Genomic DNA, 72089 nt, shown 5'->3' on the forward strand with positions numbered 1-72089 from the left:
GCTATGAAAAGTTTTATTTATACATGTGGACCTTGGATAACTGATTCACACCCCCCTCTCAGTTATTCTAGAGTATTCTGACACTTTGAACTCCTCAATGACTTTTAACTTTGTTAATCTCTAAACTTCAAATTCCTAAAACATCAAATACCACACCCCAATCTTAATTTGACCCTCAAATCCTTAAGAGTTACACAATTTTTTTTGAAGTTTGACATGATTTTATAATTTCTTGAAAATGTAAAATATTCATAAACAATGCCCTTAAATATCTAAATTCTTGTTAATCCTAAAATATGAAGATAACTCAATTATTGATACCTTACTTTATACTAAAATATTTAAAAATAAAACTTTATATCTCAAATCCTTAAACTAAATCCTTTAACTTATTAGTAGCATCAATTTTTCTTGTACTAGTTATTTCAATTTGGACATGCTCATTAGTTTAGGACAAACCCCTTATACTCTTGAAACATGCACATGAAAACCTAAGGTAACACAAGAAAAATCTTCAATAAGATCAATTCCTTCTTTTTGAGAAAATGTTGAAGCAACTAGATAAGAATCTCATCAAGGTCAACTCCATCTTCTAGGAAAATTCTTAAACAATAAATTTGTTCTAACCCTCTTCAATACTCTTGTCAAATGCATACATGAATTAATTGTTGATTCCACAATAGGTTTAGAAATTATGAACTCTAGCCAAAACTTGACCAAATTCAACTCATCAATAAAATGTAATTTACTTAAGGCCAATTTCCAAGAGTTTACATTCTCTCTTTTGCTTGAAGCTTAGGTCAACTTAGGAAGTTATTTAAAGAGATATCTTTAATATTTGATTACAACTAAAGATGAAGAAATCATTTTTTTTAGTGGTTGTCAACATATTTTTTTATCTTATTGAGGGGCCTTTTGACACACTCAACCCAAGCTAAATGTCTCCACTTTAATATTTCTTTTCGAGGCACTTTCTATTTTTAGCAGGATTAGCCTATTGCTAGTGGTTCTCATAGGCCAATATAATGAATATGGAACCCATCTAAAATTGGTGTACCTTAAACTTTTCTCCTTGTTTCACAATGTGAACACAAATTGGTGGAATTTGATGCAAGTCAACCAACATTAATTTATCATCTCAACCATACCACTATTTTGGCAGTCCACTAATATACTCCGTTGGATGTGGGGGTTAATGAAGCATCATATTTTATCATTTATAGCAAAGTTGGACACTGCAAAAAATTAGACCTAGTTGAGATACATTCAGATTAGAATTGTATCAAATCTCACATTCTTCTATTTGTTGATTACATGATCTATTTGGTCGTACTATCTTTAATGGTGAAAAATTGAGTGGGCTAATCCAAATTCCTATCAATTGACAACTTCTCACGTCAAAATACTAGTTCTCAAATAGGCTTTCTCAACTGACAAATGAAACCAATTATGTCTTATTTTGTCATCCCAATTTGTAAGAGTTCCTTTAGTATGATTTAATTTACTAAGTCTATTATTAGTAAATTCAACAATTCTAGCCTCATTCTTATTTTGGTGGTAGGAGACAATTGTGATTTTCCCTTGAAAGATTCATCTATTCATTTCTTTCCATATTTCTCAAACCAATATCAAGGGGGCAATTTGATAGACAATATTATATAAATTATAATTGGGATTCTTAGGCTAATATTTCAAATTATTAAGGAGAGTGTTGTTGAATGTTGATTTCTATTTTAAGTTAGGACTATGCCATTTCCAATATTTTAGTGAATATGGAAAGTTAACGGAATATGATCTACAATTTCTTTAATATTTTCACACATAGTACATTTAGAAGGACCTTCAAATTCAATCTTCTTAAACCACTTATCAATGAGAATTATATTTTGGAGTGCTCCCTAGTGAAAGATGCCTTCATGAGGTAAGCATGTCTAATCAAAGCATAGGTGGATAGGGAGACCTATTTTCTTCCATCCTCTATAATTACTTAAAGATCCAGAAACATTCTTAGCTTTATAGACCCCTAATTTTGATCCTCCCCATATTAGTTTATATTTTCTATTTTTGAAACAAATCTCCTTTTTAAAAGGATCACTCTAAGTTCCTATTTTTTAGTAGAGGATAAGGATGTACCTTCTAAAGAATTCCAATATCATTTCTCTATTAAGGGAATCTTTGGAATGGTACAATAATATAAGATGAATTTCTACAAAATGGATAAGAACATAAATATTATTGTTCAAAATTGAGATCCCACTTTTAAATTGATAACTTTCCCTGGGCATGATTCAACAATATAAGCAACAAGATGTTACAATTATATGTATGGCTTTGTAGATTGCAATACTATGTCACAATTTTATATCTACAATTTGGAAGTCTAATAATGATTTCAATGTGATATTTTATGGATTTCAATGTCTTGGAGCAATTTTCCTTTGAAACTCTTATTTTGAAAGCATAATAGTTAATACATAAGTATGAAGTAAATAATGATGCCTCCTGTACTAATTAGATAGTAATATTTTATTATTTTACTATTTTTGATTATATACAAGATACTACTAATGCTTGTATGTTTATATTTGATATAATTTTATAGCCTAAATATTTCCTTGTGAAGAAAGACCATGTCTGGCAATATGAACCTAGAAAAAAATAAGGAGACAACTGCTAGATTGTGGTCTCAGTTCAAAAGAAAAGGTGATGTTAAATTTTATTATCCATACAAAAATTTGAAGGGAATAAAGAATCAAAGACTTCTAATCACAACAACTGAGAGACATTGTAGGAAACATGGTCACATTAAAGGGATCAGAAAGGATTTTTATCCATTGGTGAATGTGGATATCCAATAGGGGGAACATGGAGGTGTGAATATTGAAGTAGAAAGGAATGATCTCATGGAAGAAGATGATCCTATAGTAGAGAACACAATTGAAGATGTAGGTATTGGTGCAACTGGTCATGTGCCAACGAACACAATTGAAGAAGATGGTACTAGCATAACTAATCAAGATGATCATACTAGTGCATCTACTGATGATGATGAAGAGAACATTGTTATACCTATAATTGAAAAGACATACGAGCCCCTATATCAAGGCTCCCAAAATTTTTTTCTCTCTATTGTATTATTTTTGGTGAACTTCAAGGTTATGAATGGTATATCTAATGTAAAAATCTCACACATGCTAAGGTATATTGTCATTTTTGTCATCTTCTATATTAGTGTACGATTAGTTTTTTCTATATATATATATATATTTCCATAGGTTGATAGGTGAGTGTTTGTTACCACCATCAAATATTCTACCTTGCTTTTACTGAGAATTATCGGCCATTATGAAAGATATTGGAATGGAGTATTAAACAATACATGTATGTCCCAATGATCATATTATATATCACAAACAACATGAATTCACAATAGAATGCCTTGATTGTCAAATTAGTAGGTATTTATTAGATCAAATAATACAAAAGGTGCCTAAGAAGGTTCTTGGGTACATTTCCATTATTTCATGTCTGCAACAATTATTTAGGTGCACTAGCTTGGCACAATTTATGAATTACCATGCACATAATAGAAGTTAAGATGACATTATGCAAATGTCTATAGATGGTTCTACATTTAAGGACATATAAGATACATGGACACTCTTTAAAGAAGAATATCATAATCTAAAGCTTTCATTAGCAGACAACGTCAATCCATTTGGAGAGATGAGATCTATTTACTCGATCTGGCTTGTTTTTGTTATTTAAAATAGCAATTCTCCTTGGATATCTATAAAGAGGGAGCACATAATGTTGAAAATGATTGTACTAGGTATTTTCCCATTTAATAGTAATCTAAATTAATCTATAAACATCACATCAAAATGGCCATAATAAATATGTTTTGTTTATGTCCATTCAACTAGGTAAGTACCAAGTGAAAGATATGAATGTATATATTGAGGCCCTTAATGACGAGTTGTTGGAGTTATGGAATGGGGTCACTATGTATGACATCTCTAGACTAATAGGACAAAGACAATTTCAATTCCTTGAAATGCTTGTATGGACAATAAATAATGCCCCTAGGCTAACACATTTTTGCGGTATGTAAAATTATTAATACATAGTGCTAACTATTGGAAATGATTGAAAAGATCATGAATGAAGAATAATGGAACTGGAAAAGAATGTTTTCAATCATTGTTTTGTCATTGATGTCAAACTTTCTACTTGTAGGAATGACAATTGCTTAAGTGATCCAAATACTATCAATTCGTTGATTGACAAGGAGGTGGCAATCAATAAGATGTAACCAGAGCACCTAGAGAAAGGTTAAAGTTATGATGTTGTAATGAGGTATAAGGATCAGCTAAGCCATTGATGATATAGTATATTGATGACATACTCTAAGACATAGAGAATGGACACACTAAGACACATCAAAGATGTAAGGTTTAACTAAGTTCATTTGTGAGTGCGGAGAAAACTAGTTGAAGCCGAGAAAATTCTTAGTTGAAGCCAAGAAAGTTCAACTTCAATGTGTGCCAAGAAATTGTTCAAGTGCAGAGTAACTTAGGAAATTTCTTCAGGTGCTGAGCATCAGTAAATAGCAGTAGAAGCTGAGTAACCCAGTTAATGTCGAGCATCAGTAAACCAATGATGTCGAGTTGCTGCATTATTTGTTAAGTGAAAAGATTCGCCAAATCAATAACAATAATTTTGTTACATTAAATTTTGTGAATTAGTTGGATGATAAGGATAATTAGTAGATGTCATAGAATTTTATGTAAACCATGCAAACCAAACTCAAGGTGAATGCTGATGGACTTATCATGAAGTTTCTGGAAGAAACAATTTGGAGGGAAAACAATATCATTTTCTCAGATCAAATCAAATTAATGAGTGGGAAATGTAGAACATAACTTCTTTATAATGAGTTATAGGTTAGAAGATCAAAGTGTGGTAGTGGTCGTGGTCGTGTGAAGAAGCCAAGAGAAGGCTATTGTGAAGTTTCAAGAAGAGGACACAATGAGGAGTAAGCACAGAGCATCAAGACTCTGAGTTGATCAAGTGACCATAGAGTGCATTGACATGATGAGTGGAAGAACTCAAGGAGATAGATCTTGAAGGGTGGAAAAGCTATCAGCACTGCAAAGAAGAAAATCCAAGCAAAGAAAAGAACTGAAGAGAGATCTAAAATTTGCAAGGTTAGAGTTGCAATCTTTATCAAGTCAAAACCTTTCTAATACTTTCTTACCATTGTATTAGACATTGAAATCCTACATTACTAGGTTAGCTTAATAGCTAGGTGGATAAGCCTTAGGAAAAGGATAGAAGATCCCCATGAGAAGGATAAGAGATCCTTAGGAGGAGGATAGGAGATCCTTAGAGAGGGATAAAAGATTCTTTTGAGAAGGTGACTATAAATCCCATGGACTTGGGTGGGCCTAACAACTCTATGCAAATCCTTTAATAGGGTGAAATTCTAAGTTGAATATTCTTAAGTCCTCTAATAGGGCACACTCCTAACAGGGTGTAGAAATCCTTTAACAGGGTCACATCTAACAGTGTGTAAAGCCTTTAACAGAGCAGGCCTTTAACAGGGAAAACTGTCAGAAGTGGTTGAAAACAATTGCATAGTTATTTTATGGGTGTCATCCCCACCCCAGTTTTATCTTCTTATTCTTGGAGGGTTTTTGGGTCACCAAAATCCTTGGTGTTATGATGTGATGCATGTTTACTTTTCATGATTGTTTAATGTTTAACTGCATGCATGATAATTTCAATTATATGCCATTAAGGATTTGACAAAAAAATTGTATTGGACATTATTGGACTTTGGATAACTGATTCACCCCCCTCTTAGTTATTCTAAAAGAATTCTAACACTATTACATTTTTGTTGTATATTTAAGTTGCACATGCTAATTGTAAATATCAAAATTAACACATGTCATCCAATTATACATGATCTTGTAGGTCTTCAGAAAAAGGAAAAATTTGCATGTCTAGTTTGTGGTCCAAAGATGAAATCTTGCCATTCAATTTTTTTACAAAAGCTTGTGTTCGATGAGCATAGACACTTTCTCTACAAAAATCATAAGTGTCAAATTATCGAAAAACATTTTTTCAATGAGAAAGAAGAGACAACTTCAAAGATACTAAGAACAACACCTCACCTATGGAAGTTAGAATAAAATAGAATAAATCATCGAGGTAATGTCATTCCATTTGATGGTTTTTGTATGAAATAATTTATATTTGGATATATATTTTTTTAATAATGATGTAATTTATGTTCATGAAGGTCATCAAGGAATTGATGAGCAACTTCCAAAAGGACTAAAAAGCTATCCTAGACAATTTAGTAGGTTTTTGTACTATGAGAACCTCCCAATTATGCATTTATTTAATGCCATGCATATGTAATAGAGACAATATGGAAAATATTGGATGGAAGGTGTGACAAAAAAGAAATGGTCAAATTTTTTAATGACATCCATGAATCCAATCATGCATTGAATTTTTTCATTGAATCAAATAACAATTGAAACTAGATTAATACAAGTGCCCTTCCTTGGTTATTAACACAACAACAAACTGATGCCATAAAAGATCATAATTTTATTATTATTTTAGTGTGTTCTACCTTTATCTCTCCCACACAACTTTGACAACATGAGTGTCAAAGAAGTTATAGATGATCTTAGGAAATACATGAGGTTAGAAGTGTCATTTCTTAGATTTATTGTATAGATATTATTTTTGTGTCTTGCATTTCTTTTTCTATCATTTATTGTACAATTTTTTGTAGACTCTTGTTAATATGTTTTTGCATGATGAATATCTTCTAAGTGGTTTTCATCTAAAGAAATTGATAAAAAAGACATAAAACATTGGAAGAGAAAAATTCCTTAGCTTTTCTGTGAACTGCAAAAGTGTCTACCTTCAACATTTTTGAATGCATAAGAACATTACCTCATACATCCAGTTGAGGAGATTAAATTGTGTAGACCTATACCAAATAGGTCAATGTAGATGGTTGAGAGGCACATGATATTTTTGAAGGGCTTGGTTTGACAAAGAGCATATCCTGGGGGTTTCATAGTGGAGGGATATATGGTATACCAGATTATGGTATACATTAGTGAATATCTTTCCAAGTTTGCAGTAAAGATCTACGTGGATCACATTTGAGATACTAAGTCCATTAGCATATTCAAAGGGGAGTACTTGATGGGGAAAGATAGATTGAGGAAAGTGAGAGGTAATTATAAGATGTTATTGCAATTAATTAATTCTTTTTTATCATCAATATAAGTTATTTCTAAGTGGTCTATTTAATTTATAAAGTTGCTCGTGAGTGGGATTCACTTCATTTGTATATTACAAATAATTTTTCTTGGATGATGATATTGATTGAATGATCCAAACAAAATGGTCACTCATTAACATGGAAAGGTGTTGCTTCATTAAATAAAATAGCTTATCATAATAGAGATTTCAATGTTATGCCAATAGTAATTGATCTAGCAAAATGGTTTAAGAGGTAGAAAGGTATGTATAAGTTTATGTTATATGGACCATATGTTTAATATCAACTCATAGATGGATGCATAATTTTGACATGTTTGAAAAATATCAAGTCAAGCACCGCAAAGCTATGTACTACCATAGTCGTAAATTTGACGTAAAAATTTGAATGATACAAAGAAAACTTATGATTTTGGGATAATTATAGTCTTTGAGGTCACTAATATTTTTTATAGAAATGACATGTATCCTCAACAATATGAAAATAGATACTATGCAATTTTGGATGATATATTTGAGTACAACTTTAATTTCTTCAAACTAGTTCTATTCATCGTCAAATGGTACAAGCTATGACTAAATCAAAATGATCCTGATAGAACTATTATTGGACATGATAATAGGTTTACAATGATTAATACAAAGTCATTTGAAGTAGTTGGAAATGATCCCTATGTTCTTCTAAGCCAATGTGAGAAGGTGCTTTACTTTGGCATTCCACATAAATCAGGTTGGTCATTTGTTATTAGACACAACCTTAGAGGAAATTGATAGAGTATAATGTGATTGAAGAAGAAGATACAAAAGAAATGGAAGATGAAGTAGATGATGATCATTAATGACAATTAGTGGATGGTGAAGAAGAAAAAGAAGATGATGATGATGACAATGATATTCATGATGATGGTGATGGTGATGGTGATGGTGATAGTGATGGTAATGGTGATGATGGTGGTGGTGGTGATGATGATGATGATGTTGGTGGTGATGGTGATGATGATGGTGGTGGTGGTGATGGTGATGGTGGTGGTGGTGGTGATGGTGATAATGATGATGACGATGATAATGATGGTCATAGTGATGATGATGATGGATGAAGAAGATGGTCAATGACATGACCAATGGAAATGCATGAGGTATGATCAATGAAATGTAAGAGGTATTTATATATTTGTTGATTTTTTAAAAAGTTTTTGATAAGATAAATAGGTTTTATAGGGACCTTGAAACCTAAAATTTAATACATAAGAAAGGTTGATAATAAGTAGTTAAAGCCCAACTAAAAATAGACAAGTCATAAGGCTGATAATAAGAAAGAAAGCCCAGACAAAAACAAAGGCCAACAAAAAGTTCAGTTTGACTTACAACCAAAAAGTTAGAAAAAGAAAAATCCAACTTAACAAAAAAAAATAGAAAACTAATAGCAAAAGATAGGAAAAAATAAACCATGATTACTCTTTTGTCTTTCACTCAAGCTCTTGCATTGTTTGAGCTACTTCATAGACTTTGTGAGTCTCCTTAGCCATCTACTCCTGAGTTTTCTGAGCTTCCTAATCCAAGATATTGAAAGTTGTTTCTATCACTACATCCTCTTCCATCCTAGCTCTTTCTCTATCATTGTCGTCACTCTCATCCAATAGACCTCTAGCTTTTAACATTCTAGTAAGGGACATAATGTTATCATTGATAGAATTGAGGATGGAAATCATCTAATTTTCTAGATTATTATTATAGTTTTCCATATTTAGGATTCTTTTCTAAGCCAAACTGAGTCAATCCTCTTGATCCTTCTAATTTCCTAGACCTAGCTCCTTCCTATTATTTTTTAGTTGGCCGATTTTTTCCTTGACTTTTTCCAATTCATGTTAAAGCCATTTGATTTTCTCAAAGTTGTTGATTATGCTATTTTGAGCATTATTCAACAAATTCATGCCTAATTCCCTAGCATTATCTTTTATTGCCACCATATCAAGATCAATGAGGTCTTCTAAGTGGAGCTAGCCTTATTTTTCTTCCAGGATTTGGGGATTCATTGTCTCTTTGACAATTCCCATCTTGATAGTTCTAACATTGAAATTTTTCCAAGCCTTTTACCTATCCTTCATAACCACTTCTCCACCCTCTCCACCAATATTCTCCTCTCCTACTCCTGGGGATGAATAGGGGAAAGAGGTATTGCTGAGATTTCTAGCCTTGAACCCAAAGCCCCCTCAGCTTCCATCTCTTTAACCCTCTTCCATTTTTTAGAAACTAGTTCTTCCCTCTTAATTTCTATCTCCTCCTCATCCTTATCATCAAATTTCATTTCATCCCCTTTCTCATTGTAATCTTCATCACCTTGGCCTGTAGTTTTAGATCCATGTCCTCTAGGGCTCTTCCTACTTAGGGTAATAGATGAGGGTGATTTCTTTTTTGACTCTTTCACCTTCTTTCTAGAGGAAATGTTTTTCCCCCCCTCTAAGTTGATACTTTAGATATCCTTCATATCAGAGGAAAAACTAGAGCTTCCTGAGTCCTCAGAGGCATCCACACCATGTAGAGGAGTTTTTCTTAAAGTCTAAGCTTTAAAATGCTCATAAATTAATAAAAATAATCCCTCATGTAGGGTAGGATTCACTGAGGGTTTTTTCTTGAATCTAGAAATAGCCTTTCTCATAGAAGTAAATAAATAAAAGGGGAAAGAAATCTTGATTTCATGGTGAAAATGGTTGAGAAGAACAAAGTGATGAGTTCTCACAGGGTCAAATCTAGTATACAACAAAATTTACTCTACAATAGCTCATAAAACATACCTCCAAAGTTTTTTGATAGAATCCATTTCATAGTACGTTTCACTTTTTACCAGATCATTTCTCTTCTCCAATTTCTTTGCAAAATTCTTGACCACATTCACCGATAGCTTCTTGTCTCTATATTGAAACCCTCCATTGGAATTTTAGACACAAGAGCAACAACTTCCTCTGTAATATGAAATGGAACTCCATTCACTTTAAACCTCTCGTCCTTCCAAGAGTTAACCATACTGTTAGTAACATTTGGATCAAAGCCATGGAGTTTAGTGATGTAATTTGCTATACCTCCCTTCTCCAATTTCTCCCATACTTTTTCCCTTTGTTTCCATTTTTTTGCTTCACCCATAGGCTCTTCTACTGCGTTCCCCCACCATTTTTGTGCTCTCCACCCCTACAATTCTCATAAATGTCAATCTCTACAAACCCTTCTCAAACTTTTGAATGTTCTTGTTTCCACTTCTCTGAAAAGCGCTAATATATTTTTCTATACCCCTAAAGAAATAGTGGATGAAAAAACTCACCCACAATGTGTGTCCATATGACACTGATAACCTCACCTGATTGCATTTATTGTAAATTCCATAATTGCAAAAACTCACAACCAAGCTACCATTAATGATCATTATTACATTAAGATCTCTACCATACGTCTCTAGATTTTTTCTAATTTGATAAGACTCTTTGCTTCTTCCAAAATATTCCCACTTGAATTATAGGTCATCACCTTGTCTTGCTTGCTGGCTTCATTGGCAAACCAATTTTCCATAGGGTTAGCCTCCCTATAAACATGGGTGACATGGACACATTCAAAATTTTCAAGGAAAGTTTGGGTCTCTTCAATTAAATTAGAAATAGACCATGAAGGTTGAGTGATTCCTTTAATACATCTTATGATGTCATTAAAATCCCCCTCCAACCATAATTTTTTAATCCCCATGTCAAAGGCTAGTTTAATTGTATGGCAAGTAGCACTGGCCTCTGCAAAATGGTTTGTTTGGAAACCAAAAGGATGAGAAAAAGCCAACACCCCTCCACCATAATTATTTCTTATGATTCCTCCATAATCCAAAGGTCTAGTGTTACCTTTTGATGCACCATTAAAATTTTCTTTATGCCATCCCTCAGGAGGAAGCAACCATTTCACTTCCTATCTTTTTGTCCTCCTATACTTTTCTTTCTCCTTCTTATTACCACCATTTTCAATATCCCCTCCATTCCTTACCTAGTAATTTTCCTTTATGTTTTCATGATTAATATATTTCATGTTTGATTCTAATTTCATTGTATAATTATTTCATTGTGTTCAATTCTCATGATAACAATATTGGTGATTTATGATACACATGTTGCAAATATGTGTTATGATGCTCAATTGTTGGTTCTTATTACTTATAATATATTTTTTGCACATGATTGGAACCCTTTTTGGAAATAGACTAAGGACTGCAGACATCATCATCCCTTTGGTTGAGGATCTTGCATAGCTAGCACACATAAAGTAGAGGTACTAAATTAATAAATATACAATGATTATGATGTATGCATATTGTTTATGTTATGTTATATGTAATTTGTAGCATAAGTATCATGTAATTTGTAACTAACTTAAGACAAATGATTTACATATATAGGAAACAATACCCCTTTGATGAGGATCCTACACAGTGGCATGGATTGAGAGGTATAAGTTTATTAGATGCTAGCTTCCTCTTTACCTTCAACATCAACTTTAGGACAACTTCATCAATATTAGCCTCATTTTATAGAAAAATATTTCTCTTCTTCCACTGTATCTCTCATTTGATGGGCTACACGTACCACCAAATAGGTATTTGTTAAACCTGTCTTCCTTGAGTGAGGGAAATGCAGGAATATAAGAAGATAGTGAGACATGTAGTGGGTATACAAAAGAGAGATAAACTAGAGATCAAAGTATTAGAAGAAAACTCAATAAACACATGCAATTTTTCCTTGCTCAAGGGGGGTTATGTTCTTATGACAATGAGACAAAATGAGACATCAAGGTTCCCTTGAGGTACACGCATCTTTATAAAGAATAGAAACCCAACGGATCGCCTTCAATAAACACTAATTTTTGTGTTAACGAGGGGATATACCACATAAATCCATCATCATTACATGGTTTGGGCCTATTTTCTATTGATGACATAAAGGTTAGTTAGAAAAAGTTATTGAATTGATGGATTATGTAGGACCTTGTTACAATTACAATAATTGGATGAAAATAGTTCAATAAAAATGTATAAGTAGGTATGCATTATTAGCAAATTATCTACAATGGAAATAAAATGACCAAAGTAAAAGACTTGCTATGTACATTGATGGAAGGCCAAAAGAAATAGGGAAAATTGTAGGTTTTATAAATATTATGCATCCTGGGTTAACTAATAAGTGACCCAATTGAATTTTCTAGGCACATGAAGAAGATCATATTTTTCTATGTGTGATAAAAATAATAAGTGCAAGGGAAGAGGTTTTTATAGATTAAAATTTGAATTGCATAGATACAAAGAAAGTTACTATCATGGGCTTTGTAAGTAATATTTAAACTAATTACCTCCAATTAATAACTTCAATACACAATATACCATTGTATTATTAAGATTTTTTGCTAAGTTGACTATTGCTTTCATTATGTTGATGTTTTTATATTTATTCTTTGTCATAGGGCAAAATGGATCCATTGGAGGACAGAGGCAGGGATGTTCCTCCCATCTCTTCTTCAACAAAGGTAAATATTGGTGTAATTGTAATTGTACAAAATTTCTTATTATTATATTATTTTCAATAGGGTTTTTTGAGTTATTCTAAATATTTTACTTATATTTTTGTCACAATTTGATGTTTAGGGAAAGGGAAAAGAACTAATTACATAAGAGAAATTAATTGCTAATAGGACGACCACAGTATTATGTGATGATGACATTGCATATACCACTGACCCTATAAGAATGTGTAAAAGAGCCTAAAAAGAATCAATCTACAAATTCTTATGCTTGTGATGAACCCAAATCCAACCAAAGAGAAAGAGGTGGCGAGAAATGAATTGTGTCAGAGAGCACGTTGTCTAGAAGTAAGCAACAATGAATCTTTAGCTAGTATAGTAGTTCAATAAAGCTTTATGTTTTATACTAATTTATGGATCATAAACTAATATATGTATGTGTTCTTACAAATTTTTTTGAGACCTCATTTAGTTGTTGGACATGATAATGGTACTAGCGCAATTCCTACATATATGTGATTTCAATTTTCAATCATCACAAGTGACATCATCAAAATCACCATATACCATGTTTCTCTAGTATAGTAAATTAATAGTCAAAATTGCACATATTATTTTCTTCATGATTACTATTGAAAATTTTATAAGAAAGGTGAACTACATTACTATTGTCATGTTTTTGCAATCTATATTTTAAAAAGACAATACATTTTATATATGATTACTTTTTAGGTCATGATGAAGTGCATACACCTCGTTTGACGAGGTCAACTACCACTCTAAGATTGCTAAATAGAGGATTGACAACAAGGAGCATGCAAACATCCACACCTTCTACAACTAGAGTTGGTAAATCTTTTTTTTGTTATATATTGTTATGTGTTAAATATGACTTGATTTGTACTTTCTTCAATTCATTTGATCATAGTCAAATTGATTAACTTTGTGTAGTGACAGGTACACCTTCTCATGATATAACAGATACTGGTACTAGTGATAATTTACTATCCTTTCCTTGATCAACCCATGTTACTTATACTAGATCATTGGATGCATCATTGTTGTTGGATGAGAAAGATATGATTTCCCTAAAATTTCCTAAGCTTCTAGGTACTTTAAAATTATTATTATTTAGAGTATAATTGTAGTTTACTTATTCATATCCCATTTTCAACTAATGATCCGATAATAATTTTGTAGGAAATGATATTTTTTATGAAACTCTTTATGATTTAACATTGAAGCTATTTGGACCCACGTTACATAAAAGGTATGTAGCTTCATATAATTGGTAGAATATTTTTCTGATCATCCATTTATTGTAATATATTCAAGGAACATAGGTTGAGATAATTTTTTAATCTAAAATTTTTGTTTTTTGTCAAAAGGTGGAATGATCAAGGTCCCAAACTAAAAGATCAACTCATAAAATCTCTAGAGGATCTCTTTGGTCAAAATATTTTTGATAGAGCCAAAATTCTTCAGAAAGCTTGCAAACATCTAAAGACCATGAGATACCAATATAGAAGGTATCTAAAGGACAAACCAAAGTATGTGCATCCTCCTATGGTTCCAAAGATGGAGTGGAATGAAATCATTGAAGATGAAAAAGAGAAAAGACTCAAAGGTAAAGGAATTCAACCACTACCTGAAAAAAATAGGTATGTGATAGTATTAATGTAATTTTGCATAAATTAGTGATCTTTATATTTATATAATCTAACATATTTCAAACTTTACATGTATAGGCTGCATGACACATCAAATACTACAAAGGCTAGAAAAGATAAGGTTGTCCAACACCATCTTGGCTCTTGTGGATATATGAAATTTTATGCACGACTTGTAAGTAGCAGTAAATGAAATTTCGTATCAATTTTTTATACATAAAATTACAAAAGCCAATACATTCAATATTGATGATAATATGAAAAAAATGTAGGGCTTTGAATGTAATCTAACATCTACAAAAGAGGACAAACAAATTGGATCCAAGCAAGCATATAAATTCGTGGTTGCCCGCCACTACAAAGATTCTAGTGGCCAAAGAGAAGATTTTGGTGCATTGGTTCATGCACAAGTAAATAGGCCTAATGAATAATAATTCAAATTGAGTACTTGATAAATAATTTATTTGATATTAATTTTGAACAATGATAACAATGCACATGAAATTTCACTCCAACCTTCTAATCTTGGCACAAATCCTACACATGATGAAGGCCTTGATGTACTGCATCATAGTGATAGAGGTATATATTCAATTTCTGTTAGAAATTAATTATGTAATTATTAATAAAATTTAACATCTTAAATTATAATTGGTGTAACATTCTTGTGAATATTTTAAACTGAAGAACGTCATGGTGACTGAGTGGAGCATGATGTTAATGTTGAGGTTGGACCTGAACAAAATGTGATTGTAGATAATGTGGCATTATTAGGTAAAGAAAAATCCATATTATGTTCTTTTGATTAATGAAATACTTCTAACATTAATAATTTTTTTTTTTTGAATTAAACCCTATTATTTGTTATTGCATGTGACCCCCCTTTGGCACATCAACCTCATGTTCAAAAAAACATGAGGAAGCATCATGTCATAAGATCAGAATCACAAGAGCCAGAGGAGAATGCCAAAGATAGTCACAATGTTCCTATTAGCCTTTACCTTCAAAAATCAAAGAAAAAAAGAACAATAAATGATTGTTAGTGAATGTGTTTATGAACTATTGATGAATGTTGCTTATTAATGAATTTTATATCATGTTATTGAATATTTCTATGTGACTATAATGATTGATGTGTTCATGAATTATTGACGATTGTTATGTATTAATGAATTCTATGTCATGTTAATGAATGTTATGTGATTATAATAATTCAATATTATAGTTCTTAAAATGGATGAATGAAATATTTAATTAGATTTTAATGGAGAATTTATAGTGATTATAGGGGGGAGGGGAGAGGCCAAATGAGCTTCCACCTTTTTGTGGTTTGCCTTCTTAAGTAGAGAATATTAAAGTATTCTTGAAACCAAGTGAATCTCAAAATAAACCAATAAACACGTATGGAAAGAGATATTGTTGTTATACTTATTAACTACAACTCATCCTTACTATAGGAGGACATTTAACCCACACCAACTATCTATGTCATACAAGCATTCCTTTTACCACACTCCCCTCACTTTATCATATGCCCATAACCTTAGACTCACTTCACTAGTTAAGTGATAGCTTGGTGAGAGTATTGAATTCTCTTTAAATCCTTTTCTCTCTCTCTCTATTTTTATTAAATTTCATGTGATATACAATAAACATTAGATATTGGTTTGATTTTTGTTTCTTGCAAAAGATAATATAATCATCAAGATAGGAAACTTATTAGTTTTCTCCTTAACTAGATGTTAATTCTAAAGGACCAAAGATATTCAAGTGAATAAATGTCAATGGTGTTGTCTTTTTTCCATGACCGGTCTTGAAGAAGCTAATCCACCTTTAAAAAAAAAAAATTAAAGGTAATACGCACATTGCTCAAAATCAACACATTTTAAGCTTGGAAGAGTGGCAGAAGAGCTATGGTAGGCAAGAATTTGGTAGGAGGGAATTTAGTTGTGGGGATTACATCTGGCTATCTAAGGAATTTGGATGGAGAGAGTTTAGAGGGTGTTGTAGGGAATGTGGTAGCAAATTCTAGCAATGTATTAGGTGGGTTTCTAGAGCAAGAAGAAGACAACATTTTGTTGGGTTTTGGCTTTAGAAGATATGAGGTTTTTGATTGTTATCACTGTAATCCTTTGTCCGAGATCCCAGTTCTTAAAGGGGATCCACTCATGAATATTTTTAAAGGGGAACCTTCTCTGGGTGTGTGTAAAAACTTTGAAGAAGTACGTGTTGAGGAGTAGAAGAAGGAGGACACTAAAGTAGGTCAAAGAAATTGGTCTTCTTTGTTTGGAAAAGGCCAAGAGGCAAGTCTTCTTTTCCTCCTATTACTTCTAAATCCTATTGGAAAAAAAGTGAGCTTCACATTTTTATCCTAGACTTAATAGTAGATTATTCTATATGTACTATCAATTTAACCCTAGTTGGCAAATTTTTGGGGGCCCAACAAGATATTGAAACCTTAAGAAAAATGATTAAAAGGAAATGGGCTCTTCGTGGTCAAGTAGATATTGCTTTTATGATGAAAGGGTTTTTCTCCTTTTTATTTACTTGTAAGGAAGATTTGAATATTGTCTTATAAGGCGGACCTTGGTCATTTAGAAAAAGTACTTTAATGAATAAAAATGGGAACTAGATATGGATCTATCAGATGCTTTTTTCCTAACTACTCCAGTGTGGGTAAGACTCCCAAGGCTCCTTCTCAAGTTCTAGCATGAGGATATCTTTGAGGGGATAGATGGATCTTTTAGAGAACTAATGGCTATTGATAATATGATAGCCTCTAGATCTAAACTTCACTATGCTAGAATATATGTGAAAGTTGTGCATCTAAAGGACCTCCCTCAGAAGGTGAAAATAAATTCAAAATTAGGAGAGTGGAATCAAGAGGTCTCTTTTGAAAATCTTCCTAATTCTTGTTTTGTTTGTAAAAAGATGGGTCATTGGGCTAAAGATTGTCCACTAAAACTTAAAACAAATAAAATATGGTGAATATGGAAAAGAAGGTTCTGAAAAGGGTTTGGAAACCTAAAATTAGTCCTAAATTACAAGGTGAGAAAGGGAAAGAAAATCTTAAATCTAAGGTTGATTAAAGGAAGGAGATTTTGAAGGATGAAAATAAGAAGATCTAGAGCAATGAGGACAATCAACCAACCATTAAGGATTTTGAGAATACCGAATCTTTATTGAACAAGATAGTTATCTATCAAGAAAAGGAAGAGGATGTGGAAGATGGTGAGGAGTTAGAGGAGATTGAGGAAGGAGAAATCCTTGAGGAGAGGAGTGGACAACTAGATGAGATTGATATCTTGGAGGACTTACAGTATGAAGAAATTCCTATGTTGTTGCAACCTCTATGTCAAGAAGTCCCTCTAAATGAAAAGTGAATTAGATTTCAAGTATTTGGACCTAATATACTGGAAGGAAGAATCGAAATGAAAATAGGTTCAAAGGAAAAAATAGATAAGAAATCTAATCCATTGCCAATAGGAATTGTGACTCAAAGAAGTAAGCTAGGCAATCCTATAAAAATGAAACTGGATGTTGGAACTCCAGATAAATTTGGAAGAAGAACTACCAAAAAAAGGAGAGAAGCTAAAAGTATGTAGAATATTGCTGATGGGAAGCAAGAAACTATTCTAGATTTCACCCCTAAAAAGTTATAATGAAAATCATAACATGGAATATTAGGGGAATGAATAGTATTCATAAGTTGGATATTGTTCAAAATTTTTTCATAGAGCATAAACCTGATATAATGGTGATTCAAGAAATGAAAATGGAAAAAGGTTCATAGAGCATAAACCTGATATAATGGTGATTCAAGAAATGAAAATGGAAAAAGGTAAACCTGAGAAATTGAAATCTTTCAAGAACTATTGTATTATGGCTACTATTTCTGAAGGAGCATTAGGTGGTACTTTGATAATGTGGAAGAACTCTATATTTTTTGATACATTGATGGACTTCAATAAGCACTTCATTAAAATAAAGATCTAGAATTTATCTTGGGATAAAAATTGGTATGTAGTTAATGTATGCTCCTAAAAATATTTTTTTTGGAACTCTCTTTCTAAGCTTAAAAGCTTAGATTATAATGGAAAATTTCTAGGGGATTTTAATGTTCATCTATATGAACATGAAGAAAAAGGGGAAAATTCTAGTCAATTGGAAGGAAGGCTAGGTTTTATGGATTTTATTAGTAAATAAGGTTTAATAGATTTGGACCTCCAAGGGATTGATTTTACTTGGAGTAATAAAAGAATTCAAAATGAATGTATTCGAGCTCGTTTGGATAGAGTTCTTATTTCTCCAGAGTGGACTAAATATTTTGTTTGTACTCTTAATACTTTACAGAAGATAGCTTCTTACCACTTCTCACTCTTTTTAAAGATTGAATCTATTTAGAAAAGAAGGAATGTCCCATTTAGATTTGAGAAAATGTGGATGCAGTATCCTAAATTTGAGGTTTTCTTGGCAGATTGGTGGAATATTAATGTTGAAGGAACAACTCAATTTTGAGTTGTGTCCAAACATAAGTATGTTAAAAGAAGAGTAAGAGAATGGAATAAGAAGTATTTTGGGAATATCTTTGAGAATAAGTTGAATATGAAGGACAATCTTAAACTATCCAAGATAGAATTTAGTAGGTAGGTTATTTAGAGGAATTGGCTAAAGAAGAGAATGAAAAGCTGGTTGAATACCATGACATCATTTCCAAAGAGGAAACTTTTTGAAAGTAGAGGTCTAGATCTATTTGGTTGGAAGAAGGTTATAGAAACACTAAATATTTTCATCTAACAAATATGAAACATAGAGCCAAGAACCAAATTTCTAGCCTCTCTAAGGGAAGTGAGAAAATTACTAATGATATTGAGATTTCTAAAGAAATGTTATCCTATTTTTCTTCTCTTCTGTCTTCTAACCATAATGTGGATGGTACTAGATAGTTTGAGCTTCTTAAAGCTATTCCTCATGTAGTATCTAGTGAGTAGAACAAAATGTTGATAGCCATTCCCATGGAGAGGAAATTTATAAAGCAATATATTCTTTTGAAGGAGATAAATCCCCAGGCTTGAATGGGTTTCCTATGCTCTTTCAAAAAGAGTGGAAGCTGGTAGGTAAATATATTTGTGATCTTGTTAAAGAATCCTTTGGAGCTAAAAGAATGCTAAAGGATATTAATTTTACTTTTCTTTGTCTCATATCGAAGAAGCATGGAGCTGACTCCCCTAATCAATTTAGGCTTATTAGCCTTTGTAACTCAATTTACAAAATCTTTTCAAAAGTTCCAACTTGAGGTTATTGGGCATCCTTTCTAAACTTATCTCTAAACAACATAATGGTTTTATTCTAGAAGACATATCTTGAATTCTATTATATCAGTTCATGAAAATATCCATTCTTTATCTCTATCCAATAAATAGGGTTTCATTATGAAAGTGGATATTGTTAAAGCTTATGATAGAGTAGAATGGAGTTTTCTTCAAAAGGTCTTATGTTCTTTTGGCTTTAATGATTTTGTCATAAAGATAAATTTTTAGCTTGTTTTCACCTCTTCTCTGGCTATTTTAGTTAATGGGAGTTCTACTAAGTTTTTTATTCCCTCTAGGGGTCTGTTAGCACCCAATATGATCATGATTTTAAAACTTGTAATTCATTTTTTTGAACCACTTTGAACCTCAGTTCAAAGTAGTTCAAAGTGGTCCGATTGTTCAATTGACCCATCTTGCAGGTTCAAAACAAGTGAAGTTTAGATTCTGGGCTCGAAATGCAGATTTAGAGACAGGATTTAGATTCATTGTCTTCAAGATTGATGATTTAGAGTAGAGGCATAAGGACCATTTAATTCAGGATCAAAAGACTTCAAAAAGAGGCTTCAAAGGTTCAAGTTTGCAAAATCCAGCTCCAAGTTCCAATTTCAGAACCAATTTTCAAAGTTTAGTACAAAAGTTTCAAGGTCATAGTTTGGTGACACTCCTCAGCTAGAGGATAAAATATCATCATAGTGGAGCCTTAGAGTTCCTTTTAGTGGTTCAGAGTTGGTTCAATTTGTTTGGAATCATAGGTTTGAGTTCATACTTTGAGGGTTTATTAAGATCAAAGCTTTGAAGTCCAAGGTGCAAAAGGTGTGTTTTAGATGATTGTTTTTCAGAATATGTGAAATCTTTGATAGATTCTCTAAAGAAAAGATGTAGTTTAGGGCCTCCAGTATTCAAAATTCTATGGGGAATGCTTAAAGTTACATGTTTTCAAAGGCAATAAAGATGATTCATTATGCTCAAAAGCCACTCCATAATACAAAATTTGAATCTACTTCTCACAGATTGCTTGGTAAAAATGGAGAACGTGAGATTAAAAAAATCAATCATTTGGTGTGTTGAAGTCTTTCTTAGCGGTGGATATCTTACCAGCAAAAAAGCATATGGAGAAAGGATGCTATTGAATTTAAACCTGAGGGATGGATTACTAAAGAAAGAATATGCATAATTCAGAATGATTACTATTGTATAGTCCATGGAAATGAAAATAGCTAGAATTCTCATGAACCTGTGGCATATGTGTGCAAATAGGGAGACATGTTCAAAATGGTGTCCAATGATCACTGGCTGGGAATTTTAATTTAGCAAGTCAGATTTTCTGACAGTCATATAGACCCTCAAAGAATGACTTGTAACTTTTGACCTAAACATTATTTTAAAAATATCCTTGGTGAGAATGTGGAAAACTAGGATTCTGATAACATATACAAAATTAAGAAAGATCTAATGGTGGAATAATTAGTTATGCCTCCTATACCAAGACCTATTTTTTCTTACAGAGTTATTTTAAATCCGCCCAGCATCAAGAATTTTTTTATATTGGAATAATGTAATAATGTGCCACATGTCCAAGTCTCATTTGATATGTCAAATTATTCTTATAAAATGTTTACATCAATGTTTTATAAGATTATCAAAACATAAATGACAGAAAAAAAAGAAGAAAGGGGAAATCATAAAGTTTTTCAAGATTTAGTTGAGGAAACTGAAAAGTTTGTACGGGAAGTGGAAAGACGATAAATATGCAACAAAAAGTGAATTCAAGGGGGTTACATAGATCTTTATCTCCAATACTAGAGACTTGGTGCTATAGCACATAGGAAAGGTTTTCCATATTTTCATTCCATTTTCTTGTGAAGCTATGGGAGGCAGAGCAAGTTTTCATTTTCCTGTTCTGAACTGTGTGTTAGTAATAGGAGAATTTTGATTTGTTATAGCTTTCTTTAATGGTGATTGTAATAGAAAATGCATCTTTATGCTTTTAGAGGAGGGAGACTTGAGAGTTAATTATTTGTCAAAACTTTGAGTTTGAGCAATCTACTTTCCACTAATTGTGATCTTTGTGTCACTTTGGTTTTCTCTGAAATATGTTGTTATATCTCCATATCTCATTTCTGCACTTTCTCAAGAAGATGGATAATGTGTTTCTTGATTTCATCTTTTGTAGCATGTCAGGGTGAATGGACTTTGTGTCATTTACCATTTAATTTCTTGTACTTGTTTAGTTTTTCCCGCATCTACGCTATATTTATAGGTAGATGTTTGATATCCTTCTATGCTTTCTGGTTAAAAGCATTCACAAATAATTCATTAAATATTTCATATGGGGAGCTGTACCCAATAAAATTTAGAGGAAGGTTATTAATTCCATGATAACCTATCCAACTATTGGTGTTGATTTGTCCTTCCACTTGGGTATTCATGGTCAAATTTGCACATGTTTTCTTGGAGGACAATCTATTCATTAATAGGGTCTAAGGTAGGGTGATCCTATTTCTCCAATCCTCTTACTATTATGGTTGATAGTTTGGGTAGGTATATTGGAAAGATGGTTTTGAGAGGGGAAATTCAAGGGATGAAACATACTTCTCATTTTCTTACTTGTTTTCATGAAAAATTTGTGGATGATACTATTTTCATAGGAAAAGTTGATGCCAGGGAGGGTAGAAGTCTTAAAAAAGCTCTAAATCTTTATTCTTCTATCTCTTGGAAATTGATGAATTGGGATAAGAGTTCTCTTTTTTTTTCAACACTCTTGATCATAGACAAAGGATAATTACTAATATTCTTGGGTGTTCTATTGGTTCTTTTCTGAGCACTTACCTAGGTCTTCCCTTGGGATTTAGTCCTTCTGATACCTTTTGGGAGGATCTAGTTAAGAAATTCAATGAGAAATTAGTTAGATGTAAAGGAAACATGCTGTGTCAAGCAAGTAAAGTAGTTATTCCTAAATCTTGTCTTCAAAGCCTCCCAACTTATGCTCTAAGCCTCTTTTGGATTCCAACTAAATTTGTAGATGCTATTGATAAAATTCAAAGGAACTTTTTATGTTCTGGAACTGAAGATAAAAAGAGGTTGGTCCTGATAGTGTGGGAGAAGGTCTATAAACCTAATATGGAAGGAGGATTGGGAATTAGATCTATCAGAAGTATGAATAAAGATTTATTAGCCAAACAGGGATGGAGAGTGTATCATGATGATAAGGAATGGAGTTCTATTTGGAAATAAAAGTATCTTTATAATGCCCCTTCTATTTATAATTTATTGTCCTACCCTATTATCCAAAGTTCTTCTATGATCTAGGGTGCTAAACATATCTTTGTTGGTGTAATTAAATATTCACTAATTATACATACTTAAGCTTACTTAGTATAATGCATTGCATAGTAGTTTATGATTGAGACATTTGGGAGTTTGCACCTCAATTAAACACACGGTTTAGGAGAATTCCACTCTGGGTGGTCATAGTTGTTATCTCATTCCACCTTTAGTGTACTTATCACATTATCATCCTCATCATTGCAATACTTCATTGCATAATGGAGGAAGGTCCACCTTTTGTGGAAATGTGATTCCACCTTATTTTGGTTGATAGCTTATCTTCTCCTTATCATTGTCTCTTATTGCCTCTCCTATATAAGGAGGCCTATTATGTACATTTCAAATCAATCCATTAGATGTCAATCAAGTCCATTATCAATAATAGCATTCTTGCATCTTCATGCAATTGTCTTGCCAATCTCTTGTGGAAGTTATCTTTTTCTTTCATTTGATCCTGGGGGTGTTGTAGAGTCACCTAAAACTCTAACATGGTATCAGAGTCCTCATGGTGTGTAGACTTCTTCCCAAGAAGTGAAATCTTGGCTTGACTCATTATTGGTGCAATATTTGGCAAATTGGACATCACAATTTGGAGGAGATTTCAAGACTCCTATTTTGTGACCTTCTATTATAGGTAAAAATTAGAGCTTGCTGGTGCAAATCAGAGGTCGACATCATATAGAGGAGGTCCAAAAACCCCTAAATCGAATTTTGTGTCAGCTAAATTAGACATCTAAGGCCAAATCTAGAGCCATTTAATTTTTGAAGGTGCGACACAAATGATTCAGAAAAAATAATTTCAGAGGCAATTTTCAAATAGTGATATCTCTCTCGTATAAACTCCTTTTTCTGAACAATTTTTTTTTTCATTTTGGGGTAGAATTTCACAATCTACACAATGGTGAGGGTGATTTTGGATCCCTATCTCTGAATTTTTTTGAAAATCACAAATCCCATTTTCTGCAACTTTGAAGATTCTATTTGGGCACATTTGGTAACATTTTTAGGTGCAATTGTTTTGAAAGTACATGATTTTTTCTCTACTTTCTAGATCTGTAATCAAACTTAAGTGATTTGGAGTGGGCATATCACTTTAAAAAATAGGTCCTGTTGGCTATATTTGCACTTGGTAAATACTTGGATTGCAATTTTCTTAATTGAATCAATAATTTGAAGGAGTTATTAATTGATTTTAGTCATTATTTGATTTCACTATGGATTTTTCAAAAGTTCAATTGCTCACTCCATATAACTATCATGAATGTAAACAAGCAGTTTCTAATCAGTTGATGATTATTGGATTGCTTAGAATGATTCTTGGACATGATCTAGAACCAACTATAGGTATTGCAGAAAGAAGGAAATGGTTTGATAGAAGGGATAAAGCACTTGGCTCTCTTAGATCTACTATCTCTAATGATTTTCTATATTATATTGCATCCTACACACATCCTCATGATGCCTAGACTACATTGGAAGGAATATTTGGTAAACTTGATAGAATAAGAAAATTCAAATTGGAGAGTGAGCTTATAGGTCTAAGTCCATGTGATTTTGACAATATTCAAGACTTTTTCTCTAAGTTCAATTCCATTAGATTGGAGCTTTCTAATTGTGGTATTACTAAAGATGATGAGTAATTGATATTATATATTTTTTCCAAGCTAGGTCCGAATATTCAATCTTTGTTTCCACATTCTATGCTACTATGGATGCTCTTGGTAGTGCATACAAAATGCCTTCTCTTGATGAATTTTCATATTAGCTCACAAGGGAACAAGAAAAATTAGCACACATGGGTCAATTGAAGCCTTTAAAGCATCAACCATTGGTTGCAAATGAATCCTCTCCAAAGGCTCCCAAAGGAAAGGGAAACAAAAAAAACAAGGATCCTAAGAAATATGAAAAAGGTGATGACTCTCCTTCACAACATAATATTGAATCCAAGTCCTCTTCAAGAGAGGAATCATTTAGAAGAAAGAGAGATAAATGTGCTTATTGCAAAAAGTTAGGAAAGAGGTGGGAAAAAGAATCACTTCACCTTCTTTCTTTTTTCTACCTTTTCCCTATAGGCTTTAGTGATGACAATAATTGGAATTAATTCCTCATATCTCTGTACATGCACATTAGTATATCTCAAGAGTCATCTGGAATGTTCCCTAGCCAAATCTTTGACAGTAGTCAATCTATCTTGCAATTCCTCCATGGCCACATGTACACATCATCCAAGTTTCTAAAGCTTGGAAACTCTATTATGGTGCCCTGAAGATATGCTTATTAGACTATCTATAAAATTGGAGAAATTGGTCTGCATGATAGTGATTCCAATTATTCCTTTTCCTTGCCCATTAGTCTGCAAATTTGTATGCATTCCTTTTAGGAGTTTGTAATCTTTTTCTTGGTCTTTCTTTACCTTATCCTCAATTTTCTTTAAACCTTTCTCTACTTCCAAGATAATTTCTGACTAGAACTGCATGCTTTGTAACCACTCGACAAAGGCTCATCTCCTTTGGGAAAAATCTTAGCTTCGACAACTTCCTTTGGTTTCATGTAAATAATCATCTTTAATAGAGATACACAATCATCACTCTTAGTTCTCTTCGCAGCCAGGGTATTTCTATTAGATGAAATGTTATCTTTCTCTATTTCTAGTCTTAAGATAACATTTTTGATTTTCTCTATAATGAAGAGTCCTTCTAATTTAAGCTTGTCACTCCATTCTTTACCAATCTGACCAAAATGCTTATCTTCTTGAAGATGGGAGATAAGTGCTTGAACATTGTAGCAATAGGATTACTAGTCATGGGCATTCCATAAATGCTCACCAATGGAGTGACCAATTGTCTGATAAACCTGTTCAACTCTTGTATCTCCGCCTTCATCCTAACCTTTGACAATTTGAGGTTACCCAATTGTCCTTCAATTACCTCATTTGTCAACTTCCATAAGCCAACCTTGGTATAATGTCTAGCTTCCCCAAGATCTATCGAATGTAGAGTAAAATCATTGGCAAACATATCTTCAATTCTTTTGTCTTTCATAGGTTTTACAATCTCCATTGTTAGGTGTCCTATTTTTGGGTCTTGTCCAAGAATAGACAGGGTCTTTTGCTTCTTGACCTTACTCAATATGGATCTATAATGGACCACAAGAGATAAGGTATCCTTATTGGGAGCCCCTTCATTGTTTCTCTTTCTCTTTCTCTCCAAAGTGTCTTTCAACTAGGAATTAGTGCCTATCACCTTGGAAGTCATCCTGAGTGAATCTATGCTAAGAATTTTCCCCTTGACCAAAGTAATTGCTTTCACAGTTGAAGAAAAAGGATTCTTTTGGGCTTGAGAGACAAGCTTTGAGGACTCTTGGCCTTTCTCTATTTCTACAATCTTCTTGGCTGCTTCATCTAACTTAGTGGACTCACTATCACTACTTCCTCCATCTCCTAAATCTACTACTTGCACTTGAGGGCTAGCTAGCAAGAGAAGTGTGACACTTGTAGATGGGACTAGACTACTACAAGGTGAGGGAACTAGAGTAATAACACTATCTTTTGGTTCATCCACTTTCTTCTCCATTTTTGATTGTGCACCAATCACTAGGAGGGAGCCATCTTGGGAAATCTTAGCCATGGGGATGTTTTTTTTCTAGAGGTTGATCACCTCCATCTAATGGTTGAGCTAGTCCTTAAGTTATGGCCAAGATAACACCTAATGTTCCACCTTGAGAGGAGCAAGCAAGGGTAGCCACTGGAGAAGCTTAAGAGGGTGTGCTCTTACTTTGGCTTCCTTGTGTTGTGGTCCATTCAACCCACTTCCAAGTCCTTTTGATGACTCTAGCCATCAAGACATCTAGCTCTTCTCTAACATCCTCATAAGGCTCAAAGCTGATAAGACTACCTCTCAACTTTGTTAGATATGTATTACTATACATATTCTGCTTGTGATCTTCTACTCCTTTAACATCAATGTTAATTTGGTATAGTTTCACTTTATCTACTATGAATTTGGAAAAAGCATAGTCCCAACTCTCAAATTCATCTTTGTAATCTACCTAGTAGTCTTCAACCATGGTGATGTGCATGATCATGCTTCCAATCTGCAACACTTCCCTTGCATACACATTCAAGTAAAACATAGGCCTTAAGACCTCATACATTTCTAATTTGTATTTCATCTCGAATGCCTTCAGCATGTTCTGTACATTAGAATGGGACTCAGCTAAAAGCTCCCACCTTCATAGGGAACTCATATCCCTTCTTCTTCAAACTCCCACTCAACATCTTCACTTGGATTGCTTGCCTCATGATTGTGACCAGTACAATCATGTCACTCAAATATCTTGGCAGCTTCAAGGGGAATCCATTAAAGGCTGCAAGACACAAATACAAGAAAGATGAGAATTGGATAAAATAGCTTCTATACTAACTAATAGCTACCATTGCTTCTAGACTGAATCTCCTCTTTGGGCATCCTTGGAGCTCCCTGCAAATTCTCATTGTAAACACATCATTAACTCTTATATATTTAGCATAACTATTTTCCAGCTACAAACATGGGTAGAATTCATAGGACTTCACATCATCAGGGAAATTTTCTACCCTTGGGAGGCCCAACCATAACTATAGAGAAGCTAGCATGTAAATTAGAAAAGAGGACATATAGAAGGTGTCGTAGAACTTTGTGGCACTAAGAGCATTGGATAGATTCTCACTTACCTCATAAGCCCAGTCAATATATTGGGTATCTAAATAGATAACTTGTTCCAAAAAGAAATATTACTCAATGAAATTTAAAGCTTCTACCTCACCTTTCAATCTATGTAAGAGAACCAAGATGTCTAAAATGTCAAGTTTGAGATTAGTGCCAAAAAGGGTCTTAGGGACCTTATTCTTGGCACTCCATGGTTTTTGAAACCATGACTACATAATATCCTTTCTCTAGACCATTTTCTTTGCAGAAAACTCATAGAAAACTTCACCAATTGTCAAATCTAAAAAATCCTCTCATTCTAAAATTCGTAGACAATTCACCACTGTTTGTCTATCAATGGAAATCAATATTGTATCATTCGACAATACAATTTTCCTGGTATCTGGGTTGTAGAGATTTATGCATTCATATATTAATTTTGGGGCTTGGACTGCTATTTGAAAACTAACTATTTCAACTAGCTCACATCCTCAGAGCTTTTTAGTTATGGGCTGAATTGGCTTCGATCTTACTCTCTTCTAAAAGTCTTGCATATCATATAAATGGAGAGAAGTGTCCATGAAATTCTACAGTGCAGACTTGATTCCATTTAGCCTATCGAAGCCTACAAATCTAGTTGCCATTCTATCCAAGAATGAATTGAATTTTGAATCTAGAAGAAAAAAGAACAACAAATGCACAAACATAGGCTATTTGAAAAAGTTGTGCAAATTAATAGAATAATAGTTCAAGAAATAGTATTAGTTTGTATAACTATTTATGTTTCCATCTATATAGCAGTTTCAATTCACCCATTGATCTTTAGGATTCACGCCACACGAATGAATTGAAAGATAAATCTATTGAAACAATAACTTAGGGGGTCCTAATGGATAACTTAGTTTCTTTTTAGTGTTCTATTGGCCCAACGGTAACTTTCTACCCTTTCATACTTACTTTCCCATTTCCCATCAAGTTTTGAGAAGTAATGAACATAGTACTCCATAAGAAAATATCTGCCAAATCAAATTCTACTTAATAGATCTTTCCCACAATGATTAGATTGTTTCTATTATCATCTCAAGATATTTTGTATGTGAAATGTGAGTTCAATTCACTTATAAACATGATTTTCTTTTAATGTAGAAAATCATCCTCATGGGTTGGAAACCCATTGTGGAGAAGACAATTTTCACTTCTTAGCCTAGGCCTTCTTTTAAATTTACCCTTTGACTTATTTCTTCCTTGGGGTTTAGAGATATGCATTAGGAGTGTGAATCTTAGTTAGAGACCCACCTCTCATTTTATTTCCTTTAGAATTACCTTTTGTGAAAAATGGACTTCATGGGTTGGAAACCTGTCGAGAAGAAGACAATTTCCTGATTTTCACCTAAGATGATTTTGAGAGCTATGATAAATGTTTAATACCTCATGAGGTAGATAATTGTAAAATAAATAGGAATTTATCATAAGGTACTTTATCATCTTCTTATTGTGGTTCATATGCATCATTTGGTGCTCTTAATAGGAAATTGCCTTCATGGGTTGGAAACTCACCAAGAAGAAGACAATTTCCAAATTTTCACAATATTCTTCTTTTCATGGAGAAAATGATAGGCTGCAAGCGGATACCATTCTTATGAATGATCATTGCATGTTATGGGAATCTCCATTGGATTGGGTACTAAGCTACCCACAAAACTCACAACATAAAGGAAAACCACTTGGCTATGAAATGTGGGGAAGGGGAAGATGAAAAATCTGATGAAGACTCCTTCAACCTAAGGGGACTTGAACTTAGACTCAGACATACCTAGGACTTTACTAGGACACAAAATTTTCCACTTTAAAAAATGGTTAAGGGATGAAAAATGGGCCAATAGATAGGTAGGAGAGCTGATGGTCAAGCAAAGGTTGCTCATGTGGATGAAGATGCACAATTATCACATTTAGAGGATGCAAAAAGAGGAGAGGTTCTAGTTAATGAAAGGGTCTTACTGAGCAGTGAGACTAAACCTAGACAAAGAAGGAGTTTGTTTCGTACCAGATGCAAGTGAAAGGGTAAATGTTGTGATGTGATTGTTGATGGTGGAAGTATTGAAAACTTGGTGTTATAGGATATGGTCTCAAAGCTAAAGCTCAAGAGGGAGAAACACCCCAAACCCTATCAGATTGCTTGGGTGTAGGGTGATCATAAGGTTCTAGTTAGTGAGAAATGTTTGGTAAAGTTCAACATTGGGAGTTACTATGACAGGGCTCTTTGTGACATCATTCCAATGGATGTCTACCATTTACTATTGGGAAGGCCATGGTAGTTTGATAGGCATGCTATACATGATGGTCATGCAAATAGATACTCTCTAAAAAAGGATGGAGTTCACCAAAAATTGAAGCCCTTGATAAAGGAGGGTGAAAAGGTATGTAGTAGTGCTAGGGTGTGTCTGGTTGATGGAAGAAATTTTTTGGATGGCATGAAACACCAACATATGTGTTATGCTTAATTCCTAGAAAGGATAAGGAAGGCAACAGTGATGTTCCACTTGAAGTTTCAGGTCTATTAAGTGAGAATGGAGATGTCATCTCTAATAATATTCTAGAAGGGTCATCACCAGTAAGGCAAATCAGTCATCAAATAGATTTAGTCCCTAGAGCTAGTTTTCCTAACATGGCTACTCATAGGGTGACCCCTACTGAGACTGATGAGATAAATAGACAAGTTTAGGAGTTTTTGAGTAAAGGTTTGATTCGAGAGAGCCTGAGTCCATGTGCAATACATATAGTACTAGCACCAAAGAAGGATGAAGAGTGGAGAATGTGTACAAACTCTCTAGCCATATATAGAATAACCATCAAATGTCAGTTTCCTTTGCCAAGAATGGATGATCTTATGGACTATTTGAGTGGAGCTCAATACTTCACAAAGATTGATCTCAAGAGTGGCTATCACCAGATACACATACGAGAGGGAGATGAGTCAAAAGATGCATTCAAGACCAAGAAGGGTCTATACGAGTGGTTAGTCATGCCCTTTGGACTGACCAATGCACCAAGCACCTTCATGCAACTTATGAATGAGGTACTAAAGATTTTTTTGGTAAAATTTGTTATTGTCCATCTAGATGATATTTTGATTTTTCAGTAAGTATTTGGATGAGCATTTATTCCACATTCATAGTGTCCTTGAAAGGTTGAGGGAAGAGAAATTGCTGATTAATTTGAAGAAGTGTAGCTTTGTCAAAATGGAGTTAGTCTATTTGGGGTTTGTTGTATTAGTTGAGGTCTCAAAATGGGCCTAGAGAAGGTAAAGGTAATCTTAGAATGGCCTACTCCAAGGTTTACCACTGAGTGGAGGTCATTTTATGGTCTGGCTAGTTTTTATAAGAAGTTCATCAAGAATTTTAGTAGTATATGTGCACCCCTAACTAAAACAATGAGGGGAAATAGAAAAGAGTTCAAGTGGACTACAAGAGCTACAAGAGTTTTGAAGTGCTAAGGAACAAGGTGATAGAGCAACCTGTGTTGGTACTTCCCAATTTCAAAAAAGTGTTCTAGGTGGATTGTGATGCTAGTGGCAGTGCTATTGGGCTATGTTGAGCTAAGGAGGTAAACCTATTGCCTATTTTAGTGAAAAATTGAATGATGCAAAGAATTATTTTGTTTATGATTAGGAGTTCTATGCAATATTTTAGGCCTAAAAGAAATGGAGGCATTATTTGTTGCCAAAAGAACTTGTCTTGTATACTAATCACTAGGCATTGCAGTACCTAAATGGCCAAGGTAAATTGAATCAGAGACATTTGCAAAGCTATACATTTGTATTGAAACATATTAGTGAAAGATCTAATAGGTTGTAGATGCATTAAGTAGGAGATAGTTGTTGTTGATAGTGATGTGGGTTGAAGTGGTTGGGTTTGATGAACTCAAGAATCTATACCCTAAGGATCCTAACTTTGTAGAGGCTTGGAAGGCTTGTAAAGAACTTGTTACTCTAGATAGAACTAGGTGGCTAGATTACATTATTCAAGATGGTATGTTGTTCTAGGGAAGTTAAATGTGTATTCCAAGGAGTTCCATAAGGGAGAACTTGATCAAGGAGAAGCATAGTGGACATTATTAGAGAACATTATTTTAGGCCTCAATTGTCATAGGATGTGAAGAAGTTTGTGTAGAGTTGTGAAGTATGTCAAACAACCAAAGGATTTAGTCAAAATACTAGACTCCATCAACCATTGCCTATTCCATCAAAGCCTTGGGAGGACATAAGTATGGATTTTCTTCCTGGGTTGCCAAGGACACAAAGGGGTAATGACTCAATATTTGTGGTGGTTGACAGGTTTTCCAAGATAACACACTTCATTCCATGCCACAAGACTCAATATGTAGTGCATATTGCAGATTTTTTTTTCAAAGAGGTGGTGAGGCTACATGGTCCCCCAAAAAGTATTGTTTCTGACAGAGATACTAAATTTGTGTGGTATTTGTGAAGGACTTTGTGGAAGAAGTTAAGGACAAAATTGAAGTTTAGTTCTAGACATCATCCACAGACTGATGGACAAACATAAGTAGTGAATAGAAGTCTTGGCAATTTGCTGAGTTGTTTAGTAGAAGATAAGCCCAAGGGATGGGATTTGATTCTACCACAAGAAGAATTTACTTATAATAATTTAGTCAATATGAGTAATGGTAGATCACCATTCCAAATTGTGTATGGGAGTAGTACAAGGATGGCACTAGAGTTGAGGAAGATGGAGCAAGTGGAGAGGACAAGTGCTAAAGTAGAAGACTTTGTTGAACATGTCAAGAACCTAAATGAGGAGGTGGGAGCACATATTACCACGATGAACCTATAGTATAAGGCTAGGGAAAATCAAAAGAGGAGACATAAGGAGTTCCAAGTTAGAGATTAGGTTATGGTATATTTGAGGAATGAATGATTTCCAGTGGGTACCTACAACAAAGCTAAAGATGAAGAAATTTGGCCCCTATAATTTTTTTAAGAAACATGATTCAGGGAATGCATATGAGGTGGAGTTTCTAGATGGGATTCATGTTTCTCCTATTTTCCATATTGTAGACCTAAAAAAATATCATGATGATGGTGCAGATGAGGAGTTGATGCTAGAGCCATGTCCAATTCCTACTTCTATGAAGGAGGAGATTGAAGAAATTTTGGATAGTCATGTGGGTCAAAGTACCAGAAACAAGCAGTATGAAGAATACCTAGTGAAGTGGAAAGGATGACAAATAGAAGACTCAACTTGGATATCCATAATAGAGGTTTCCCATTTTGGTTTTCCTCTACCGGTTATAAAGTGATAGGGTCACTCTTAAATCTACCCTGGGTGTCTGATGTAGGAGCATCTAATGGTGTAAGGGAAATTGTGTATCACCCAAAAATATGCTTAGTGTTAGTTTCTATTTAATGTGTTTTCATTTCTAGATACCCATTTGGGTCAAATAAAGATTCCAACTCCCATAGTTCCACCATTGGTTTTCTAGGTTAGAGTTTTGAGCACCTTGGGATACATGCCAATGTAGAAAATAGGTTATTTTGGTAATTGAGCCATAATTATAATGAGTTAGAGATTTTATGTTGGAGGGATGACCATAATCATAATTTTGAAGCACTCTAGAAAAAGAATCCTGTCAAAAGGCTTGACGATTTGAAAGTTATTATAGTTTTAAGTTGCCTGGAGACCTCCTAAGAGCACTTCAAAATCAGATTTGAGGCCCTAAATAGTCTCCTATAGGAAAAAAAAATGGAGAATGAGTGAAGCCTATCCATAGGGCTATAAAGCTCTTGGAGAGCTTTCCAAAAATGTAAACAGTTTGTCAATCATAGTCCCAGATCAAAAGTTATGCCTCCCAGAAGTTGGACTACCATTTTTGGATTCTTATAATTTTACACCGACTTCTGATGTGTTTTCTAGAACCTTCTATTTTGGTAGTGGATTCCAAATGACATATTCTAAAATGTATTCCTAACCCTAAACTTAATTTGGTTTACTTAAGGACATTTCTGGCATTGTAAAGGCAGTTTTTTGGTGGAGTTTGGGAGAAGGTACTATGAGAAGAGTTTTTCTCCAGAATTTGATAACTTTGTAAGCCCATAGTGCATGTCATGGAGTCTATTTTTATTGTATTGAATTTAGTAGTAGATCATTTCTAATAATAATATTCCCTTTTCCTATTACGTTCATTTTGTGTTGGGTTGTGTCTCCATTAGGGAGAGTAGTAAAGATAGGAATATGGAGTCAAAAATATTTTACTGAAGCATCAAAATAGAATTAGGGGAACCAAAATGTTCAACCTAATCCCACTAAAAGGGATATTTCTAATACTAAGAGTCTAGAGGATATACAAACTAAGAATAATAATGAAGGTAAAGTCCTTGTTATTAAAGATCAAGGCCTAAATAAGGAGAATCATGAGGAGATAATGGAATAATTTCTAAGAATTAGATCTATCTCAAGCAAAACCAAGAAATTACCAATGATTCTGGTAAAAAGTTTGGTGAAGATATTAGAGATGAAATTATACTATCCTTCCTTCATAAAGCCAAGATGAAAGTGGATGCTTCCCTCCAAGTGGACTCACTACAACATTTGGGGTCAAATTACGATGACAATTTGCAATAATGGTGTAATTTGTGGTCATTTTCATGTTTTATTTTTTGTGGTTGTCCCCAACGACGTCACAATACTGACATTGGCATCATAATTGTAATACCCTCATGAGCATAAAACAAAATAAAGAAACACAATAAGAATTTTCCATTTGTTTTTATTTTGGAGAGAGTTGTGTGTCAAAGAGGTGGAGAGGTATGAATGTTTTCATGGTGCCCTTGTTTTTTGTGCATTTGGTTGATGTGCCCTGTGATCTCTGCATTTTGTTTCTGTGCCCTTTCTTTGCAATTTGATTATTGTGTTGTGCCCTTGCTTTGTAATTTTGTTATCATGTTATGTCTTTGCTCTGCAATTTCATTGCCATGCCATGCCCTTATGATCTACATGCCCTAGCTTTGCAATTTTCTTCAAGGGTGAGAAGGGGCATGTATGTAAATGTTTTTTTATTTTCCTTGTAAACATGTATGTCTTTACATTTCCTTCTAAACATGTATCTCTTTATATATTTAGAGAGATCTTTTTCAAGGTGCTTATTACATATAATAAAACAATAAAATTCACTCAACTCACCTAAGTGACTTGCGTCAAGATACTATACAAAAATAATGGAGACCACAAAAAATGGGCTGAGTTCGTGAGAAATTTTACAAAAATATATCATAGAAGATATTTTTAGAAAGAAACAAGCCATAACCAATTAAATGGGTCTGGTTGCTGATTAGCTATGTTGATATATACATGTATTTGACTAGATTATGACATCTGCAAGGGAATGAGCCTCAAGATTATGCATGTGTTTTTGGTGCATTTATTTCTTGTGATATATCTTTGCATTTTGTTGTTGTGCTCTTGCTCAATGATTTGGTTTCCATGTCCTTATGATCTCCACATTTTTTTGTTTTGTCCTTGCTCTGCGATTTCAGTGCCGTACCCTTTCTCTATGATTTTGTTGCCATGTCATGCCCTTGCTCTACAATTTCATTGTCATGTTGTGCCCTTGCTCTATGATTTTTTTCCATGCCCTAGCTTTGTGATTTTCTTCAAGGGTATGCAAATGTTGGTTTCTTTTCCTTCTAAATAGGTATCCCTTTATATCTCCTTTTGAACATGTATTCTAGAGATCTTTTAAAAGGTTCTTATTACATATTATCTACACAACATAAAAATTGATCCAACTGCATGCATATTCTAGAATCCAATAATAATAAAAAACTCACTCAACCCATGCTAAGTAACTTACCTCAAGATCTTCCACAAAAATAATGTAGACTAGGAAAAATGGGCAGAGTTCGCAAGAAATTTTATAAAACCATATCATAGCAAATGTTTTTATAAATAAACTAGCTAGAATCATGAGGCTTATTCCCTTGCAGAAGCATCTACCACAATGAGATTACCTCTAATCCTTGCAAAGGATGTTGAAGTGGTTCCCAACCTTGAAACACTCTTATAAGCATTTGATACTTGGGATCATCATAGGGACACTGTGCCAATACTTGAAACACTCTTATAGGCATTTGATATTTGGACTATAAATTCTCAAAGACACTAGCAAGTGATTCCAATGTCATAGTACCTACCACAATACTTTTCTAGATTCTATCCAGTGGCTCCCACAATATACTCTATGTTGTCTAGCTATTGTTTCTACCATGTAGTTTCTTTCTAAAGCTGCTCCTTCTCATTCTCTTTCTAAAGTCACTCCATCTCCTTTTCTCTTGAGCCTTAAAGTTTGATTATCAAACTTTTGAATATCTACCTCTACCTTATCTAAAAGTCAACTTCATAATGTGTTGTAACTCTGGCATAGGCATTTGATCATCGATAGCTTACATTTCAGAATTCAAGTTTTCAAGATTGGTCAACATTCTCACTTGTAAACCTCTCATGTCAAGCACTTTTTTTAGTGTTTCAACACCATGTTCTTACTTTTGAGCTAATAGTTCTTTAGATGCATTTTCTTGTAAAACATTAATTTTGTTGAACAATTGTAAACTCTTAGAAAGTGCATTGTTGTTTTCATGTATGTATGTATATGTATCTATGTATGTATTTGTGTGTGTGTGTGTGTGTGTGTGTGTGTGTGTGTGTGTGTGTGTGTGTGTGTGTGTGTGTGTCTATGTGTATATGTATGTATGTATGTATGTATACATATAGAGAGATCTTGTGGATTGTGGATTATGGATTATAATAAAAAAAGAAAAGAAAAAATGACATTAATCATTCCCTATTTTTTCTGATTGATTGTGGACAACTATGTAAGAAAGATGGTGGAAAGCTCTGAATGAGGGTGGAGAGCTCTGAATGTTGGTGGAGATTAGTAAAGATCTAGGATTTTGTTGTCATTCCCTTGTGATCTCTATGCCCTTGCTTTAAAATTTTCTTCAAGGAGAGAAGAGGTACCTATGCATATATTCTTTTCTTTTCTTTCTAAACATGTATCTCTTGTTCATATATAATAGCTTTAGTTAGATTCAGGGATAATTGATTATGATGATTGTATGCATATGTGCATGAAAGTATGTAAATCAGTTCACTATGTAAACTACTTTACATGCATACATACAAAATGACATAGTACCTATGATAAATTAAATTAATCATTCATGTCTTCGATTCACACAAGAAATTATCCTTGCATTTAATCAAATTTATTCATATCAAACTAAGTATGTAGAAATCTGTACTTATAGATTATATTATCTCTTGGTAATTGAGTATAGATCTTGTGCATAATATCATCTAGGTAATGATAAGGTGTATTCCATTAAGTCATAATAGGATCGAGTAGACGATCCATTTATGTTACTTCATACTTATTTTAATGAACATTTTGTTTAACATAATCAATAATACTAGAATTATACAATTACATCTAGTACTCTTATTTATTTTATTTAATCATATAGATCTAGGACTACTATTTTTTTTAAAATTAGACTATATATTTGTTATCACTAAAACACAAATATAGATATCTAATAGTTATCTTTTTTAATTTTAAGATCTTCATATTTAACATGAATCCACTACTGGACAGTGGAATAGCCACACTGTGGAGCCACATAGCTCATGTATTTTTCAACTAAATTATATTTTTATTATATTTTTTTCCTTCAAAATTATTGTAGTTGAATGTTCTTCTGATTTTCCATCTATTTAATAATTTATTGCTTGTTGTTTGAGGTAACTTTTTATTATGAGATAAAGACATCTATCATAAGGATGGACATGCCAATTTTGATCATCTTGCTTTCAAAGCTGATTCCCTTATCTAATTATTGAAACTACTTGTAAGTGCCACCTTGATTTTTTGCAACTTGTCGATCAACCATTCACACAAACGAATCATTCCATATCCATAAACCACATCTAATCTTCTATAAGTCTCTCTCCCCCAAAGACCCAATACATGGATCCATTATCATCATGAGTAGACACACTCTCCTCAGACAAATTCAATTGAAACTTTTCATACTAAACTAAGCATGCATAAATTTGTACTTACAAATTATATTATCTCTTGGTGATTAAGTAAAGATCATATACAACTTTCTAAGGTGATAAAATTTGTATATGCATATGCATGTATGTATATATGTATGTATGTGTGTGTATGTATGTATGTATATATGTATGTGTATATGTATTTATGTATGTATGTATATATGTATCTCTACATCTTGTTACTATACTTTTGTGATCTCTATATATTTATGTATATACAAATATATTCATATGTCTATATATATGTGTGTGTGTGTATATATGTATATATACACATACATATACATAAAGAGAAGCTTCTTTAACCACCTTTTGGGGGAAATATAAAGAGATATATGTTTAGAAGGAAAATAAAAGAACATTTACATAGGTACCACTTCTCGCCTTGAAGAACATCGCATAGAAAGAACTACTATAATTGAGCCTGAACACCACAAATTACACTGTTGTTGCAATTTGATCCCAAATGTCTAGTGTTTTAAAGGGCACAAAGATCAAAAGGACATGACACAAAAATGAAATTTTAGAGCAAGGGCACGACAATGAAATGGAGAGATCACAAGGGCATGAAAATGAAATCCTAAATCTCCACTAGTGTCCACTAAGGGCATGACAATGAAATGCAAAGATCATAAGGACATGAAAATGAAATGTAGTGATCACAAGTACACAACAATGAAATCTCCACCAACATTCGAAGCTCTCCACCCTCTTTTGTACATGAATCTCCATAATAAAAACAAATGGGGAATGATTTATGTCATATTTTTTTTAATATCTAAAATCAACTTCACATTGTGTTGTAACTTGTCATAGGTGTTTGATCTTGATAACTTTCATTTCAACATTTCAACATTCAAGTTTTCAAGTTTCCTCTTCATTATATAGTCCTTTCCACCTTAAAAGAACTTTGTTACTTCATTAAAATCAAGACTTGAACAAAGAAAATGATAAAAAAAAGCCCATATTCCAAAATCTAAATAATAAAAAAATAAAACTCACTCAACCTAAGCTAACTGACTTAGCTCAAGATCCAGCACAAAAATAATACATAATAGGGAAAATGGGCAAGAAATTTTAGAAAAACATATCATAGCAGATATTTTTAGAAAAAAAAGACATAACCTAGTTAAATTGGTCTAGTTGATGATTAGTTGGGTTGATTACAAATTCCTGTAGAATTTTCATCAAATTAGGTATAGTAAAATGAATAATTAGTTGTTCGCAGTTGTTAGTTTGTGGTGACTGATCAGGAAAGTAGTGTACATCATAAATTCATGGAAATTTTTTTAGGCCTTATTTTATTAGGATTTTGGGCTGACATGTAATTATTAATTATAACCCTAAAGTCATAAAAATACTTTTATAAAAGGGATTAAGGTTAGGGATTGTTTCATTGTGGTGATGCAAAAATTGGTTCTTGTGGCAGTATTGAGCTATAAGGGATTGTGGATTGTAATCAAGTTGTAATCACTAGATTGTGATAATATCAGACTTGTTTTTTGGTGGACGTAGGCCAGGGATTGGGTGAACCACATTAAATCTTGGTGTCTTGTGTTCTTATTTGTGTGATCTATTATTTTCTAATATTGTTTAGATTTGCATGTAATTGTTATTTCTATTCATGGTTTAATCCTAACAAGTGGTATTAGAGCCAGGTTTTTTTTTTAGTTATCCTCTACAGGAAAGTCTCATAGTTAAGTGGGAGTCTCACAGTTGAGTGGGAGCAATGACAGATGAGGGTAAATTGAGGGTTGATAGGTTTAATGGGAAAAACTTTCAGTTATGAAAGATGCAAATGGAAGACTATCTTTATCAAAAGGATTTATGAAAGCCTTTGGAAGGCAAAACCAATAATTAGGAATCTATGTCAAATGACGACTGAGATCTTTTAGATAGAAAGGCACTTGGAAGCATTCGATTATGCTTGCCAGCATTGATGGCATTTAATATTACAAAAGTGAAGACAACAAAAGAGTTGATGCAAACCCTAGCGAAACTATATGAAAAGCCCTCTTCTTGAAACAAGGTATTTCTCACGAAGTGTGTATTTAATATAAAAATGATAGAAGGTGGATTTGTTGTAGATTATTTAAATGAGTTTAATACTATTACTAGTCAATTATCTTCTATGGGTATCAATTTTGATGAAGAAATTAGGGCTCTCTTGATTTTGTGTTATTTGCCTGAAAGCTGGAATGACTTGGTAATAGTTGTGAGTAATTTTATTCCTGGATCTAGTACCCTAAAATATGATAATGTGATTGGTGTTATTTTGAATTAAACAACTTGTAGGAAATTCTCAGGTGGATCTACATTAGGAAGTTCTTTGAATGCACAAAGTAGAGGCAGAATGACTGAGAGAGGAAGTAATTCCAAAAATTATGGGAAATCAAGAGGAAAGTCAAAGGGGAGGAGGTCTCAATTAAGAGGACTGAACAATTGCTAGTACTATGGGAAACTAGAGCATAAAAAGAAAGATTGTTGGACTAGAAATAAAAATGGAGATAAACTAGAGGGAGACAAGGAGGCAAATGTGGTAATTAACAAATTTGAAGAGGGTGCTTTGCTTCTGTCTTTAGAAAGTGTTAATGATTCATGGGTTTTAGATTTTGGTGCTTTATTTCATGCTACACCTCATAGAGGTTATTTCATTGATTATGTCCAAGGGAATTTTGGGCTTGTTTATTTGGGGGATAATGAAACCTATTAGATTGTTGGAAAGGGAAAAGTTAAGATTAAGTTGCATAATTGGAATCATTGGCTACTACATGAAGTAAGACATGTTCCAAAGCTGAGTAGGAATTTAATTTCAGTAGGACAACTCAGTGATGAGGGTTGTGTAGTTACTTTTAATGAAAAAAACTGGACGGTTTCAAAAGATTCCCTTGTAGTAGAAAAAGATGTGAAAGTAGGCATCTTATATCTTTGTATAGGTCATATTTTTCCTTCTACTTTAATTTTTTCAGAGAAAAATGAACGTTCAGGAACAATTGTTGCAGTTGAGCAGGGAGAACAAATAGTTGTTGTAGATTATGACACAACGTTATGGCACAATAGAATTGGGCACATGAGTGAAAAAGGTATGAAAGTACTTCATTTGAATAATATTTTACTAGGTTTAAAATGTGTTAATATGGATTTTTGTGAAAGTTGTGTGTATGGAAAACTAAAGAGAGTGAGTTTTGTGAAGACTGGGAAGGAAAATAAGAGGGAGAAATTAGAGCTTGTGCATACAGATGTATGATGACTGGCTCAAGTATCTTCCCTTGGTGGCTTTCATTATTATGTTACATTCATTGATAATACAACTAGAAAAGTATGGGTTTATTTTCTTAGACAAAAATTTGATACATTTCAAACTTTTAAGAAATGGAAATGCTTGGTTGAAAATGAGATTAGTAAGAAATTAAAATATCTTAGATCTAATAATGGTGGTAAGTATTACAATCATAAATTTCAAGATTATTTCTCCAATAATGGTATTTGTAGACAAAAAACTATTCCAAGGATGTCACAAGAAAATGGAGTGGTTGAATGCATGAATGTGACTATAATGGAGTGTGCAAGGAGCATGAGGTTTCATGTTGGGTTGCCCTTACACATGTGGGTAGAGGTTGTCAATACTACTGCATATTTGATTAATAGAGGTGCCTCTACTCCTTTGAGTTGTGGTATTCTAGAGGAAGCATAGACTGGTAAGAAGGTGAGTTATTCTTTTCTCAAAACCTTTGGTTGTGAAGCATTTTCTCATATAGATTCTATAAATAAAACCAAGCTAGAAGCTAAGTCAAAGAAATGCATATTTATTGGATATGGCATTAATGAATTTGGTTATAGGCTTTGGGATTTGTAAAATCAGAAGCATGGATGTCATATTCAATGAGAAAGTGTTGTACAAAGATCTATTGCAACAACATGAGAAGAAAGAAGATGATTATGTAGTGTTGGATGATACTCCAAAAGATGATGTTCCAACCATTCCTCATAACATGCAACAACTATGACAATAAATACCACACACACTAGTGAATGTTAGATGGTCAACAAGGCTAATTAGACCTCCAGAAAGATTTTCTCCCTCTTTGTATTCTATTCTACTTACTGATGCTGGTGAACTTGAATGTTATGATGAAGCTATGTAGGTGGATACTAAGATCTAGTAGGAGTCTACAATGAAAGATGAAATGGACTCTTTGTTGAATAATAAGACATGAGATTTATGTAAGTTTCCTTTAGGTAAATAGGTTTTACAAAATAAATGGGTTTATAGTTTGAAAGAAGAGGAAGGAGGTAAGAAAACATTTAAAGCCAGGTTAGTTGTAAAAGGATTTGCACAGAAAAAGGGCATTGATTTTGATGAGATATTTTCTCCTGTTGTTAAAATGACTTCTATCTATATTGTTTTAAGTATTGTGCCTACCTTTACCTAGTCATTTGAAGTTGACTAAGGAGATGTGTCCCAAGACACAAGAAGAGCAGGATAAGATGTCCAAGGTACCCTATGCTTTAGTTGTAGGAAGCTTGATTTATTCTATGGTATGTACAAGACCATATGTTGCACATGCAGTGGGAGTCATTAGCAGATATATAAGTCATCTAGGAATTGAGCATTGGAATGTAGATAAATGGATTCTCAAATATCTAAGAGGAACATCCCATCAATTTTTACACTTTAGGGGCTCTACTATTGATTTATAGGGCTATGTTGACTTAGATTTGGTAGGGGATATTGATACCAGGAGGAGTACTACAGGTTATGTATTTACTATTGGTGGGATAGCCGTGAGTTGGGTTTCTAGGTTACATAAGGTTAATGCTTTATCCACTAGAAAGGCAGAGTGTGTTGCTGCTACAGAGGCAACCAAGGAGATGATATGGCTTTAGTTCTTCTTGGAAGAATTTGGACACCCTCAAAAGGATGATTATTTGTTTATAGATAGTCAGAGTGCCATTCATCTTGGGAAGAATTTACTTTTGCATTCAAAGACCAAACACATACAGTTGCAGTACCATTTCATTTGGTCAGTTTTGGATGATGGACAGTTAAAGTTGGACAAGATACATACATATGACAATTTAGTAGATATGTTTACAAAGGTAGTAACAAGGGAAAATCTAAACTCCTCTTTAGCTTTGGTTGGTCTTCTAGACTAAACATGAATAAAAGAATAGTAGAGTCCAGGGTGGTTTGATCTAGTGGGAGCCCTATGTGGTAGCAATATTTCTATAGGATCAGTCTCCAAGTGGGAGATTTTTGTTGATGCAGGAGCATCCAGAGGTATAAGGAAAATCCTATGTCACCCAAAAAAATATACTTAGACTTAGTTTTTGTTTCATGTGTTTTCATTTTTGGATACCCATTTGGGTCAAATAAAAGTTCCAACTCTCACAGTTCCACTATCAGTTTTCGTGTAAATCTTGAAAAAATAGGAGTATGTAATTGAGCCATCATTTTGGTGAACTAGGAGGTATAAATTGGCTAGATGAATGTAATTGTAATTTAGAGCATTCCAGAAAAAGAGTCAGGTCAAAAGGTCCCACGGTTTGAAAGTTATTGCAATATTTTGAGTTGTGGAGACCTCCTAAGAATGCTTCAAAGTCAGGTTAGGGGCATTAAATGACCTCAAAAAGGGCTAAAAAATGGGGGATGAGTGAAGCTGGTCCATAGGGCTATAGAGCGCTTTGAGATCTTTTCAAAAATGTAAATGGTTCATCAATCGGAGCTATGGTTCAAAAGTTATGCCTCCTAGAAGTTCGATTACCATTTCTGGATTCTTCTAGATTTGCATCGACTTCTAACACAGCTTTTGGAACCTTCTATTTGGTCAGTGGATGCCTACTAGCACTTTCTAGAATGTAATCCTAGTCCTTAACCCTCTGGGGTCTATTTAAGGAGATTTTTGGCATTGTTAAAGGCAGTTCAGAGTGGAGTTTGAGAGGAGGTACTGAAAGGAGAAATTATCTCCGCATTTATGCTATTGTAAGCCCTTAGGGCATGTTTTGAATTTTATTTTCTCTGTACTGAATGTACTAGCTTATTTTTTAGTTAATACAATTTCCCTTTTTTTGTTGTGTCCATTCTGTTCTTGGGTTGTGTCCCCATCAAGTGGTATCAAAGCTGGTTTTCCTGAGTGTGTAGACAAAGCACCGATTGTGGGGCAGTTTGCACCAGGACTATGTGGTTGTGGGTTTGAGTTAAGAAGATGCCTCCATGAAGAGAGCATGGCAGAAGGGCTAGAGCTATTAATCCTAAGGAGGTTAGAGCCCTCCAAAGCCAGGTACAAGCATTGCAGGAGGAGCTCTGTAGAGGAACAATTGTGGCCGTAGGTGATGAAAGTGAAGATGACAACAAAGAAGATAAAATTGGACCAGAAGGGGAATTTGATAGGGAAGTTCTAAATCATGTAGAGGAAAGGATTTTTAGGGCCATTACTAAGTTTGGGAAAAGACCTACAATTGAAGTTGGTGTATTTCCAGGAAATCTGAAATGAGATGAGTTGATCGATTGGATCAATGAACTGGAAGAATACTTTGAGTATGCGGATATCAGGGACCCAGATAAGGTTAAGTTTGCAAAGGCCAAACTGAAAGGCCATGCCAAAATTTGGTGGCAAGAGGTCCAATTGAAAAAAAACAAAAAGGAAAGGAGAAGATCACAAGGTGGGAACACATGGTGGACAAAATGAAGAAGTAGTTCATTCCTATGGACTACGATCTTGATTTGTTTAAGAAGATGCATGGGTTAAAGCAAGCAAGAAGATCAATCCAAGAATATACAGAGGAATTTTACCGACTCTTGATTAGAGTGGGGCATGCAGAAGCAAATAAGGAGAAGGTTTCTCATTATATCAGTGGGTTGCAACCTAGCATCTAGGAGGAATTAAGTCTGGTAAGAATGACTAGCATTGAAGAGGCATACTAGTTTTCCCTACGAGTTGAAGAGAAGCTGAATAAAAGGTTTGAAGGAAGACAAAGAGGGCACGGTCAAGGAGGAAGGGGAAGTGGTAGATCATCTGGAGGCTGCAATGAAACCCAAAAGAAAAATGAAGATGTGGGTACTAGCAGGAACCAGAGGAATGAGGGTTTCAATCGCTCCCATGATCAAGACTTTGGAAATCAGAGAGGAAGAGGTAGAGGACATGGACAAGGAAGAGGCAGCTTCGGTGGTACCTATTTCCATTGCAATGAAGAAGGTCATCGTGCCTTTGAATGCCCTCAATGAAAAGGTAGGATAGATAGGAGAGCTAAGGGCCAAGCTAGGGTTACTCATGTGGATGAGGATGCACAATCATCACATTCAGAGGATGTAGAAAGAGGAGAGAACTTGGTAAATGAAAGAGTCCTACTAAATGGTGAGATTGAACCAGGACAACAGAGGAGTTTGTTCTGTACTAGATGAAAGTGTGAGGATAAATGTTGTGATGTGATCATTGATGGTGGTAGCACTGATAACTTGGTATCAGAAGAGATGGTCTCTAAGCTAAAGCTCAAGAGGGAGAAACATCCCCAGCCCTATCGGATTGCTTGGGTAAAAGATGATCATAAGGTCCTGGTAAGTGAACAATGTTTAGTGAAATTTAAAATTGGGAGTTACCATGATGAAGTTCTCTGTGATGTTATTTCGATGGATGTTTGCCATCTATTGTTGAGTAGACCATGGCAGTTTGATAGACATGCAGTACATGATGGGCATGCAAATGCATACTCTCTGACAAAGGATGGAGTTTTCCACAAATTGAAGCCCATGAATAAGGAAGGTGAAAAGGTATGTAGTAGTGCTATGATTTGTCTTGTTGATGGAGGGAAGTTTTTAGATGACATGAAACATCAGCATATGTGCTATGCTTTGATTCCTAGGAAAGATAAAGAAGGTAGTAGTGAAATACCACTTGAAGTTTCAGATTTACTATGGGAGTTTGGAGATATTATCTCTGATAGTGTTCCAGATGGATTGCCACCAGTAAGGCAAATCAGTCATCAGATAGATCTGATTCCAGGAGCTAGTTTTCCTAACAAGGTTGCTCATAGGATGACTCCTACTGAAACAGAGGAGCTAAATAGACAGGTTTAGGAGCTATTGAGGAAGGGCTTGATTCAAGAGAGCTTGATCCATGTGCAGTGCCTACAGTACTCACACCAAAGAAGGATGGAGAGTGGAGGATGTGTACAGATTCTTGAGCTATAAATAGGATAACCATCAAGTACCAGTTTCCTTTGCCAAGGATGGATGATCTTATGGACTGCTTGAGTGGAGCTCAGTACTTCACAAAGATAGATCTCAAGAGTGGCTATCATTAGATATGGATTTGAGAAGGAGATGAGTGGAAAAAAACCTTCAAGACCAAGGAGGGTCTTTATGAGTGGTTAGTCATGCCCTTTGGATTGACGAATGCCCCAAGCACCTTCATGCGGCTCATGAATGAGGTACTTAAGAAGTTCTTGGGAAATTTTTTTATTGTTTATTTGGATGATATTTTAATTTTTAGCAAGACTTTGGAAGAACATTTATTGCATATTCGTAGTGTCCTTGAAAGGCTAAGGGAATAGAAACTATTAATTAATCTGAAGAAGTGTATCTTTGCAAAAAGGGAATTAGTCTATTTGGGGTTTTATATATCACCTAAAGGTCTCAAAATGGATCTAGAGAAGGTAAGAGCCATCTTGGAATAGCCTACTCCAAGGTCTGCTACTGAGGTAAGATCATTTCATGGTCTGGTTAGTTTTTATAGGAAGTTTATTAAGAATTTTAGTGGCATATGTGCACCCCTAACTGATACAATAAGAGGGGATAGAAAAGAGTTCAAATGGACAGCAGCAGCTACGAGAAGTTTTGAATTACTGAAGAAGAAGGTAACAGAACAACCTATGTTGGCACTTCTAGATTTTAGAAAGGTTTTTCAGGTGGATTGTGATGCCAGTGGCAGTGCTATTGGGGCTGTATTAAGCCAAGAAGGTAAGCCTATTGCATATTTTATTGAAAAATTGAATGATGCAAAGAAGAAGTATTCTGTTTATGATCAAGAATTCTATGCAATAGTTCAGGCCTTAAAGAAATGGAGGCATTATTTATTGCCAAAGGTATTTGTTTTGTATACTAATCATTAGGCATTACAATACCTAAATAGCCAAGGTAAATTGAATCAGAGGAATATGAAGTGGGTAGAGTTCTTGCAGAGTTATACATTTGTGTTGAAGCATAGAAGTGGAAAATCTAACAAGGTTGCAAATGCACTAAGTAGGAGACAGTTGTTGCTTACAGTAATGCAGGTTGAAGTAGTTGGGTTTGAAGAACTCAAGAATTTGTACCCTGAGGATCCTAATTTTGCTGAAGCATGGAAAGCTTGTAAATAACCTATTGCTGTAGATAGAACCAAGTGGTTAGACTATTTGATTCAAGATGGCATGTTATTCAAAGGTAGTCAATTGTGCGTTCCAAGGAGTTCCATGAGGGAAAATTTGATTAAGGAGAAACACAGTGGAGGGATGGCAGGACATTTTGGTTGAGATAAGACCATTTCCATTCTTAGAGAAAATTATTTTTGGCCTCAAATTTCACAGGATGTGAACAAGTTTGTACAGAGTTGCCAGGTTTGTCAAGTTGCCAAGGGGTTTAGTCACAATACTGGCCTATATCACCCATTTCCTGTTCCATCAAGGCCATGGGAGGACATAAGTATGGATTTTTTTCTTGGATTGCCAAGGACACAAAGGGGTAATGACTCAGTATTCATGGTGGTTGATAGGTTCTCCAAAATGGAACATTTCATTCCATGCCACAAAACTCATGATGCTGTCCATATTGCAGACTTATTTTTCAAAGAGGTGGTAAGACTACATGGTTTTCCAAGGAGCATAGTTTCTGACAGAGATACAAAATTTGTGGGGTATTTCTGGAGGACATTATGGAAAAAGTTAAGAACCAACTTAAAATTTAGTTCCATGCATCACCCACAAAATGATGGCCAAACAAAAGTCTGGGCAATTTGTTGAGATGTTTAGTTGGGGATAAGCCCAAGGGATGGGATTTGATTCTACCAAAAGCAGAGTTTGCATACAATAACTCTATAAATAGGAGTACTAAAAAATAACCATTCCAAATTGTATATGGGAATAGCCCAAGGACTACACCAGAATTGAGGAAGACAGAGCAAGGGGAGAGGACAAGTGCTGAAGTGGAAGAATTTGTTGAACATATCAAGCATCTACATGAGGAGGTTCAGGCACACATTACCAAGATGAATCAAGAGTATAAAGCTAGGGCTGATCAAAGGAGAAGACATAAGAAATTCCAAGTAGGGGATCTAGTCATGGTGCACTTATGAAAAGAATGATTTCCAGTTGGTACTTACAACAAGCTGAAAATGAAGAAATTTGGCCCCTGCAAAATTTTGAAGAAACATGACTCAGGAAATGCATATGAAGTGGAGCTGCCAGATGGTATTCACATTTCTTCCATTTTTAACATTGCAGATATAACAGAGTATCATGATGATGGTGTAGATGAGGAGCTGGTGTTAGAGCCATGTCCAATTCCTGCTTCTAAGAAGGAGGAGATAGAAGACATTCTAGATCATCATGTGGGTAGTACGAGAAAAAGGCAGTATGAAGAGTATTTGGTCATATAGAAAGGATGACCGATTGAGGAATCAACTTGGATTTCAGTAGCTGAGGTTTCCCATTTGGGATTTCCTCTACCATTCATAAAGTGACAGGGTCACTTTTCAATCTACCCTGGGTGTCTGATGCAGGAGCATCTAAAGGTATAAGGGCAATATTCTGTCACCCAAAAAAAATAATTAGACTTAGTTTCTGTTTCATGTGTTTTCATTTTTGGATACCCATTTGGGTCAAATAAAGGTTCCAACTCTCACAGTTCCACTATCAGTGTTCGTGTAAATCTCAAAAAATTAGGAGTATGTAATTGAGCCATCATTTTGGTGAAATAGGAGGTGTAAATTAGCTAGATGAATGTAATTGTAATTTAGATCATTCCAGAAAAAGAATCAGGTCAAAAGGCCCCACGGTTTGAAAGTTATTGCAGTTTTTTGGGTTGTGGAGACCTCCTAAGAATGCTTCAAAGTCAGGTTAGGGGCATTAAATGACCTCCCAAAGGGCCAAAAAATGGGGGATGAGAAAAGCTGGTCCATAGGGCTATAGAGTGCTTCGAGATATTTTCAAAAATGTAAACAATTCGTCAATCGGAGCTACGGTTCAAAAGTTATGCCTCCTGAAAGTTCGGTTACCATTTTTGGATTCTTCTAGATTTGCGTCGACTTCTAACATAGCTTTTGGAACCTTCTATTTGGTTGGTGGATGCCTACTAGCACTTTCTAGAATGTACTCCTAGTCCTTAACCCTCCGAGGTCTATTTAAGGAGATTTATGGCATTGTAAAAGGCAGTTCGGAGTGGAGTTTGAGAGGAGGTACTGAAAGGAGAAATTATCTCCACATTTATGCTATTGTAAGCCCTTAGGGCATGTTTTGAAGTTTATTTTCTCAAGACTGAATGTACTAGCTTATTTTTTAGTTAATAAAATTTCCCTTTTTCTATTGTTTCCATTCTATTCTTGGGTTGTGTCCCCATCAAGTGGTGTCAGAGCTGGTTTTCCTGAGTGTGTAGATAGAGCACCGACTGTGGGGCAGTTTGCACCAGGACTATGTGATTGTGGGTTTGAGTTAAGAAGATGCCTCCATAAAGAGATCATGGTGGAAGGCCAGAGCTATTAATCCTGAGGAGGTTAGAGCCCTCCAAAGGCAAGTACAAGCATTGCAGGAGGAGCTCCGTAGAGGAACAATTATGGCCACAGGTGATGAAAGTGAAGATGACAACGAAGAAGATGAAATTTGACCAGAAGGGGAATTTGACAGGGAAGTTCTAAATCATGTAGAGGAAAGGCTTTTTAGGGCCATTACTAAGTTTGGGAAAAGACCTCCAATTGAAGTGGGTGTATTTTCAAGAAATCTGAAACCAGATGAGTTGATCGATTGGATCAATGAACTGGAAGAATACTTTGAGTATGAGGATATCAGGGACCCAGATAGGCTTAAGTTTGCAAAGGCCAAATTGAAAGGCCATTCCAAAATCTGGTGGCAAGAGGTCCAATTGGAAAGAAACAGAAGAGGAAAGGAGAAGATCTCAAGGTGGGATCGCATGGTGGACAAATTGAAGAAGTAGTTCATTCCTATGGACTACAAGCTTGATTTGCTTAAGAAGATGCATGGGTTAAAGCAAGTAGGAAGATCAGTCCAAGAATATACAGAGGAATTTTACCGAATCTTGATTAGAGTGGGGCATGCAAAAGAAAATAAGGAAAAGTTTGCTTGTTATATCAGTGGGTTGTGACCTAGCATCCATGAGGAATTAAGTTTGGTAAGAATGACTAGTGTTCAAGAGGCATTCCAGTTTGCCCTACGAGTTGAAGAGAAGCTGAATAAAAGGTTTGAAGGAAGACAAAGAGGGCACGGTCAAGGAGGAAGGGGAAGTGGTAGATCATCTAGAGGCCACAATGAAACCCAAAAGAAAAATGAAGATGTGGGTACTAGCAGGAACCAGAGGAATGAGGGTTTCAACTGCTCCCATGATCAAGACTTTGGAAATCAGAGAGGAAGAGGTAGAGGACATGGACAAGGAAGAGGCGGCTTCCTTGGTACTTGTTTCCATTGCAATGAAGAAGGTCATCGTGCCTTTGAATGCCCTCAACGAAAAGGAAGGACATATAGAAGAGTTGAGGGCCAAGCTAGGGTTGCTCATGTGAATGAGGATGCACAATCATCACATTCAGAGGATGCAGAAAGAGGAGAGACCTTGGTAAATGAAAGGGTCCTACTAAGTGGTGAGATTGAACCAGGACAACGAAGGAGTTTGTTCTGTACTAGATGCAAGTGTGAGGATAAATGTTGTGACGTGATCATTGATGGTGGTAGCACTAATAACTTGGTATCAAAAGAGATGGTCTCTAAGCTAAAGCTCAAGAGGGAGAAACATCCCCATCCCTATCGGATTTCTTGGGTAAAAGATGATCATAAGGTCCTGAAAAGTGAACAATGTTTAGTGAAATTTAAAATTGGGAGTTACCATGATGAAGTTCTTTGTGATGTTATTTCGATGGATGTTTGCCATCTATTGTTGAGTAGACCATGGCAGTTTGATAGACATGCAGTACATGATGGGCATGCAAACACATACTCTCTGACAAAGGATGGAGTTTGCGACAAATTGAAGCCCATGAATAAGGACGACTAATCGAGGACTCAACTTGGATTTCAGCAACTGAGGTTTCCCATTTGGGATTTCCTCTACCAGTCATAAAGTGACAGGGTCACTTTTCAATCTACCCTAGGTGTCCAATGCAGGAGCATCTAGAGGTATAAGGGCAATCCTGTGTCACCCAATAAAAATACATAGACTTAGTTTCTATTTCATGTGTTTTCATTTTTGGATACCCATTTGGGTCAAATAAAGGTTCCAACTCTCAGAGTTCCACTATCAGTGTTCGTGTAAATCCTAAAAAAATAGGAGTATGTAATTGAGCCATCATTTTGGTGAACTAGGAGGTGTAAATTGGCTAGATGAATGTAATTGTAATTTAGAGCATTCCAGAAAAAGAATCAGGTCAAAAGGCCCCACGATTTGAAAGTTATTGCAGTTTTTTGGGTTGTGTAGACCTCCTAAGAATGCTTCAAAGTTAGGTTAGGGGCATTAAATGATCTCAAAAAGGGCCAAAAAAAGGGAGATGAGTGAAGCTAGTCCATAGGGCTATAGAGCACTTTGAGAGCTTTCTTAAAATGTAAACGGTTCGTCAATCGGAGCTACGATTCAAAATTTATGCCTCCCGAAAGTTTGGTTACCGTTTCTGGATTCTTCTAGATTTGCGTCGACTTTTAACATAGCTTCTGGAACCTTCTATTTGGTTGGTGGATACCTACTAGCACTTTCTAGAATGTACTCCTAGTCCTTAACCCTCCGGGGTCTATTTAAGGAGATTTTTGGCATTGTAAAAGGCAGTTCGGAGTGGAGTTTGAGAGGAGGTACTGAAAGGAGAAATTATCTCCGCATTTATGCTATTGTAAGCCCTTAGGGCATGTTTTGAAGTTTATTTTCTCTGTACTGAATGTACTAGGTTATTTTTTAGTTAATACAATTTTCCTTTTTCTGTTGTGTCCATTTTGTTCTTGGGTTGTGTCCCCATCAGTTGTTTAGGGTGGAGTTTGATCAATCCCCAAGTGAGAATTTTATTAGTTTGTGGTGACTGATTAGGAAAGTACTATACATACTTCATAGATTTTGTGGAAATTTTTTTTTTTGGGCCCTATTGTATCAAGATTTTGGTCTGACATGTAATTATTAATTATAACCCTAAAGCGGTAAAAATACTTGTATAAAAGGGATTAGGGTTACATATTATTTCATTGTGGTGATGCAAAAATTGGTTCTTGTAGTGGTATTGAGCTATAAAAGATTATAGATTGTAATTAGGTTGTAATCGTTGGATTGTAATAATATCGGACTTGCTCTTTGGTGGATGTAGCCTAGGGATTGGGTGAACCATGTTAAATGTTAGTGTCTTGTGTTCTTTTCTGTGTGATCTAATATTTTCTAATATTATTTAGATTTGCATGTAATTGTTATTTTTGTCTGTAGTTTATTCCTAACACTAGCTAGCAAGATCAAATATAGCTTTCCAAGGTGATAAAATTACATATGCAGATGTACGTATGTATGTATGTGAATATATAACTATGTTTTTTATAGAATCATATAGAATCATAGAATATATCTAATTTTGTTTAGGAAAAATTTATTCATCCATTTAAAGAGTATTTATATTTAATGATTACTTTCTTTTGCAATGGAGTTTGAAATATGTTTACTTATTTGCACCTCTTAATTATAACTATGTTTTCTATGTGCTCAACAAATATTATTTTTTGAAATTCCAATTTGAGTTCAATTAGATTCAGGAAAATTAGCTAAGATAAGGTATTAACAATGTAGGAACATGCTGGGAAACTTAGTGGACTATGTTATTATTTTTTCTATGTTTGCAGTAAGTTTAATTGGAATGTCTAAATCTAGCATACTTGGTATTTTATGCCTATCTTATTAAAGGTTTAAAAGAATTGAAAATGAATACCTTGATTTAAATTCTACAGGTTTTGAATTGTATTGGCATGCTCTACCTATGAGGATCCCAAATATCTACTACTGCTGTTAATTTGGTCTAGTTGCTATTTAGCTGGGTTGGTTAAAAATTCCTATAGAAATATCATTAGATTAGGTATAAAAAAAGGAACAATCAACATTATTTTTGTGTAGTATCTCAAGCTAAGTCACTTAGCACAGGTTGAGTGAGTTTTTTTGTTTTTCTATTTGGATTTTGGAATATATATTCAGTTGAATCAATTTTTCTGTTATGTAGCTAATATGTAATAAGCACCTTAAAAAAGATCTCTCTATCTACATACATACATATATACATACATGTATATGTATGTATGTATCATGTGGAGATCTAGGATTTCATTGTCATGCCCTTATGATATTTGCATCCCAAGTATCTACTGCTGATGTTACTTTGGGCATCACTATATGATCCAAAATGTTATGAAGTACTGAAGTCGATAGTAACTTCTCCCATGTCTCTAGAAAACGCAGCATAGGTTTAGGGTCCCTTGGCTCCAATGAATTTTAGTAGCTATTCTCACTGCTAGAAGAATAAATTTAGTGAAGAGTTGAGTGTAAGGAGTTGAAGAAGCAAGTTTTTCTTCTGTGTAAATGCCATAATCATGAGGTTCATTCCCTTGCGGAAGCCTTAACCTAGTTAAATATACATATATATCAACCCAACTAATCAACAACTAGACCCATTTAACTAGGTTATGGCTTGATTCTTTCTAAAAATATCTGCTATGATATGGTTTTGTAAGATTTCTTGCAAACTCTGCCCATTTTTCATAGTCTACATTATTTTTGTGGAGGATCTTGAGGTAAGTCACTTAGCACCTTAAAAAGACCTCTGTATCTGTATATATATATATATATATGTATGTATGTATGTATGTATGTATGTATGTATGTATGTATGTATGTATATAAGTATGTATATATATATATGTATGTATGTATGTGCTCTTGTGATTGTTGCATTTTATTGCCATGCCATTGTGATCTTTGCATTTTATTGTTGTGCTCTTGTGATCTTTGTATATGTATGTATGTATGTATGTGTGTGTGTCTACACACACACATATGCGTATGTATGTATGTATGTATGTATATATGTATGTATGTAAAAAAATAGGAGATCTTGGTAAAATAGAAAAATAATAAAACTCACTCAATAGGTAGCATGGTCATAGATGCAATGACAAAACCTATTGGTAAGTATATTCCTCTTTTTCTTTCACATTTTTCATGTGTTTATTTCACTTGAAGTATATAAGGAGTGAGTTAGGATGTATATAGGTTAACCTTACATTAACTGTAAACTACAACACAATGGCTGCACCAAGGTATTACAGCATTGTAATTATAGAATATTGCTTGATTCACTTGAGTGGGCGTATGATGGCAAAGAGCTATATTAGGTGAGTAAAGCTCACTGGTGGTTATAGGAATACAACTACATCAAAACAATTAGAAACCAAAACTACATATTCGTTAGAGTGATTAGTTCAAGGGTCTTGATCCTGTGGATACAAGTATGTAGGCAACTTGGTAGGTGTAGTATGCCTCCAATGTGCAGACACCTTGGACATAGTTAGGTAGCACTTAATTATTTTTAGACATTATATATTAACTCATGAGGCTCATTCCCTTGTAGAACCCTCTTGCCAAATCACCCAAGATGGGTAAAATATCTAGTTGAGCACCTCCTATATTGCTCAATTTATTGAGTTCATCTCTGACATTATTCTAATTATGTATAAGAAAATTATGTGTTTGTTCATTTTTGTCAATATCTATGTTCATCCTAAATATGTACTCTTGCTTATTTTTAGAACATTCTTTGACAACAATTTACCTTTTGACTGTTGTTAGGGCCTAAGCTTTGGAATCAATGTAAGGTAATTTGAATGGTAGTAGAATTTATTGAATTCATTGACATAGTGCTAAGTGGGATATGAAAAAATTACATTTCAATTCTCCATTAGGGATATAACCGTATTTTATTTCTTAATTTTTGATGCTGTAATGAGGGTTTTAGCCCAAGCCATGGGAGAGCATTTGAGTTGTGAACATAAAATTGGGGAATGAGTTATATCATGTTTTCTTTTTTCTTTTTTTATATCTAAATTCAACTTCACATTGTGTTGTAACTTTGGTGTAGCTTTCATTTCAAGATCTTAGCAATCAAGTTTTCAAGTTTCCTCTTCATTATATGTTTGGTTTATCAATGATTTCCTCTAGATAGATTACATTGCATCTCAACTAACTGCTCTAATGATGAAATCACCCATCTATCTCTAGATTATGCAAGCACTTGTTGATTTATAGAATCTAGATAGATATTGAGAGTTCCAAAGCCATAAACCTGAAGACCATCATGTGTGCATCCCACCATAGGGAAAAATTGGACGTCATGTTCTTGTGCATATATTACAATCACTTCCTTCAAACTCAACTATGATGCACCCATGGAATTATTTAGGTGAATCTCACTACCCATGGAAGACGATGCTTATTGTTGAGCATGTGTTGATGTTGCTTGCTGCTGTCAAAGTGCCTCAAATTGGTGTTTCTCTATCACCCTAAGATAGCTTACATTCTTTCTAGCCCCAATGTTGTTCCACAGTCATACCCTCTACAACTTGATTTTTCATTTTAAGGGCTACATTTATCTGACTTCTTATCCTCTCATTCGTAAGAAGCTCAGGGAACAACAATCCTTTTCACCCTAAAACCCACTTTCTTACTTCATTAAAATCAAGCCAATAATACAAAGCCTACTACCAATTTTGAAATAATTTTACCTCCAATATTGTAACCATATGATAAATGGGAATAACACATGCTTGAGCCATAACCCAATTAAATTGGTCTACTTGCTAATTAGCTGGGTATTGAAGTTATTTTGGGCATCACTATAGAGATTTTGTAGATTATGGATTATGGATTATAAAAAAAGAAGAAAAGAAAACATGACATTAATCATCCCACATTTGTATGTTGCTAAATAGAGAGATCTTGACACAACATAAAAATAATAAAACTCACTCAACAAGTTGTTGTGCCCTTGTGATCTCTGCATATCATTGTCATGCCCTTATGATATCTATATATGTATATATGTATGTATGTATTGTTGGAAATATTCAAGATATAATAGGTTACTAAGAGGGGAGGGGTGAATCAGTTACAATAAAACTTTTAAGTCAATTCAAAATAACCATATACAACATTCACTCATCTAGCCTATTGCATAAAAGAACTATTAAACATTTAAACCATATATGCACAGAGATTTGGTGACCTAGAAACCTTCCAAAATAGAAAGTAAAACTGGGGTGGGGATGATACCCACAAAGCTTTGTTATTGCAGTATGAAGTTGGCTAGTTAAGGCTTACAATGATCACTTCTGGTGATCTGCCCTATTAGGAGCACAAAGGATTGCTAGATCCATCTTGTTAGAGGATTTACAAACATACTTTACAAGTATGCACTCTGTTAGGAGATTTGAATAAAGACGGTTAAGTCTACCCTGTTAAAGGATTTACAAGAATGATTCACCTGTTAGGATGAACCAACGGATCAACTTACAACTTGACTAGATTCTTTATTGTAGATCACCTTCTGTGATTGATGAAATCATTTTTTCTCCTTATAGACCTTGCTCAGTATTCTTTACTGCTGATGAATTCTCATATCATATCTTATGTCCCCTTTTTTTTGTGCAATATGCTATATCTTGTATATCTATTGAATGATATAATACATTACATATATATACCATTCCAATAATTATTCATGCAAGGTCGGCCAAACACAAGTAAACAAAATATAACTAAGTCGGCCAAATAGTAAAATAAACTCAAGTTCTTCAGACAGACTTGATGACCTTCTGATACGCGGCATCCACTACGTTACTTGACATCGTCATGCACTCGGTAGAGGTAAGGGCTCGGTTCATACTAGTCATACAACGTTGCCTGGAACTTGGTAACCATTGGTGACTCGATAGATATAGTGTCACTCGGCAAAAACTAACTTCTTCGCTAACCTCCTAAGCTCGGTTATCACTGAGTCCTTCCTCACTCGATCATCACTGAGTGCTTCCTCACTTGATTAATACTGAGTGCATCTTTACTCGGTTAACACTAAGTGCATTTTCACTTGGTTAACACTAAGTGATTCTTCACTCAGTTAACACTAAGTGCATCTTCACTTGGTTAACACTAAGTGCTTCTTCACTCAATTAGAACTGTGTCTTCGATGCTCGGTTTGGACTGTATCTTCGATGCTCAGTTTGAACTGTGTCTTCAGTGCTCAGTTTGAACTGAGTTGCCATCACTCAGTCTAAACTGTATTACTTGGTGCTCGGATAGAACTGTGAGATGAGTGTTGTCACTAATGGAAAATAAATTTATGCCAACAATCTCCCCCTTTGGCATTAGTGACAAAAACAATTATGATTCAAAGTTTATGTGCAAAAATTGACATACAGTTCTGAATTTTCAAAATTGATCTTTGCAAGTCTTATTACACATATCTTTCTTACATGTATCTCCCCCATACAATATGCACAGTTTACACATATCTCTTGCACAATTATCTCTAGAGTGTGCTATCTCCCCCATTTTGACAATAATGCCAAATTAAACAATATATATTTACATAGAGATTCCAAAATGAGAGATAAACTCAGAATGTATCTTGAGAATAAGAGCCAATGTCTTATCCCAATTTTCTTGCAAAAGTTTGCTGGTGGAGAGTGCTATTTGAACTTCTGTAGAGAGTTCAATCATATGATCTACAATTGAGAAGTTTTTGTCATGAATCAATGTTTTGGAATGGGCAATATGCTTCTGCATTGTGTCCATGATAGGAAGGATCATATTTTGGATGTCAATCAGAGTACACCTAATCCTTGCTTCCTCTCTCAATAATTTTGCCTATTTCTCTAACAAAAATCTTATTCAGAGATGATGGGATGAACTTGAACTATGGTCAAGCTGCAACATTTGGGCACTGACCTTCATATCCTCATCAATTTTATTCAACTTTTCTTTGATTTCCTTAGTATACTCTGTAACATCACAAATTTTTCCAAAAAGTGAAGTCACATTATTAAAAGAATGTTCAAAATTACTCAAAATTGTAGACAATTCTACCTGTTTTAATGCAATATGCTGAGCAATGTGCTCAAGCACCTTATTGTCAAATTTCTTCTCTGCCTTTTCAATCAATTTTTCTTGGCCGAAGGTATCCTCATTGAATTTCTATACAGCCTCTTCTAACTGAATCAAAATGTGTTGAGTAGAATCTACTTCAACACCTATAGCCTCTGTTAGAATATTCTTAGCTCTTTCAATAATACTATATTCCTGGTCTCTCTCATGCCTCAGTTGTTTTTGCCTTGCCTTTTGCTCTAATAGCTGACTGATCATTCTCATTTCATTGACTGATGCAGTATCCAGATCTATCTTAGGAATGACAATGTCCTTATCCAAGTCTATTTCCTCATCCACTGCCTTGCTGGAAAACATGTATCTCTTTGCTTTTCCTGGAGTGACTTCACCTTTTCCCTTTGAAACTAAAACAATAGTTGATGAGGCTGGACTGGCTGACAAAATTGGAATAGGACTAACTAGAGGAAGACTGAGAGAAGTGCTAATAGTATCAAAATTTGATGTTCCTCCCAAGATTGATGTACAGGTTGGAATGGGAGAACTAAAAGATGCAAAAATTGGAGCAGATGAAATTGTCAAAATTGAAGTACTAGTGGGTACATTTACTATACATTCTACAGTAGAAGTTGATATGCTTAATGAACTTACTGCTATAGCTGATGATGAATTGGTCAATGAAGATGGCTGTAGCTTGGTTGATGAAGTGGTAGACACTTGCATAGATGGTACTCGGAGCTGAGAGGAGATAGGTGAAGATTGAGCAATTGATGAAGCTGTTGTGCACACAATCTCACCAGTAGAAGCTATCTCCACAGTTGATGTAGCTACTTTAGGTGGAGAGTGAGGAAGAGATGTAATGACTTTGGCTGCAATTTTTATAGGATCATCTTTCTCCATAGCTTGTTCAACTTCTTCTTCCTCCACTTCATCTTCCTTATCTTCTTCCTCAACATTTATCATCATTGAATGTAGATCCCTTGGAATATCTTCAATATCATCATCATCACTGCTGTCGTTGTCCTTGATTTCAAAAATATCCTCATTGGATTTATGTAGATGATAGATATTTTTCCACATGTTTGTTGCATTATTTACAACATGCTCAGTGTCTTTGATTAGTATCAATTAAGTGTGGAATCTAATCATCATATTACCTTCATGATCTTTCAGTGATTTCTTCACTTCTGCATCAGTGAGACTCGGCAAGAGATTCTTCAGGGTTTGCTCAAAGATATCCTTGATAGTCTTGATTATAGTTTCCCATCTTGGTTGCAACCTCTCCAATAGCTCTTTAGGGAACTGAGAGGCAATCTTGTCCGGAGAGTATTTCCATCTTCCCATTTTACTCAATACCAGTTCCTCAATTTGCATTTTCTCCTATTCTGTTCTTGTTTCAAACTTCAATGCTTTGAAGTTTGTGAAGCTAGCACCTACTTCTAATTTCTTCAACCTTGCCTCAAATGTGAGTGGAGGCTTGACAAGTACATGTTCCTTCTTCCCCTGTCTTGTTCTCCTGGAGAAGACTGTAGTAGCTTTCTTTTTAGGTTTGGTGATAATCACCTTACCTTTCTTCTGTTGAGGCTTCTCTTCTTTTTCTGACTCAGTTTCCTCTTCTTCTTCATCATCTTCTCCTTTCCCTTCAGTAATCATCAGAGGACCAACTTCTATTTTTAGCTTTGCAATCTTCCTCTTTCCTTTGCTAATGAGCTGAGGGATTTTGATTTGAAGCTCAATTCTGGCCTTAGCTTCATCATAAGTTTCAAAGACTGGTTGCTTTGGGTCTACTAGTTCATTCCCCAGTGCTTCTATGATATCTCTGGTTTCATCAATATTGACCTCATAAGGAAGAGGTTTCACCCATGCAACTCGAGGCCTGACTACCTGTATGTATACTTTGTCACAATCTACCATAAAGCATACATCTTCTTTGTATTCCTCAACTAGTTTAGGTGGAATCTGGAACCTATTGTTCATTCTTTCCTTAAAGTCTTCAAAGTAATTATCCAAAACACTGTCAAAATTTTCACCTAACTCTGCAATGAACTCATTTATTTGATAAAGAATGAGAATATCTTTCCCCCATACTACTGATCCTTTTGATGGAAAAGACTTTTGAACATAGAAAAATAAACAGATCAAAAGTGAACTGAATTTGCAGGAGTTGTTCTTTGAAGTCCTTATGCTTTCCATATTTTTACTAAATTGAGACAAAAGCAATTCAAACAGATCAAACTCAACATTCTTCTTTACTACCTTATATGCTAAATCTACTGCTTCAGAAGGTACACTATTTGGACGACTCAAACTATAAATTTTATGAGCAATGATGTGAATACCAAATATTAATTCAGCGTCAGCTACTGTACTGAGCTTAAGTCCTCTACCATCCCATTTTGCTTGGGTTAGCCTTTGCAATTCTTCCCGACCTAGGGTTTTGGTAGACTTAGCTTTGCTCAATATGGGAAGGCCTGTAATCTTGTTAATAATTTTCTTTGTGATAAGCACTAGTTGCTCTAACCACAATTTCCCGTTGTGAACTCGAATGAGTACATACCTAACCCATTTAACTTGAAAATTCCTTGGCAAATGTTAAATGTGGGTTAACCCTTTTGTTTCAAGATGCTTATGCTCAGGTTTCAAATTTTCATCTAAGCTCATTTCTCCTAGGGCATTATCAATTTGTAGGTTTCCAAGTTCTTGAATGGAACATTTGAAATGAGAGCGAATGTCATTTATAAGGAGTACCTTTGGAGGAATTTGAGACTAAGCATCGTTAGGATCAAGTGATTCTGCAATTACTGATGCCAATTTGAAGTTTGGTGCCTTCCATTCCACACCTTTAACCAACATTTTTGAGCCTCTCTTTTTCTTGGAGCTGCTACTTCCAGATGCCATTGCTGCTCGATAAGTGAAGAGAAATTCTGAACAGATTCTTTGTCCTTTAAAATTTGTTCAAAATTTCTTTAAGCTTGCTCTGGAATCGCAGAAGATAACTTAGCTCTAAGTTCATAGTGAAGAATGAGATCAAATTTTTCCCTTTTTGACAAAAAATTTGTCATAAATGCTTGGTACGATGGTAGATGAAATGACAGGTTGTCATCCACTTGCTCCGTAGATACTATCAACTCGGTGATCAAAAGAAAACATTGATGTACCGACCTAACTCGGTAAGGTCATGAACCTACCTTGCTCGATTGATATAACTCGATAAGTGAAACTTCATTGCACCCAACCGAACTCGGTTAAGTCTAGGATCAAAGTGTATCTGAATACTATTTTGATCATCTTTCTTCTTGTGGAACTATTTAGGATAATTCTTGGAGGATGCAATTCCATACTTTCTTTTATGAATATTAATAAAAAATGGTGGAGTCACTCATTTCTTGAGTGATATTGCCATTGGTTGACTTATCTTGTTCGGTAGATTTTGGAATCCACTATTGCTTCATTTGCTTTCAAATGTTGTCTGCTTTGATTTTCTTCTCATCTTCAATTCTTTCTATATTCATGCAATTTCTAGCTATATGACCAAGTTCTGTACATGTATAGCACCTTACAGTAGTGTCCTTCTTCCTTAGGTGATGTCTTGCACAATTTATGCCAATATGTCCATATTCTCCACAATAGTGACATCTGCACCAGGTGTTGTAATCCCATCCAAATATGGCTTTGACAAGTTGTAACCAAGACTAGCTTTACCTTTATGTCTATAAAGATTTTCCTCATTTTGTTGATTTAATTGATTCATATCTGCTTGGGATTTCATCATTCTTTCATTGACTTGCCTTTCAGAGATTAGATCATTTTCCAAGCTTTCATTGATTTGTCTCTCAGTTCTTAAATCATTCTATAGACTTTCATTGATTTTCTTTTCAGTGTTTAAATCATTCCTCATTCTTTCATTTTGTACTCTCAGAATCCTGATTTCTTCATTTGTATAAGAGAGTTGGTCTAAAAGGTCTTCATGCTGATGGGATTGATTATGAATTTTATGGCTTTTATCTTCCAATTCTTCTTGTGCTTTGTTTCTTTGTTCCAAAACTTCACATAGCCTAATTGACTGTCTTTCTTACTCTCTTTTAAGCTTTATTACCTCTTCTTGCAGAGATCCATTCTTTTCTAGAAGTTCTTTGATTGCCTTGTCAGCTTCTTTTGAACTACTTGATGGTAACAAATCTTCAATCTTTTCTTCAACATAGTGATGGTCATTCATTTGTCTTGCAAGTTCCTTTCTTCTTTTTAGGGATTGAGAAAGATGCTCCTTTACTTCTTTGAGTTGAACCATGGCCATTTCTAGATCTAAATTTTCATTTTCAATAACTTTCTCTAGTCTGAATATCTCCATAACTTAGATCTTTGCTCAAGCTGTCAAACTTTGTCCTGAGAACCAAAAAGCTCTGATACCAATTGTTGGAAATATTCAAGAAATAATAGGTTACTGAGAGGGGAGGGGTGAATCAATAACGATAAAATTTTTAAGTCAATTCAAAATAACCATATACAACATTCACTCATCTAGCCTGCTGCATAAAAGAACTATTAAACATTTAAACCATATATGCACAGAGATTTGGTGACCCAGAAACCTTCCAAAATAGAAAGTAAAACTGGGGTGGGGATGATACCCACAAAGCTTTGTTACTGCAATATGAAGTTGGTCGATTAAGGCTTACAATGATCACTTCTGGTGATCTACCCTGTTAGGAGCACAAAGGATTGCTAGATCCACCTTGTTAGAGGATTTACAAACATACTTTACAAGTATGCACTCTGTTAGGATATTTGAATAAAGATGGTTAAGTCTACCCTATTAAAGGATTTACAAGAATGATTCACCTATTAGGATGAACCAATAGATCAACTTACAACTTGACTAGATTCTTTATTGTAGATCAACTTCTGTGATTGATGAAATCATTTCTGCTCCTTGTAGACCTTGTTGAGTATTCTTTACTGCTGATGAATTCTCATATCATATCTTATGTCCCCTTTTTTTTGTGCAATATTATATATCTTGTATATCTATTGAATGATATAATACATTACATATATATACCATTCCATTAATTATTCATGCAAGGTCGGCCAAACACAAGTAAACAAAATATAATTGAGTCAGCCAAATAGTAAAATAAACTTGGGTTCTTCAGATAGACTTGATGACCTTATGATACATGGCATCCACTATGTTACTCAACATCGTCATGCACTCGGTAGAGGTAGGGGCTCGGTTCATACTAGTCATACAACGTTGCCTGGAACTCGGTAACCATTGGTGACTTGGTAGATATAGTGTCACTCGGTAGAAACTAACTTCTTTGTTAACCTCCTGAGCTTAGTTATCACTGAGTCCTTCCTCACTCGGTCATCACTGAGTGCTTCCTCACTCAGTTAATACTGAGTGCATCTTTACTTAGTTAACACTAAGTGCATCTTCACTCGGTTAACACTAAGTGCTTCTTCACTCGGTTAACGCTAAGTGCATCTTCACTTGGTTAACACTAAGTGCTTCTTCACTCAGTTAGAACTATGTCTTCGATGCTTGGTTTGAACTGTATCTTCAATGCTTGGTTTGAACTATGTCTTCAGTGCTCGGTTTGAACTGAGTTGTCATCACTCGGTCTGAATTGTATTACTCGGTGCTTGGTTAGAACTGTGAGATGAGTGTTGTCACTAATGGAAAATAACTTTATGCCAACATGTATGTATATAAATAAAGAGATCTTGGCACAACATAAAATAATAAAACTCATTCAACAAGTAGCATGGCCACATATGCAATGACAATGTCTATTGGTAAGTAGATTCCTCTTTCTCTCTCTCATTTTTTATGTGTTTATTTCACTTGAACTATTATTTCTTAGGGGGCATTTTCTAATATCAGATTCATTTTATGCATGAGATGATGAGGACATTCCTAGATGTACCTATGTGATGAAATACATGTGAGCAATGAAGATGGACTTCCCATGAGAGTAGCAGGAGGCAGTGAGGACATTTTGGGTACGTTAAAGATTGATCCTTTCTTAAAGATTTTAGATGCTAATGAGGAATTTAGATGTTGGGAGGGGGGTGCAAATAAGCTTCTACCTTCATGTGGTTGGCCTTGATTAGTAAAGAATATTAAACTATTCTTGAAATGAAGTGAAGCTCAACAATAACCAATGATTATATGATAACTAATTGTGTGAATCTCTTAGTTTTAAGAAATGTAGAAGGATGCCATAGTTGAATATGAAATATCAATTCATATGCATATGATATTAGGAAGAGCTAAAAAATACAATAGGTTTGCATTTTTCGTTAGTAGTCTTTAATTAGGTATTTTAAGTTATAGACCATCACAAACATTGTTCATGATGATGGTCTATAATTTTAAAAACTTAATAGACCTATTAAATAAATGTAATCATGATGCATTTTTTTAGCTCTGCTTACTATCCATGCATAAAGAACATAGTTGCAAATGCATTCTTTATTAAGAGTGGCATAATATTATTTTGGATGCGATGGAAAATGGACATGCACCAAAAGATGGGAAAGTGATGTCACTTTTGTAGGTCTGGAACCTTTTTTTGTACTTTAAACATTGACCATTTCTTAAAGATTATAGATTTTAATGGGGAATTTAGATGTTGGGGGTTGGGGGTGGGGTTTGGGGCCAAATGAGCTTCCACCTTCACATGGTTAGCACTAATTAGTAGAGACTATTAAACTATCCTTGAAACCAAGTTAAGCTCAATATTAACCTATGATTGCATCATAGCTATTCAATGTTTTTTTCCATTTAAAAAAAATATTAACACAACATGACATTGCAATTGCATTAGTTGGCCATCGATCCCACAACATTCTTGTCACATTCTTATCCCCATTGCAATGGAAGTTTCTGATGGCTTGTTGTCAAACCCATAATATTTCTGTTGCATAGATGTCACAATTGTGATGGTATCTTTGACAAATTTCCATCACAATGCTTATGGTGAAAATGAATGATTTGCTAGAACGATAGTCCAATTTATGATACTTCTAGGTGTCACAATTGCAATGGTAATCCTTTCCATCGCAATTGGCGATAAAAAAAGTCTGACATCCATCCTATGGGAGCCACTTTTGACTGATGTAGGTTGGGCAATGATTTATTGTCATGATTGTGATGACTTGCCATTGTGATTTAGGACCAAAAGTAGTAGTGAATTATGGATCTATACTGAAATAATTATGCTTAAGAGGAAAATGGTGAAATGTAGAAAGATCTAGAAGAAGAAAGAACTAAGAGAACCCAACTAGAAAATCAAGTTGGGAATATTCCTAAGAAACTAAAAGAGTATGAATTGGAACTTTGATAGTTGGTCAAAGACAATAGGAAAAAAATGGAGATGGTGACTTCCAACTTATGTGTTGTGACTGCCACTATAGGGAAAAAAAGCAACAAGGAGATTATGTCTCCTAAGGCTATGGTGGCAAAGATCCCTGGTGGGCCAAACAAAAGAACAAGATAAAGTACCAAGAAGGAAGTTGGAGAGGTTCTTGGTTTTGCTATGGAAGAGATCATTTAGAGTACAATAGAGGCTGGCAAGGAATTAGCAAAGGTCATTAAAGAGCTAATCTAGTCATCAATCTAGTTTGCAGGTGTCTAGTCTTTGGTTGATGTGTTGGTCCTATTTTTTATTATTTCTATTATTTCTAGCTTTTTATAGTTTTACTCTAGGTTCTAGGTCCTTATAAAACCTAGTTTAGTACTTTGTTTAAATTATGGTTTTAGGTCCCTGTAAAACTTGATTTTTTGATGCATTATTGTGAACTTTAGGTTTCTAGTCCTTGTAAAACCTGGTGATGATTCCCATGTATCTTATGTTTTTGTAAGGGATTTCAGGTCCCCTCAAAACCTATTTTTGCCTTAATCTAAAATTCATTTTAAGCCAGGAAGGTGATCCTTGTTGAACATAACTTCAAGTCCCTTTTTCCTCATGTGACCAAGTCTCTTATGCCAAAGAGTTGATCCACTCCCTACAACCACCAATGCAGCTCCCACTTCACTATTGCTCTCTAACATATACAGGTTGTGTAATTTACTTCCTTTGTTAGTCACCATGGTTCTCTTGGTCACCTTCCAAACATTAGAAGAGGAATTGATGTTATAATGTTGAGTATAAAGTTGTCCTATGGATATTAAATTTCTTTTCAGGTAACAAAAATGGAACATCTTTTAAGAGCCACTTAATCCCTTTTGGAATTGAAACATTATGTCCCCTTTGTCAAGCATGTCACATGCTTTTTGGTCACTGAGCTAAACTCTTCCAAGATGATCTTCATAGTTTTTGAATGCCATCGTATATGAAGTTTAATGAAAAGAGGCACCAAAATCTAACCCCCAATAATCTGCTAAAGATAAAAACAAAAATTGTACTTAGAGTAATTTAGTTGTCAAAAGGTTGCCCACTGCATTAGTTTTCATTAGTAAGTTACTACAAATAATTTATTCTAGTACGACCATCTACATATACTTACATAAATATTTATTTCCACAATAGATCATTATTCTCAAGTAGAAAGTAGCTATATTCAATTTTCTATTTTAAAGCATGGTCTAGTACTTTTATGGATTTGATATTTTCATATTTTGTCATATGTGTGTGTAGGAAATGTGGAGTTTGTAAATAACCAAAGAACTTTTAAAGAGTTTGGTTCTTGTTTGAAATCTAATAATTTCCATGTTGCTAACTTGAGACCACAATAATTTTCATCCAAGATTGGTGTTAGAGGATGTGTTTAGAGCCTATTGAGACATGTGGTTATCATCGAACCAAATGTAAGTCTGTTATTTCCTATTCATGTTTGCATCCTTTGAATACAACATAGTGTAGGTTTCCAGATTGTTATGGTTAACACTTGTAAGCCTAAGGTTTCCTATTTATGTTTATGTAAATATCCTGTGTAATTATCATTTTTATTGATAATTATTACATGTATTTTGGTTCCTCTTTGATAGTTCTTTTTCTTTTTTGCAACATACACCACATATGGACATATTGGCCTCTTGGTACCAAGAGCCAAGTAATAAAAATCATCTTGGGAAAGGTAATTTTTTTAATTTTTAAATAACACATTTTTGAGTTGGAGGGCATTGATAGTTTCACCAAACTCCATACCTAGTATAGTACACAAGAAGAAATTAGTGTTGCTAATATCTTCCTTGAAAATGTAAGAGCCTTCCAAACTATTTTAATATTTCAGCCTGTGTCGCCTTGTTTATTGACCAGGCTATTAATTCTAAGCACAAGGTCTTCAATGTTAATGCATCATTAAGACATGTTATAATTGCATTGTTAACTCACATGATTTAGGTGTGCTTGAATAAAATCACATAGGTCTAATAAAATAAGCTTGGGGCTAGGCTACTTTCTTTAAGTGTTAATGATGTATATTGTCATTATGTTACAAAGTTGGTTTCTATTTTGTAAGTAGAATATGTTGTTAAAATGATCAAGGTCGCAAGTGTAACTGTTGTGCCTGGATGCAACTTATTTCATGTTAAATGATGTATAAGAATGATAATAATATGGTTCATGGTAAATGAACCTACATATATTCCTTTGTGGAGCATGAAGAGAAGAGTATATATAGCATGAACAAGGTTAAAGAGTTGAAGATGATAGACACTCCACACTATTTCATTTCATATGAGTGAAATTATCAATAATGATCAGTAACTCATGCTCTTTCCTTATGTACATTTGTTATTATACATTTCCTTTCACATAGAGTTTCTCTATTTTGTGTTTCCTTTAATAGTTTGCATGAAGTATATTAAAATCAATCTAATAATAATTTCATTAATGTGCAAACTTAATATATAAACAAAATCAAATGATGTTAATTTCAAGGTAGATTATGAATTTGTTCTTTGATCAATTGATCAATCCTTTTGAGTATGGTAAGGTTATTGATAAGTAAGGGTGCTATATTGCATATTGACATTCACATTTTGTGAGTATGAAAAATCAGTTTTTGATTATGATGTTTATCAGCATATGCATGAGTTTATTATGCCAATAGATATTAAGTGTGTCGACATTGATAAGTATGAAAAAAGGATAAAAAATTATAATTACAACTATTTTTAGTGTGGTTGGATTCTTTTTAATGTAATTTTTTAGATTGATTATATTGTTGTATAATGAGAATCATATTTATGGTAGAGGAAAGTTTTGATTCTACATGTTTGGTGCCCCAAGGTCACTAATTAAAGTTTGTGTTTGATTCTTAGTCACAAGGAACCTAGTGGAGTTAATGATTATTATACTTCAGTAAAGATCTAGATCCTTGCTATTTCCACAATGGAAATATACCAAAAACTAAAACCATTGTTGGCTCCTTCAAATTTGAAGGAATTTGAAGTGGCAATGCTGATTTTTTTTACTAAGACATAAAAGTGCACCCATAAGAAATTGGTTTTAAGGGCCTACTTTGATAGTAAATATATGAATGCCTAATGATTGTCATGAGAAATAGCTTTGGGAATGTGTTCAAATCCTAGTAGTCAACATGATTACCAATCTATAGCTCCCTATAATCAAACTTTACAAGCCCTTATTATACTGAGTTTAATGGGTTCAGACAAAACTACTATACACATGTTCATATTTAATAGAGTGGTCTAAATTGGAGGCCTACATCTAATGCCTAGTTGTTCATCATAAAAAATACCCTATATTTTAGACGTGTAAGTGAGACCCTATGTGAATTTCACATTTGCTAAATTTTATAACAAAAATACTAACCCAATTTGTCTCAATTACATATTTAGAATAGTTATTTTCATAGGATTATAATTCATTCATTTTTTATATTTATGAGAAGCCAGTTGTGGCCCTATATTCCTAAGATGTAAATTTGTACCGATGTGGAAGATTATAGACTCCTAGTTGGTATTTTTACCAATCCTAATTTAGATGCAACTTATTCAATTTTTAGTTTGCATGTAGTTTGAAAGTGGTTGTATTTGACCATTAATATTGTGTGATATTGCTATCAAGATTTAACTGTGTAGTTTTTGAGTCAAACTCATAGACCCTATTTTACGAGTCAACATGACTCCATCTCTCATTAGAGTAAATGGAACAATTAGCACTCATTGGATCTAGGTGAAGCACTGAGACTTCCTGAGAGGTCCCCCATCCTAGTATTGATATGTGGTGACTGATCAGGAATGTATTGTACACTTTTCATAATTTTTTGGGCCTATTTTATTGGTAATTTTGGGTCGACATATTTTAATTAATCATAACCCTAAAGAAGTAAAAATATTATATAAAAAGGGGTTAGGGTTAGGGATTTTTCATAAGGTGTGATGCATTAATTTCTTCTTACGGTAGTATTGAGCTGTAAAGGATTACAAATTATAATCAATGGATAGTAATAATATTGGACTCACTATTTGGTGGATGTAGCCTAGGGATTGGATGAACCATGTTAAATCTTAGTGTCTTGTGTTATCTTCTATGTAATTTATTATTTTTGATAGTGGTTATATTTTCATGTAATTGTTATTTATCTGTGTTTAATCATAACAAGTGGTATCAGAGCAAGGTTGTTTTTCAGTTATCCTCTGCATGAAAGTCTCACAGTTGAGTGGGAGTCTCATGGTTGAGTGGGAGGGATGACATATGAGGGTAAGCTGAAGGTTGAGAAGATTAATGGGAAAAAATTTCAGTTATGGAAAATGAAAATGGAGGACTATCTTTATCAAAATGATTTATGGAAACCATTGAAAGACAAAACCAAGAAACAAGGAACTATGACAGATGAGGACTAGGAGATTTTAGACAGAAAGGCACTTGGAAGCATTCAATTATGCCTGGTACCATTAGTGAAATTTAACATTACAAAAAGGAAGATGATGAAAGAATTGATGCAAACCCTAACAAAGCCATATGAAAAGTCCTCTACTTAAAATAAGGTATTTCTCATGAAGCATTTATTTAATATGAAGTTGATAGAAGGTGGATCTATTGTAGATAATTTAAATGAGTTGAATATGGTTACTAGTTAGTTATCTTATGTGAATGTCATTTTTTATGAAGAAATTAGGGCTCTCTTGATTTTGTGTTCTTTGCCTAAAAGATGGAATGACTTGATAATGGTTGTGAGTAATTTTGTTTCTAGATCTTATACCCTAAAATTTGATGATGTGATTGGTGTTATTCTGAGTGAGAAAACTTGTAGGGAAAACTTAGGTGGATCTACATTAGAAAGTGCTTTGAATAGAAAAAGAAGAGGCATAATGACTAAGAGAGGAAGTAATTTTTGAAATCATGGGAAATCAAGAGGAAAATCAAAGGGGAAGAGGTCTTAATCCAAAGGATTGAGAGATTGCTAGTACTGTGGGAAACTAGGGCATAAAAAGAAAGATTGATGGAATCAAAAGAACAATGAAGGAGATAAACTAGAAGGTAACAAGGAGGAAAATGTGGTAAGTAACAAATTTGAACAGGATGCTTTTCTTCTTTCTTTAGAAAGTGTTGATGATTCTTGGGTTTTAGATTCTCGGGCTTTATTTCATGCTACACCCCACAGAGGTTATTTTATTGATTATGTCCAAGGGGATTTTAGGCTTGATTATTTGAGGGATAATGAAACCTCTCAAATTTTTGGAAAGGGAAAAGTTAAGATTAAGTTGTAGAATGTGAATCATTGGCTACTACATGAGGTAATACATGTTCCAAGACTAAGTAAGAATTTAATTTCAACAGGGCAACTTGGTGATGAGGGTTGTGTAGTTACTTTTAATGATCAAAACTAGAAGGTTTCAAAAGGTTCTCTTGTAGTAGCAAAAGGTGTGAAAGTAGGCACCTTATATCTTTGTATAGGTCATACTGTTCCTTCTACTTTAATTATTTTAGAGAAAAATTAATGTTCATAAACAATGATTGCAGTTGACCAAGGAGAACAAACAGTTACTGTAGATTCTAATACAACACTATGGCACAACATACTTGGGCACATGAGTGATGAAGGTATGAAATTACTTCATTCAAAGAAAGTTTTACTAGGTCTCAAATGTGTCAATATGGATTTCTATGAAAGTTGTGTTTATGAAAAACAAAAGAGAGTGAGTTTTGTGAAGAGTGGGAAGGAAAATAAAAAATGAGAAATTAGAGCTTGTGCATAAAAATGTATGGGGACTAGTTCAAGTATCTTCCCTTGGTGGATCTCATTATTATGTTACATTTATTGATGATGCAACAAGAAAAGTATAGGTTTATTTCCTTAGACATAAATCTAATGTAGTTTAAACTTTTAACAGATGGAAATGCTTGGTTGAAAATGAGACTGGTAAGAGATTAAAATGTCACAAATTTGATAATGGTGGCAAGTATTGCATTCATTAATTTGAAGATTATTTCTCCATAAATGGTATTTAAAGACATAAAACTGTTCCAAGGACTCCACAAGAAAATGGGGTGGCTGAATGCATGAATAAGACAATAATGGAGCATGAGGTTGCAAGCTGGGTTGCCCTTAAACATGTGGGTAGAGGTTGTCAATACTGATGTATGTTTGATTAATAAGGGCCCCTCTACTCCTTGGGGATGTGGTATTCTAAAGGAAGCATGGAATAGTAAGAAGGAAAGTTACTCTTTTCTCAAAAACTTCAATTGTGAAGCATTTGTATATATTGATTATGAAAATAGAACCAAGTTGGATACTAAATCAAAAAAATGTATATTTGTTGGATATGACATTGATGA

The sequence above is a fragment of the Cupressus sempervirens genome, chromosome 7 (assembly GCF_028749045.1).
Source record: "Cupressus sempervirens isolate cs-2001-9-10 chromosome 7, ASM2874904v1, whole genome shotgun sequence".
Lineage (NCBI taxonomy): Eukaryota > Viridiplantae > Streptophyta > Pinopsida > Cupressales > Cupressaceae > Cupressus > Cupressus sempervirens.